Source organism: Podarcis tiliguerta (assembly GCF_965153285.1).
Source record: "Podarcis tiliguerta genome assembly, chromosome: 2".
NCBI lineage: Eukaryota > Metazoa > Chordata > Lepidosauria > Squamata > Lacertidae > Podarcis > Podarcis tiliguerta.
The window spans coordinates 97,795,250-97,867,338 of NC_139535.1; the positions used below are offsets into that span (position 1 = coordinate 97,795,250).

At 43.8% G+C, this 72,089-nt stretch overlaps 1 protein-coding gene across 3 annotated transcripts; it reads right to left on the reverse strand.

Annotated features, from left to right (window-relative positions):
- Positions 1 to 9,530: 9,530 nt before the first annotated feature.
- On the reverse strand, positions 9,531 to 53,771 carry KCNJ16 (potassium inwardly rectifying channel subfamily J member 16). Of its 3 annotated transcripts, none has more exons than XM_083427794.1 (2): positions 53,691 to 53,771; positions 9,531 to 11,389 (listed from the first exon to the last, which is right to left on the reverse strand). In XM_083427794.1, the coding sequence occupies exon 2, from the start codon at positions 11,293 to 11,295 to the stop codon at positions 9,985 to 9,987; it is 1,311 nt and encodes a 436-aa protein (XP_083283920.1). In that variant the 5' UTR covers positions 11,296 to 11,389; positions 53,691 to 53,771; the 3' UTR covers positions 9,531 to 9,984. The 3 variants fall into 3 exon arrangements, with proteins under 3 accessions (XP_083283920.1, XP_083283921.1, XP_083283919.1); XM_083427795.1 differs by lacking the exon at positions 53,691 to 53,771 and adding an exon at positions 37,280 to 37,344; XM_083427793.1 differs by lacking the exon at positions 53,691 to 53,771 and adding an exon at positions 25,767 to 25,926.
- Between the last annotated feature and the right edge of the window lie 18,318 nt (positions 53,772 to 72,089).

A 72,089-nucleotide genomic window follows, 5' to 3' on the forward strand; every position in this document is an offset into this window, starting at 1 on the left:
TACAGTGGTACCTCGGGTTAAGTACTTAATTCATTCCGGAGGTCTGTTCTTAACCTGAAACTGTTCTTAACCTGAAGCACCACTTTAGCTAATGGGGCCTCCTGCTGCCGCCTCGCCGCCGGAGCACAATTTCTGTTCTCATCCTGAAGCAAAGTTCTTAACCCGAAGTGATATTTCTGAGTTAGCGGAGTCTGTAACCTGAAGTGTATGTAACCTGAAGCGTATGTAACCCAAGGTACCACTGTATTAAACTACTGTGGGAATCAGTGGGTTTGTATAGATCAGATGCCAAAATTATCTCCTAGTCCATTTCCTTGACTGCAGCTCCTCATATACCAAGGAACCAAACGGGCTCCAAAGTGCTTGAGAGGGCAATGGTGTCAATGGTCCGATGAGTCTTGCCATTCCATAGTGAAACGAGGGCCTCAACAGCATCGTCTGTTTTATCCACTGGAAAATCCATCTCCTTCCAAGGGGATGAAGCCTGGCAAATTCCAGAAAGAAAAGTGCAGCAGTTCTATTGCAAGGGCAGATTTCACACTTGGGGGGGATGGAAACCACATTTTCTTCCCCCAGTTTCCCCACCCACAGAGTCAATTTCAAAACTGGGGGCATGACGGACGTGTCCCTACTTAAGAAACCTGCTGGAGTGCAAACAAATAGGTCCAGAGGCTGTCGTGCTAGGTTCTTTTTTTCCTTTGCTCAAAAAAAGTCATTCCCCCCATTGTCCCCCCCCCCAAGGATCCTCCATGAAGGGGAGAGGGGAAGGGAGAGGGAAAGAAGTGGACCACCACAATAGTCAAACTTTGCGATTTATCTTCTGTTCTCACAGCCAGACTCAGAGGTCCCTATAAATTTTATTGTCTTAACCTGTATATTAAGGTACTTTTATAGCTCTGTTTAGAGTAGGTAATGTCTTGAGAATATAAATGTTTTAAGTTTTTTTGTATTAATCCAGCATATTTTCTTTTAATTGTTGAATGATCCTGTATACATTGTGGCAGCCTTTGACTATGTGCAATTAAACTGACTGACTGACTACTCAGAGGACCCACATGATGAATAACTTTACTTCACCATCCCTCCCCCCCCCCCAATCACTGTGATTGGAGTGTCCTCGGAAAAAAATGTACAGTAATTGTGATTAAAAACTAGGCCCATACATCAAAGCAAAAGACCCTCCATTCTCCACCACACCTCCCTGCTCTCCACTGGCTCCTCTCATGAGCTCTGGGAGTTTCCTCAGGTAACTTGGAGAAGTTTCTCAGAAAAGAAAATGTCCGGTCTTTTGGGCGGAGGTTGGAAGAACTGATGCTGCAGTTACTTGGAAAGTAGGAGAGTCCCCAATCTGCCTCGACACGCCTTGTTTGTAGCGAGACCTGAGTCTGCCTTGAATCACCCTGAGTCACCTCGTAGTTCAGAGTGAAGAAGAAGAAGAAGAGTTTGGATTTGATATCCCGCCTTTCACTCCCTTTAAGGAGTCTCAAAGCAGCTAACATTCTCCTTTCCCTTCCTCCCCCACAACAAACACTCTGTGAGGTGAGTGGGGCTGAGAGACTTCAAAGAAGTGTGTCTAGCCCAAGGTCACCCAGCAGCTGCATGTGGAGGAGCGGAGACGCGAACCCGGTTCCCCAGATTACGAGACTACCGCTCTTAACCACTACACCACACTGGCTCTCAAGTGGTGTGCACACTATATGCCCCTTTGAGGTCAGTCCATAAAGGTTAAGTCTGCTTAAGCCTCTTGGTTTCTGTGAGCTTCTGCATGCTTCAGTCCTGCATTGGACAATGCAGTGACATATTTGAAGAAGTCCCTGGAGGAGAAGGAGGCTTTGAACGTGCATTTGGGTGGCAGGCCAGTCTGCACCTTTGTTCTATCTTCAGTATGTACAGTACTCGGATAATGAGGCCATTGGGACCCTAAGGAGCAAAAACTTTCCCTGGGGTGTGAAGCAAGAATCAGAGTGAGCCATTTTTTCCACTAGTAAGTGCTTCCCAGCAATGATTCTCTGAATGCCTCATCCCGAAGCATAAATCAAACACACTGAACTATTCTGTGCATGTTGAATCCCGTGTTTTTTTTAATGTCCACAAGGTGGCGGACTGATGACCCACAATATCCCACCATTAAGTGGCTGCGAGAGAGCCCAGGTTAGGAGAACGGGTCTTTTGCATGTTTGTTTCTGTCCCTGCTCTTTTGACATGGTGGGGCACTCCAGTATGAAAAAGAAGAATTGGGATTCATGTAAAAGTATCTACCTTTAAGAAAAATCAAACAGAGCAACAAAACAAACCAACCACAACCTCCATGGGACTATGTAAAACTCAGAGATTCCCTCCTTCTTTGCCTAGAAAAGTGAAACTAACGCTAGGAAAAAATTAAGTATGACAAGACAGATTGGTTTGGGGATTTGGAGCTTTCAAGAAGCCCACAATTCCATTGCACAAAAGTTTTGAGCAAACTTGAATGTCAGCAATGGTTAGATGTGAAGCAAGGAACAGGTTGATGATTCTGACTCCTCAAGGGGCATAGGTTTCAAAGCGTATCTCTAAACATTATTGTGTTGAATGTTAGGGATGTATGCCCACTGCTTCCTCCTCAAAAGTATTTGTGCTCCTCAAGCATTCTGTTCAAAGCCCCCAAAACCCTTGAGGACAAACCTGGCTTGCTGTGAGGAGCAGAGTCACAACATTATCTTCCCAGCAGCAGCGGCCTGCAGCTTACTGGGACAGAGAAAGGAAGATTGGGGCTGTGCGGGATAGGGTTGCCATACGTCCGGGGAAACCCGGACATATCCTCTGGGGGGGGGAGGGCAACATGTCCATCTGGGCAGATGTTTACATTTTAAAGGAAATGTCCGGGGTATTTGGGCTTGGGCAATTCAGGCTCAGGCTTGGGCTGCTCTGCATGCCTCAGCCACTGCCAGCCCGAGCTGGGAAAAGATGCACGCAGGCACAGTGGTGGCATCCCCGCTCACCTGTGCATCTCTTTTGCCAGCTCTGTCTGGCAGTGGCTTGGGGTGTCCTCTTTTTTGCTCTTCAAGATATGGCAACCCAGGAGCACTGGCACAGCCAATCCAGTGTTCCTGCCAGTCCACCCACTCAGCTTTAGAGAATGGCCACACACTGATGTCCACCGCACCTTCCATTGTGTCCTAGACAGAAGCTAGACACAATGAGGCATCTTCTGGGAGATGAAGAGGTACTTCCTCAATGCCATGGAGCTCTAGGGTGGGACTGACAAACTCTCTCCATGTCTCAAGAATATGAGGCAGGCAGAATTCCCTTAGAACAGTTAATGTGCTGGTGAGAAAGGTCCTTGTTACTTTCCACATCACTTAGATTCGATTATTGCCCATTCACATTTAAAAACATCCCTCAAAAGAGACAGATAGGGAGGCCAGTCTCTTTCTCCCTATCGTTGCCACTAGTTACTTGTAGAAATCTCTTGAACAGACTCTGGCACAACATCCTTTAAAACAACTTTTTTTGCCTATTTGTTATGTATTGTAAAGATACGATGTTAATTTGAAGTCATTCATAAACATACCACCTTACCCTTGTATTTCTGTATATCTTGTTTTTTGCAAGATGCTTTTAGTTTCTTTGTAGGGGTGGGTGGGATATGCATTTTAAAAACAAATAAAAACGGAGAGCTATCATCTCAGGCTTCTACTTTTGAGAAGACAGTTTTCTGTTTTGCCTTTTACCCATAATACGGTAACTAGTGAATGTAGTAAGCAGTTAACTATCCATCTTTTCTCTGAAAGTTTACATATTAACGTACCCCATAAGTTTCAATGGAACAGAAGGATATTGTATCATAGCCTGCAAAGCACAAATGAGTTTACCCACACACTTTCATACCCCAGCCAGCACAATGGAACCCTTCAGTTAAATTAAAAACAATCCCACACTTCTGCAAAGTGCACCACTACTCATTTTCACCCTTCTTCCCACAATTCAACAGAGACTTCTTTTAGGTGGGAGAATGATCAGCATGATCACAGATTTGCAAGTATTTTATTCAATAAACCTCTAGCAAGCAGACCCATGTGTCCCTAGGATTATAGTCATACCTCAGGTTACAGACGCTTTGGGTTGTGCGATTTCGGGTTGCTCACCATGCTGACCCTGGAAGTACCGGAATGGGTTACTTCCCGGTTTCAGTGCTTGCACATGCGCAGAAGCGCCAAATCGCAACCCGTGCATGCGTAGACACGGTGCTGTGGGTTGCGAAAGCTGCAGGTTGCGAACATGCTTCCCACATGGATCACATTTGCAACCCCAGCGTCCACTGTATAGTTTATGGCAGCTATAGTTCCATTCCATTCTATTTTTTTAATCCCAACTCTGTGTATATTTGAACTAGCAACTTTCCAAATGTGTTTGTGCCTGCTTTGCAGACTGTGCCACAGAGTTCCTTTCTTGCTGCTACTACCTAGTTGTATTGTGGAAGTAAATTGTTTTGCAGCTGTGGGACTTATAACCCAGGATTGCAAGGTATAGTTGCAAAACTGTAGGGAACCAAAAGTGTAACAGTGCTTCAAATATGCCTGAGAAATAACAGATCATAAGAACTGGAATTCAGAATGAATATCCTCAGGCATTGTTTTCTCCCTGCAGTGTGCACTCTCTGAACCTATGTGGGATCCATGCTATGGTGAAGAGCCCTGAAGTGAAAACATAGTTTGGAAATGTACAGAAACTGTACATGGTATGTTCATGCAGTCTGGCAAGATTCTTCAGGAAACTGCAGGACTTTCTCTCAACTCTGTATAAGAGTCAATGCTTAAGAGTCAATGCTATTTGACTTCTTGTGAATTGTGGAATTGTAGATTTGGAAGTGGCTCAAAGGGTCATCATCAAAGGGTCATCTAGTCCAACCCCACAATTTTTTAAAGGGGTGCTTCATAATTGAGGAAGAATTGGTCTTAACAGCAGAAATCCAGACCAGTGTTTCAGGACTTATCGAGTATGGGCAATACTTTGAATTCATTGTTCTGATTTCAGTGTAGTGCATGATATTGGAATCCATCGAGATATGAAGCAAATTTCTTCAAGGATGGGAAAAAGGGGTGTAACATGGAGGACATGTAATGGTTTGATGATTTCTGGCCTGGTCTTGGGTGGATGCCGTGTGGACCCAGCAATTTTTCAGTTTTTGTTTTAGGTCTAGGATTTCATATCTCAGTTCCTGAAACTCCAATCCTGCAAAAGTTAGTTCAGGTACTGTCTGCCCTATATATTCTTCTGTGAAAACAGATGCAAAGAATTAATTCAACTTCTCTGCAATCTCCTTGTGCTCCTTTAGCACACAATTCACTCCCTTGCCATCCAAGGGTTCAGCTGCTTCTTTAGAGGATCTTCTGCACCAATGTCTTTAAAGAACTTCCTGTCACTGGTCTTAATGTTTTTAGCAATGTGCTTCTCAAATTAGTTTCCTAGCATCCCTTACTGTCTGCATTTACTTTATTTTTGTTTTGGGGTATTATTATGTTTTGTACCCACGATGTAGATTCGGCAAGAAAGTAGAGTCTGGTGGGACCAGAAGGCACTAAGGTTAGTTAATATTCCCAAGTTAGTCGCACCATTAAGCCACTGCTCTAGATCTGTCCCCATGACTCCTGTCTGCCATAATAATATTTTATTGTCATACTGTACTTACCTTGCACAAGGCTTGCATGAAAAGAAGTCTCGGGTTTAATTCTGGTATGTCCTGTTAAAAGGAACTCGTAGTGTTGATGGGAAAGATCTCTGTCCGAAGTCCTGGAGAGTTTTCTTCAGTCAGAGCAAACAATGACCCAACAGCCTGTTTCAGTGCAAGGCATCTCTACATATATTCCTCTATATGTGGTTCCTGATATAAAGCACGTATGTGTCAAGGTTCAGGGAATCCTATCCCTCCTCTGGTGGCAGACAAAAAAGCAGATAAACACAAAGAGTCCTTACCACGTACAATCATACCTCGGGTTACAGACGCTTCAGGTTGCGTTTTTTTCAGGTTACAGACTGCTGAAACCCAGAAGTACCGGAACGGGTTATTTCCGGGTTTTGGCAGTCATGCATGCGCAGAAGCACTGAATCACATGCGCAGATCCCACATGGATCACGTTCGCAACCCGAGCATCCACTGTAATTTATTCACACAGAGAGAGAAAGGAATGTGGTCCCTATTCAATAATGGTGTTGCTGAGTAAAGCCCAACCCCCTCTCAGGGGCAGAGGAAGGTGCGGTAGATGCGGGTCACCCTGGGTGTCACCATTGAGGGAGGTGACAAAATGCTGAGCGGCACTCACCGCCAGGCCTGCAGCGCGCCTGAGCCACGCATCTCTCCTGGGAGAGACGTGGTGGCTTGTGCGCACACAGGCTCCACACAGCCCAAATGGTCCGCCCACTGCCCCCCCCAAGCTGTAGGGTGGCTGAGTGGGAGGAGGCAGGCAGACTCCAGAGGCCCTGCAGTGCACCCCACCCCTATGGGTGGCTCAGCCTGCCCCTGGGCGTGTCACCCCCTATGCCCGAGCAGCTCCGCCTCTGTCTCTCTTATCCTACATCATCTCTGCGCCGGCTGATCTGGGCTTTCTGCCTCTGAGCTTTCTGTTCTACTACTCTCAATGCATGCCCAGTCCTGGGAGAAGGGGGCTCAGGAATATTCTCCAAAGAAACTGAGTCTGTCAGCTGTCCCTCCCCCGGTGTTTCTTCTTCCTCCTGTTCTTCTCCCAGCTTTTCCCCTCTGCAGTCTCTGAACTATGTCCTTCTGAAAACCACTGCTCCATATTGATACTGTCCTCCTGTTCTCGGGGAGGTTCAGGAGAAGAGGGGCGGCCCCCACCTTTCCTCCTCAGTCCAGCCCCTGACAGTATAACATGGTCCATGGGCTGCCAGTTGCAGAATGGAAGGCTACAACCTAAGGAAGGATACAACAGACCATGGAACCAAGGGAGACTCGGAAATCTGTTTAGGCAGCAAAGTCCAATTACAACAACAGGGGTTATCTGAACCTAGAATGAGGATGCACTGAGGGAAAACTGAGATCCCTCAACTTAAAAGTTCAAGGATGCAATTTTCAAACAAAAAGAAAAGAATATTGGTCTGATCTATCTGTGTACTTAGGAATGAAGAACAAAGTGAGAGAGAATCCAAAAAAGCTGGATGAAATATATTTATATATTATTTTCTTTTTTTAAAAAAAAGGTACACCAGGTAGCACATCGTTATCTCTAAGTTACAAATCATCTTTCCAGATATGCAGAACAATTTAAAAACATATCTTCAACGTGAAATGATTAGGTAGTTGAAAAGAAATGAAAGTAACTAAATGAAAACAAGCCATAAATTTGAGTGTGATAGGCCTTACATCTTTGTAATGTCTAGTAGCAAATAAATCACTGATCAACAGAAAGTGGAAGCAAATAAGGTGCCTTGCATAATGGCTTTGGCAAAGCTAGCTACTTTTTTCAAACTCTGTGTAAGAATTATTCTCTACATATTTTAGGGAGAATTCAAAATACCGTATTTTTCGCACCATAGGGCGCACCTGACCATAGGGCGCACCTAGTTTTTAGAGGAGGAAAATACGGAAAAAAATATTCTGAATCAAATGTTGCACTAAACTATTTAAAGCAGCAAAGCGGGTGGCTCCTGTCCACTTTGCTGCTTTAAATTGAGCCTCAGAGGAGGGTAGGAAGGGGAACCATGGCTTATCTAAGTCCAGTTAATAATGCTGAGCCTGACTTATGGCCATCGAGATTAGCCTGGCCATCTCAGTGGAAATCTGGGGAGGCTGAGGTGGACTTTCAGTGGTCAAAGTGTGGTTGTGTCTTCCTGCCCGGCCTCTATTTCCTGCCCTCTTTCCCCCCTGCACCCCCGCACCCTGCTTTGAGGGAAGGAAGCGGAGCCATGGATCCTCTGCTGGCAACTGCACTGGATTCCCTCCACTTTGAAGCAGGAAAGTGGGAGAGGAGCTGCTTACACAAGTGTAAGCTGCTCCCCTCCCACTTTTCTGCTTCAAAGGGAGCCCGGGAGAAGGGAATCTGCTGCATTCGCCAGCAGAGGATGCATGGTCCCCTTCCTTCCCTCCTCCGTAGTTGCTTTGAAGGAGGAAAGTGGGAGAGGAGCTGCTTACACGAGTGTAAGCTGCTCCCCTCCCACTTTCCTGATTCAAAGCAATCACGGAGGAATCCCTGTGAGCAGCGGAGGATCCATGGTTCCCTTCCTTCCCTCCTCCGTAGTTGCTTTGAAGGAGGAAAGTGGGAGATGAGCTGCTTACACGAGTGTAAGCTGCTCCCCTCCCACTTTCCTGATTCAAAGCAATCACGGAGGAATCCCTGTGAGCAGCGGAGGATCCATGGTTCCCTTTGTTCCCTCCTCCGTAGTTGCTTTGAAGGAGGAAAGTGGGAGAGGAGCTGCTTACACGAGTGTAAGCTGCTCCCCTCCCACTTTCCTGATTCAAAGCAATCATGGAGGAGGAATCCGCTGCAGCCGTGAGCAGCGGAGGATCCACGGTCCCCTTCCTTCTCTCCTCCGTAGTTGCTTTGAAGCAGGAAAGTGGGAGAGGAGCTGCTTACACGAGTGTAAGCTGCTCCCCTCCCACATTGCCGCTTCAAAGCAATCACAGAGGAGGGAATCTGCTGCAGCCTCAAGCAGCGGAGGATCCATGGTCCCCTTCCTTCTCTCCTCCTTAGTTGCTTTGAAGGAGGAAAGTGGGAGAGGAGCTGCTTACACGAGTGTAAACTGCTCCCCTCCCACTTTCCTGATTCAAAGCAATCACGGAGGAATCCCTGTGAGCAGCGGAGGATCCATGGTCCCCTTCCTTCCCTCCTCCTTAGTTGCTTTGAAGGAGGAAAGTGGGAGAGGAGCTGCTTACACAAGTGTAAGCTGCTCCCCTCCCACATTGCCGCTTCAAAAGGAGCGCGGGAGGAGGGAATCTGCTGCAGCTTCCCCCACCTCCCGCAAAAGCCGTGCGCTCTTTAAAGGGGCTGCCCGGCTTCTCCTGGCTTTTCTGGGAGGTGGGGGGATTCCCCCACCTCGTAGAAAAGCCCGCAGGAGCCGCGCAGCCTTTAAAGAGGGCGCCGCTCTTTGGGGCTTTTCCCCGAGGAGGGAGAACGGACCGATGCGGCCAGTCAGTCCCTTCTCCCTCCTGGAGAAAAGCCCGCAAGAGCGCACGAAGCTTGTGTGCGGCTCTTGGGGGCTTCTCCCGCCTGCCTCCCCCTTGCATTCGCTCCATAGGACGCACACACATTTTCCCTTGCTTTTTAGGAGGGAAAAAGTGCGTCCAATGGTGCGAAAAATACGGTACTTTATTAGAAATTGCAAAAGAAAATTCTGAGAAAGCCTAAATCCCCCATAGAAAAATCGTGTGTGTATATATATATATATATATATATATATAGTTTTTACAAATAAACAAAAATGTGAAGTAGTTTAATTAACTTCTCTTTGTACAATCAAAAGAGCTACTTGAATGAGATGTGGGCCTAGGGTACACTTGGCAAATAGACTACCAAGCTATGCTGCAGCACACAAATTAATTATTTTGCAATTCTTTAATTTACTGAAATGTACATTAATCCAAAAGACAGTCACACTGAACAATCCAAAATTAATGTGCCTAAACCATAGGACTATAAGGTCCTGAAGCAGTTTTAACTCAAATAATCTGACTTCATGGCTTCAGTGATAAAGCAACTTTGAAATTCTTATCAACAGGTATCCTCCACTTTCAGTATTGATGCTGAATATTGTTAAGCATTCTATTTAAAAAATACAAGGGCACAAAATTCTATTGTTTGCAAAAAAGGAATTTTTTTAAGGAGATGAATAATATCAGCATTATCTACTAAAACAAGAAAACCAGCTAGACCGAAGTCTCGATGAAGTGTCAACGAGTCTGTTCTTCCGTTTCATGATTTGAGGATACCAGGTCCATAACTTGTGCGCCTTGAAAACTGCTGCAAAGTCAAGAGCAGCCATTGCAACAGATTGTTAGATCTGGGATTCCATTGAGATTCTACTTAAAGTCACCAGTGCTCTCTCATACGGCACCTCCATAACATTGACTTGGTTAGAAGTTTTGGCTGACTCTTCAGAAATTTCAGAGTGGATGATTAATGCTTCAGCACTAAAGGACCGGGCTCTTAGTCCTAATCTTGGTGCTGGTGCTGGTGCTGGTGCTGATGAAGAGGAAGAAGAAGATGAGGATGTTCCAGGTTCTCCACCCACTGCTTTTTCCAAGGTGGTGTATTCTTGCTCCTTCCTGTCTAGGTGCTTGGCACTACAATAAGGAGCATAAACCTCGGTGGTTTCTTCAAATTGGAGGCAGTTGACTTTGTAGTACTTCTTCTTCATTTGCAGGACGTCATTGAACCGGTGCCCCCAAAGGATTTCTCGAGGCACATATGAACTCCTTGACTGATGGGATGTCCCCGTTGAATCTCCAGTGTAAACAAATGTAACCAGGATCTCAAAGTTGTCTTTAGCAAGAGCCTTCCTGTCCATATCATACAATGGGCTGTCCTGGTTAATTTCGTGGATAATGGTCACTGGGGTTGCAACAATGATCTGGTCATTTAACAGTTTTAAGTCCTTGTATTCCATTGTCATCCTTCCCACTCTGTCTTCCACATACCGCAAGAGCTGGGCTCTCACTGTGCCTTCTACCATATGATTAGGGCGGAAATCACCTATCCGCCACATCAAACAGAGTTTGCCATCTCTTAAGCCTACCGTGGCATGATAGCTGAAGCGGATGGTCTGAGCTCGCTTCCGGGCAGTGGCCATTTTGGCCAAGGCAGCACCGATGATGAATGTGTCAATGATGCAGCCTAACACTGACTGTATGATAACTATCAGGATTGCGACAGAGCACTCTTCGGTGACACAACGGGATCCATAGCCTATGGTCGTTTGGGTTTCAAGAGAGAATAAGAATGCCCCCGTGAAACTATGGACACTGACAACACAAGGGGTCGTTCCTTCATCAAGTGATAAATCACCGTGATGGAGTGCAATCAACCAAAAGACCAAGCCAAAGAACAACCAGGAAAGGATGTAGGACAATGAGAAGATCACAAACATATGGCGCCATTGAATGTCCACTAATGTGGTGAAAATGTCGGCCACATAGCTCTCCCACTCCCCAAAGATGTGCTTGAAGTAGACATTGCAGCTTCCATCTTTCTGGAGAAATCGCTTTTGCATTCTTTTAATCCCAATCGAAGTTGTGTCTTGGTAGCTGTGTGCATGTCTGAGTTTATTCGTTTCCACACTTAAAAGCTTCTCACCAGGCTCAGCCATGCTTCTTTAATCTGTGCTGTGTGATTAATTCAGAAGATGCAATTAAAGATGCCAATCACCAGCTGGTCTCGCTCTTGCTCTCTTCATTTATAACCTGCAGATGAAACCAAAGAGAAAAAAATTCATATTTTTGCCTCTAAGTGAATACAAAAGCATATATTTCAGTGTCTGTGTGCGTGGTTAGCATGGATGAGGAGGGCGCACTGCTGCAGATTGGGAAATTTGACACTTACTGCTGAATGAGAAGGCAAAATGTACAGCGTGACCACAGGTTACAGGCAAGACGTTGAATTTCTTAGTGCTCCCCTGTGTTTTTTCTACCTATGAATTGAAAAGCAACACAGCAGACAAAGGCTTGGGCTAGAACCTTTCTCCATTGTGTGCTAGATTTCCATTTGCAGAAATGCAGATGTTCAGAAGTGACACCCCTTACATGTAATTTGAAGCGGTACACTCCATGGACCACCTCATTCATTCAGCTCCATTCAGCATATCCAGCCCATATGGTGAACATTTCGGGGGCCCAGGGTGGAGAAAACAGCCACAAGAGGCTTTGTATTCTGGTCTGGCAGCTCTGTCTGCTCCTTGTAGCTCCCATCAGCCTTGGGAGCATGGCCCAAAAACCATTGATGATGGGAGTTCACGAGAGATTGATTTATTAAATACTGTACATATACCACCCTTCATCCAAGAACCACAGGACAGTTTACGAGATAAAAACACAAAAATACCTGATAGTAACAAACGAAAACAATAACTCCACAGACAGTTTAAAAGGCCATAGGTTGATTAATAATAATAATAATAATAATAATAAAATTTATTTATACCTGCCCTCCCCGGCCAGAGCTGGGCTCAGGGCGGCTAACACCAGTAAAATTACAATAAAAACATAATGGGGGGCGGGGGAGAAAAGGGGGGGGACCAATTTAAAATGCAGCCTCATTTTAATAGTAGATCAAAACCATAAGGGGAGGGAAACATAAGGGTCCAAAACCAAAGACTGAGTCCAAACCAAAGGCCAGGTGGAACAGCTCTGTCTTGCAGGTCCTGCAGAAAGATGTCAAGTCCCACAGGGCCCTAGTCTCTTGTGACAGAGTGTTCCACCAGGTCAGGGCCAGTACTGAAAAGGGCCTGGCCCTAGTTGCGACCAATCTAACCACCTTGTGACTTGGGACCTCCAAAGTGTTGTCATTTGTGGACCTTAAGGTCCTCCACGGGGCATACCAGGAGAGGCGTACATGGGTCCTAGGCCGCATAGGGCTTTAAAGGTCAAAACCAGCACCTTAAACCTGACCCTGTACTCCACTGGGAGCCAGTGCAGTTGGTAAAGCACTGGATGAATGTGATCCTGCGGCAAGGACCCCGTAAGGAGCCTCGCCACGGCATTCTGCACCCACTGGAGTTTCTGGGTCAGCTTCAAGGGCAGCCCTGCGTAGAGCGAATTACAGTAGTCAAGCCTGGAGGTGACCATCGCATGGATCACTGTGGCCCCAAGGCCTGTTCTACTACATCAACCACAGATTAGCTGCCCTAAGGGTCACCCAGGAAAATCACAAGTGAGCTATCATTTTTTCTACCCAAGCAGCAAGTTGGATAGGCTCTGTCCTATGAGGCATATAGTACATCTCATTTAGGATGTGCTAAAAAACAAAGACTCCCTCAGCCACGCAAGTAATGACAGCCGTGCAAAGACAGTTTTCCAAAACACTTTAAAGCCTAGCATACTTTCCTTTTACTTTTTTGGTCGAAGAATGATTGTGACATATGGTGTCGTATCCTCAGAATATGGCCTTCATTAAAAAACACAACATTCATGCTTCCAAAAATACTTCTTGGAACACAGTTATTGGAAATATTCATATGACTTGCTGTAACTGCAGCTTTAAAACACCCCTCGCCATTTTTCCCCCCTCATTTTTTTTTTCATCCATTGCGCTCTCGTGAACCGACATTTTAATACGCTGTCTTTGAAAAACAAACAGCAATTGGAAAGCGTCGTGGTGATTTAAGGAGCTGCACATTAAGAGGTGTGAAAAGGAAGTGCATTGCAATGAAAGGCCAGTAATCTCCCATTTAAAAACATGCTTGGGGTTATAATTTGTTTTTCTCCCCCCTCCCCCCCCCATATTGACTAGGTCAGACAACAGCTTATGTGAGAACAAATGTAATGCTGGCCTGAGCCACAGCTAAAAGGAGTAATTGTCTTGGAAGGGAATCCAGGACAAGGCAGGCAATAATATGGAAAGAAAATCTCAAAATAAGTATTTATGATGGGCTTTTCAAGAATGAAAGAGACCGAGGGCCTCTCCAGACTGCTGCCTTTGTGTGGCTGTTCTGCAACATGTTCTTGGCACAGTAGTATTGCATTAGTAGTGGATTTATTCTGCCTTAGTCTGCTATGCTATGTTGCTTCAATGCTACCACATTATTGTTCTCCAGAGGAGCTAAAGAAGGACCAAAATAAACCAAAACATTTTTTTAAATTTTTGTTTAAAAAGGTATGTGATTTCAGCAGCATATCAACCGGTTGAAAATGAAACAGTGTGGCCACCCTATAATTTTGCAGGGGCGAACAGTATTGAAAGCAGGATCATGGGTGACAACCCCAATGGTAACAAGAGCACAGAGCATCATGAATGCGCAACAAAAAGAATACCTGGAGGAGTGTCAACTCAGACCCTCCAAATGTCCCTATTTTCCAGGGACAGTCCTGGATTTACAGAAGCCGTCGCAGTTTCTGATTTGATCCCAATATGTCCCGCTTTCCCCTATTTTCATTGGAGAAATGTTGGAGGGTATGTTTGGTGTTATGAGAACCCTGAGCCAAGGAGATAAGTAACTTTACAACCTTTAGAAGATACCTGGATAGGGGAGGGTTTTTTAAAATGTTGAATGTTTTATTATGTTTTTATATAAGGTGGAAGCCGCCCAAAGTGCCTGGAGCAACCCAATCAAATGGGTGAGGTATGAATAATAAAATTGTTGTTGTTTTTGTTGTTGAGAGCCAGTGTGGTGTAGTGGTTACGAGTGGTGGACTCGTAATCTGGTGAACCAGGTTCACGTGTCCGCTCCTCCACATGCAGCTGCTGGGTGACCTTGGGCTAGTCACACTTCTCTGAAGTCTCTCAGCCCCACTCATCTCACAGGGTGTCTGTTGTGGGGGAGGAAGGGAAAGGAGATTGTGAGCTGCTTTGAGACTCCTTAGGGTAGTGATAAAGCGGGATATCAAATCCAAACTCTTCTTCTTCTTATAGAATAGAGTGTCTATTTTCATCGGAGAAATCTTGCAGGGTATGCCAACTGCAATGGTTGTTTGGGTCCAAGGAGTACCTGCCAAATCATGCAACATTGGAAATAAATAATATTACCAGTTCATATTTACAGTATTTTTAAAAATCTGACAGCATTTATGACTGGACAGTGTTGTGTTGGGGTTCACTTCCAACATGGTGCACAGTCAACAAACTGATCAGATCCATGCTTGCAGATTTAGCCTAAGTATATGATGGGGAAATCTTGCATCAATGTCATGAAATGGGCTAGAGATGCAATATTGAGGTTACTCAGCAACCAAAGGGGGACATCAAAGCTTCTCCTCGCCTGACATCCCATTCTGCATAAGGCTTGCTCTTGGACTGTGAAGCTGCACTAGTAGCAATGAAAAATTGGCTCCGCTGATGCACCCAGATAGCCCTGACCCTGCAGTGTCCAGATAAAGACAGTGGTACCTCTGGCTGTGAACAGGATCCGTTCCAGAGCCCCGTTCGCAACCTGAGCAGAACGCAAGCCGCGTCTGCACGTGTGCGGGTCGCAATTCGCCGCTTCTGCACATGTGTGTGACGTCATTTTGAGCGCCTGCGCATGCGCAAGCGGCGAAACATGGAAGTAACCCATCACGTTTCTTCCAGGTTGCCGTGGAATGCAACCTGAAAATGCTCAACCTGAAGCGTCTTTAACCAGAGGTATGACTGTAACTGCAATGCCAGTGTTGAAATGGCAGCTCTGTGATGCCTCACCAGCACACCAGCAGCCTCTGCACTGTCTGCTCACAATAACTCTGGTATTATGGGATATATAGGGTAGGCATCTATGCATCATGAAAATAAAGGAAATGTATCACCAAAAAAAAGGAGAAAAGAGGGCACATATCTCCCTTGGGAAGTTGTAGACTCTCCTTCCTTGGAGGTTTCTAAGCAGAGGTTGGATGCTCATCTGTCATAGATTCCTGCATTGCAGGGGGTTAGACTAGATGACCCTTGGGCTCCCTTCCAACTCTAAGATTCTATGATGGATTCTATGGCATTCACAAAGCATATGCATATGCTGATTGATATGTATAGATCAGGGCCAGATTTAGGTTTGATAACGCCCTAAACTACTTAAGGTAATGGGGCCCTTTATATGTCCAGCTGTCCTTTGTCTACAAAAAAAAATTGTCACTGTTTTTTGTGTTGAATAGATGCTATATGGTAATTTATGGACCTAATATGTATGTAAAGCCATTTGCCATTGTTGCTGTACGTAGGTTTCATTTTATTTGTTTATTATCTAATACAGTGGTACCTCAGGTTACATACACAGGTTAAGAACGGACCTCCAGAACGAATTAAGTACTTAACCCGAGGTACCACTGTATTTTGGAAATGTACATCCAGGGGTTTTTTCCCTTTAATTTTTTGGGGGGCCCCCAAGAGAGTGGGGCCCTAAGCTATAGCTTGCTTAGCTTACACGTAAATCCGGCACTGGTATAGATGCAAGTTTAGAAACAATCGTAAGGATTTAAATATTTTTGGTGGTGGTGTTGTTTTCATATTGCCCTTCACCCAAAGATCACAGGGCAGTTCGCAACATAAAATTGCAAAATAAAACACGAAAGAGAAAAGAGAAATGCAGTACATCCCACTGTAGGGAGGACTGTGAACACGCAACCTGTGTACCTGCATATGACAGGTGCATCAGATCCCTGCCCTCCCTTCTTACGGTTCTTTAAACTGGATTTGGACCAGACAGCCCCTTCAAACAAGAGAACTGTCTACTGAAATTGAGTCCTCTGTTCTGAAAGGAGAAAGACTACATGAAGGGGAGGCTCGTGATGATTTGTTGTTTGTGGCATAGACATGAAATGACTGCTCTGGGTGCACTGAGAGTTGAAGGACATTGGCTTCTCCATCCATGATCTAACTGAACAGGAAATTTTGTTTGCCATTCTCTTCCACTCTGATCTTGACCTGGGTGCTGCTGTACGGTCTGCAGCAGCACTAAGATGTTGCCCTCAGACCACCAGTTTAGAATTGGGAGAGTCTGTGTAAAACCAAGCTGCTGTGCTGTCTTGAAAACAGAAACATGTCTTGGTCGTGGAAGCATTGTCATTGGAAAAAGCCTTGACACAGACCTGCAGTTCCTGTAAACAGCCATTGTGATGCCATTGTCTAGTCACCGCAGAAAGTGGGAAATTTGAATTTTTCAAGAATCTGGTCATAGGGGAAAAGTGAAGAAAGCAGCACGAAACCTATGTTCCAAAGTATTTCTGTTCTGAGAATCGGATTAAATAAATAAAAATAAAAAGAAAATAGCCTGGGACTTTGCTTGAAATGGGGGGCATTCCCTCTGTAATCTCCAAAGCATGCAATGAATTCGACTCAAGCTTTGGTTTAGTAGTCGCATCACACTTTCACACTACTCATCCGTGAGGGTAGGAATGAGCTTTAGTGCTTTTTGTTTTTTGTTTCATCCTTTCCCAGTGAAGTTGTGTAACCTTGCGAGACTTTCTGTTCTGAGACTAAGAAATGTGAAGAACTGGGACATTTTGACCTGTTTTGAAATCGGACCATCCACTGGTTACTCATTTTCAAGAAAAATAAATTTGTTTCAGCAGGCAGCATCTCAAATGAAGCCCTTTCTCTGATTGGCTATATGTGAATGTGAATTTAGTTTTCACTTCCCCAGGTCTCTATGGAACCAGAGGCTGTGCTCCAAAGACTTCAGGTATGTATACACAGATACACACTCTATGTGTGAGGAGATAAACTTTTGCTTTCATGGGTCCTGCTGACATCCCATTGAGATCAGTGGACCTAAGAGCTTAGTGCCCTTAGGGTCCATTGACTTAAATGGGCTCCTTCCTCTTCTGAGGGTGCGCAATGAGCTTAGAAGTCTCAAGCTTTGCACCCAGTTGGTCAATGTTTACTTCCAGTGGGATTCATATTAGCTGTAGAAGGTAAAGAAAAGTCTACACTAGAATGACTATGTTCAAATTGTGGAATTTCTCCTGGCCTTTGGGAAATGCATCTCTTTGAAATGGCATTTGGTAGCATTGATTTTTATGAGGGATGGTGATTCAACAAGACTGGATCTATCGCTTTGTCCCTTTTGGTCATTGCATTTGGTTTTAGTAAATGACACCTTGAACTTATGGAGAGGGGAAATATGCAGACTTGAATTCAGAGATGTTTTGCACTGAAGTCCTCTATCCCCATCACAGAGACTCAATCAACCCTCTGAGATGGATTTTTGGGAGGTCCCCTGTTGCTTGAGCAAAGTTCTGCTCATCTATCTCTGAATTCATCCAACAGTTTACATGCCTAAGATGAACGGGTATAAAATCACAGAGCTAGAAAAGCCGCTAAATTTGAACTTCTGCACTGAGATAGACATCTCTACTCAACACAGAACACAATTTCATAGCCTATGTGTTACATAGATTGATTATCTAAGATAGGTTTAGGGAAACTTTTCCAGTCAAAGGACCACTTTCCCTTGTGGGAAACCTTATAGCGACCACATGCCAATGGGGGGGTGAGGCCAGAGGCAATGAATATAAATTTTACTTTTGTACTGTAGGCTAGTTTCGACACACATGGCGACTCCCCTGTCTATCCTCCAACAATCAAGCAAGACGCATTATCAAAATTCAATGACACATTCGAGCCAGGCAACCACTCAAGAAAGTGTGAGGCAAAGGCTGTGGCCTTGAAAGAGAGAGTGTGGTCTGGGAGGGGGCAGAGCCTGGAGAAAGTCCCAAGGGCCAGAGAGACCTAGAGATTCCCCACCCCAATGTAAAGCATCCTTGACAGATGTGTCTCTCCTGTGTTTCCATCTTCACTTGCTGCTCTGCCTAGACACTCCTCTTGGCAAAGCCTTTTATCTCCGTGCATAATCTTAATTTTCATTTTTAAATGCATATTGTTTGCCACTGCTGTCCCAGATGACCACCTTGCTATGCGAGATTCACTGGATGCATTCCGGTTATTGGAAATCTAATAACTATGGAACCAACGGTTCATATCTAACAAAAATATAGATGCTCATGAATGGAAATATAGATGATGAAAGATACCGATACCATAGATGCTCATGAATGAAATACATACCACCCACCGTTTACCCAGTACAGATTCTGGTTGAAAACAATCTGACAGCTGTGGCCTTGTCACCATGTAACGATATGGTGGCTTTACATGGAGAGCTACAGTAACATTGGAAATGAATTGTTGCAACACATGTTTTTTCCTCCCTGCCTTCCTTTGCAGTAGGACTTTGTATACACTGTGGCATATGTATGGTGTGTACACAGTTTTAAATAAACCTTAGTACTTTTTTTCCATTGGAAACTAGGAGTGTAATTGTGCTATTCTTGCATTGGGAATATAGATAATTTTTTAAAAAATTAAGATTAGGAAAGAATCCCACACAAGAATGCTAGATTTTGTAGAAAGCAAGACAAGTGAGAATAAGAATAAGAATAAGAATAAGAATAAGAATAAGAATAAGAATATTTATACCCCACCCATCTGGCTGGTTTCCCCAGCCACTCTGGGCAGCTCCCAACAGAATATTAGACAATAACATACTTGAAAGTTAGTGGAATGTAAAAATGGTTTGCACCCTATATCCTTCTATAGTGAGTTTTTGTTGCTCTCTTCTCCATACATGTATGGACCAGTTGAGTAATTCCTTCCATTTAAGGAGGTCCTTATATTGCTTGTATAAACAACAACTTCAAGAACCAGTGGGGAGATTTGGGGAAAGGAAACAGAGAACTCAGTTGCCCCTTCATTTTGAAATTTTGCCTTATTCTTCTGTGCTTTAAAAATAGATCAAAGTAAAGTACAATAGTTTGAACATGGGAATATAAATATGCTTGAAATGAGCTGGAATCTATGTTTAGTAGGAGCAAAATACTACTTGGATTGGTCTCAATAGAGACGCCTTAATATGTCAATATAAAAGTGTTTATTAAACATTTGAAAGAAAGACATAAATAGCACAGAGCAGGAGGCTGTTATGCAGACTTGAATGTCATGCAACGGTGCTGTCATCCACACTAGAACAGCCTACAGAAACATTTAATTCATCTAACTGAAACCAGATCCTGTTAAAAAAAAAATGGAGGAGGTGGTACTTGGCCAATGATGATTGACAGAAGGATGGGGGAGTCCACAGAAGTTGACTGCAGCTGGTTCCTTTGGCAGTCAGATCCATGGCCTCCAAAGGCAGAAGGGATCATTGCTCTCAACTGATTGGACCTCCTAAGTTAGATGGGACATGAAGATGTAGCTACCAATTTCTGCATTAAGGTCAGAAGTGGAGACTGGCAGCATATGATCCTAAGCATCTTTACTTGCAAAATCCTACTGAATTAAATGGCGCTTGCTCCCTTGCAGATAGGTTTAGGATTCCAGCCCAAATTTGATTTGATTAAGATCACTTGCGCTATCTCAGATCTGCACCCCTAAAAAAGTTTATGATGTCTCCCAGTATTAAAAGATACACTAAATCCAGAAATGTGTGTTTATGTGTGCATTTGTTTAAAAAAAAAAAATCAGCATTATGTGTGTCCTCCATTCTCTAAGGACTTCAATATATTTTATTGTTGATGCTAAATTCAGTATTTTAATGTTGTTTTCAGCACTCTATTATTTATTCCTGGAGCCGATATGTGGCTACTTTTAAAACCTTTTAAGGGACATGGGGCTAATCCCCTGGAACAAAGCAACAGAGCAGGATATAAATCACCTTGTGAGGTAAGCTACCTTGAGAGAAAGTGATTGGCCCATGATCCCCTAAGGAGCTTCATAGCTAAAGTTCCTCTCCACCACATCTAGATATCTATTAGGTAGATATTCTGATCATCATTATATTTTCAGGATTTTGTCAATACCAAGAGTCAGAAACACTGTTTCCTAAAAATTTATCCTGCCATATCTGTGTGAGTGACTCTTATGCCACACCAACTGTAGGCCTCATCAACCCTTAACCAAATCATAAGTTCATACAACCAAATACTATACAGTGGTACCTCGGGTTAAGTACTTAATTCCTTCCGGAGGTCCATTCTTAACCTGAAACTGTTCTTAATGGGGCCTTTAGCTAATGGGGCCTCCTGCTGCTGCTGCACCACCGGAGCACAATTTCTGTTCTCATCCTGACGCAAAGTTCTTAACCCAAGGTACTATTTCTGGGTTAGCGGAGTCTGTAACATGAAGCATATGTAACCTGAAGCTTATGTAACCCGAGGTACTAGGTAAAGGTAAAGGTACCCCTGCCCGTACGGGCCAGTCATGTCCGACTCTGGGGTTGCACGCCCATCTCACTTAAGAGGCCAAGGGCCAGCGCTGTCCGGAGACACTTCCGGGTCACGTGGCCAGCGTGACGAAGCTGCTCTGGCGAGCCTGCACCAGCGCAGCACACGGAAACGCCGTTTACCTTCCCGCTAGAAAGCGGTACCTATTTATCTACTTGCACTTAAGAGTGCTTTCAAACTGCTAGGTGGGCAGGAGCTGGGACCGAATGACGGGAGCTCACCCCACTGCGGGGATTCGAACCGCCGACCATACAATCGGCAAGTCCTAGGCGCTAAGGTTTTACCCACAGCGCCACCCGCGTCCCTACACCCGAGGTACTACTGTATGTCTAATCAATATATGTACATTTTCACCCCTTTGCCAGAAGTAGAGAACTTGACTGTTTCTCTCCAGATTTCTTTTCCCAAGGAACCTCATGGGTTACATGCAGCTTTTGGAACACAGAAAATGCCAGTCCTCACTTCCAGCTCTTGCTGGCAGAGAAGAGTAAATGAATTTCTTGCGGTTCTAAGCAAGACATGATGTAATATAACAGCACATTGACTAACAGGTAAAAGGCATCTCACCAACAATCAGAGGATCAGATTTCATCACTTTCTGTTAATGTGGCCTGAACTCTCAAGTAGTTTTAAAAATTATAATTAATAGACTGTTTCGTTGACATTTCAACCAGCAGTGCTTAGCTGATTCAACAGTGAATGGGCATAGCAGCCGAAAGGCATTGGTCTCGTAGTGTGTTTGTATAACCGAAACTGCTAATTGGTCATTTCAAGACTTGCATTTCTACAAGTTAGAAAATGCATGCATTGGGTATTAGCTATTCAGAACATGTATATAATAGGCACTCCATTATTTGGGACAGAGGGTATTTCCTGCTGCAGGAAAATGACTTCTAAGAGGATGGTTCCTTTTCAGGGTCCTGGCCAATCTTGAACAGCATACCCTCCAACATTTCTCCAGTGAAAATAGGGACGTCCTATTCCATCATCGGGACGCGGGTGGCGCTGTGGGTAAAAGCCTCAGCACCTAGGGCTTGCCGATCGAAAGGTCGGCGGTTCGAATCCCCACGGTGGGGTGCGCTCCAGTTGCTCGGTCCCAGCTCCTGCCAACCTAGCAGTTCGAAAGCACCCTCGGGTGCAAGTAGATAAATAGGGACCGCTTACTGGCGGGAAGGTAAATGGCATTTCCGTGTGCTGCGTTGGCTCGCCAGATGCAGCTTTGTCACGCTGGCCACGTGACCCAGAAGTGTCTCCGGACAGCGCTGGCCCCCGGCCTCTTGAGTGAGATGGGCGCACAACCCTAGAGTCTGTCAAGACTGGCCCGTACGGGCAGTCCTTTACCTTTACCTTTATCCCATCATCATTATCATCACAACAGCAAAAAAACAAGATTTTGGCTTTTTTTGAAAAAAAACTAATACAACATGTAAGATTTTTTTAGAACATATTCTAAATTGTTTAAAATTTCATTCAGTTTTTAAAAGTCTGCCCATTTTGTGAAACATTTACTTCCAGCACTAGCAGAGGCATGGGTGTCATTTCAGGATGTTATTTTTGGAAAGAAATATAACTTAGAGGAGACTATAATTTCTATTATGTAATGAAAGATTCATGAGATTACGGAATGAGACCAACAAGGATGTGTCTAATGGACATCAGCTTTTTGTCTTCTTGTTGTTAACTTTTTAAATATAAAACCCAACAAACCTTCATATCCAATTTGTGGGGTTGCCTGCTGAATTAAGACCACACACACACTGTCACTGAACAAGCAATTGCCACTCTCTGTACTGACAATGAAACTTGAGAGGTCATTCTGCCCATCAACCCACAAGCTAGTGATGTTAAAACTGGCAGACCCAATCAGGTGGGGCAATTCTTTCACAAAGCACCAAGCAGATCGGGAATTTTTTGTTCTGTAGAAATGATTCATTCTGGCATATTTATTAATTTCAGAAACTGTATACGGCTTTTCTGGATATATATGTTCCCAAGGAAGCTCGCATTAAAAACAACGAGATGCATTCTATAAAGTATGCAACATCTGCCAAACTGAGAATCATCACAGAACAATGGTGTAGAAGCCTGTAGATAATCTAAGATAACCTTTACCCCAAAGTGGGATCTTAATGAGCCAGCATTGTCATAGCGGCCATGCAAAATGACCCCTCTCCTACAGATGAACTCCTATCATCCCAATGAAAGTGTGTTTCATAGGCATGAGTAAAAGCAACGAAGGTACCATATAGGAGCTGCTGGAAAGTTATCATTTAATAGAACAACTCAGAGCAAATAAGGAGGCTGCAGGAGGAGGCAAAACAAAGCTTCATAATTGCTAGTACAAAAGGAAAGTTCTTTGCTGGTGAACAGATAAATATATAAAAATATAAAATCAATGGTAGTGTTTCGGAAAGGTCAACATTCCCATTACATTAGTATGGCAGAAAGTTATTTTACATAAAAGATATATGCAGTGCTTTTTCTGGGGGAGATGCATACCCCTAAACATTTTGTGAATCTTTTGTCCATTTACGGTATTTATTTTCCCCGATTTGAACTATAAAGTGGTTTTTTTCTTGAGTCAAAATGAGAGTACTCTTAAACATGGTTTTTTTAATAGAAAAAAAAGCACTGGATATATTCTACGCAGATTATTCCATTGATGCTAGAAAACTTCCCCTTCAAAATGCCACAAGCCACTGAAGTTTCTTCTCTCCTCCCCCTCCGCTTTTTTTATATAAAAAAAGCATATGAGCATGTTGCAGTGATGTTTGGATCAGGTTAGAGATGAGGGAAATGTAATAGATGTTCTCTAAGATGCTCAAGAGTGTGAGCTGGAATTAATGTGGATCCTATTTTCATGTTCTTATTACTAAAATGTCAGTAGGCACCAGTTACATGTTTGGGAAATTCCACTGTAATTAGTTCTTCCTAGAACTTACATCTGAACTCTTTTCTCCCCCTTCCAATTGTCTGCCCTACAGTCTCAAGATTATGCACACAGTGCCCTGATTCAGAGATATAAGAGCAGGCTGTAAGCATGTGAAAGTTTGTAAGTCCTCACAGTGGAAGGAACAAAACAAAACAAGTTTATTCAGACAATAACAGGAAATGCTAAGGGGCATCACTGTAGATGTAAAAGCTGTTTTGTGACATAGGAAGACTAACCTAGTACAAAAGCACTAACAGCATGCTATAAATAATGGTGCAAGCAGTATACTGGAAAGACCAGGCATCCAAAAATTAGCCAATAGAGGCACACTGTGAGCCTGTGACTTAACATGTTCATCGGACCAAGAGATGCAATGTCATGTAATTGGGGATTGGGGCAGTGTGGGGAGGACAGTTGAGCTTTCTGGATAGAAGGGGTGAAACGAAATTCAGAGGTCAAATGGTAGGCTGAGGATAGAATCCAGTGAAGAGAGGAATGGGCAGGCCGTGGAAGCTGGTGAAAGGTTCAGGGAACCAAAGTGTGGAGAAAGAGATCAAGAAGACTAAGTCACAGGCTCTACTCTGACTTGTTGCATGATAAAGGCAATCAAGGGTGATATCAGGAAAGGGAGGAGCTCTGTCACAATAACTGGGTGAGGCAGAGCAAAGAGAAGAAGAACAAATAATAGCAAGTTGAGCCCAAGAGGATAACTAAGCCCAGCAGAAGAGCACTGGTACAAGGGACCACTCTCAGAAGGTCCAAGATTCTGATCTGAATCTCCTTGCTACCACAACACATCTATTGTCACCAGGTAAAGGTAAAGGTAAAGGTAAAGGGAACCCTGACCATTAGGTCCAGTCGTGGCTGACTCTGGGGTTGCGATGCTCATCTCGCTTTACTGGCCGAGGGAGCCGGCATACAGCTTCCAGGTCATGTGGCCAGCATGACTAAGCCGCTTCTGGCAAACCAGAGCAGCGCATGGAAACGCCATTTACCTTCCTGCCGGAGAGGTACCTATTTATCTACTTGCACTTTGACGTGCTTTCAAACTGCTAGGTTGGCAGGAGCAGGGACCGAACAATGGGAGCTCACCCCGTCGCAGGGGTTCGAACCGCCAACCTTCTGATCGGCAAGTCCTAGGCTCTGTGGTTTAACCGACAGTGCCACCCGCGTCATCAGGTACCTGTCCACAAATAGCTCAGTTGCTTAGAGTGTGGTGCTGATAATGCCATGGTTGCAAGTTCAATCCCCTTATGGGGCAGCTGCATATTCCTCTATTGCAGGGGTTGGACTAGATGATCCACAGGGTCTCTTCCAACTCTACAATTCCACAAGTCTGTGAAATGTCACGCTTCTTCTCCGTCCTTCCTCTGCACCACTGTGGCTCTTCTCCAAGATTTCCAGTCCCCATTTCCTCTTCCTTCTCCCAGTCTACCAGCCTGTGATCCCCAAGAAGCCCATGTTGTGCTTCTATGGACCAAGTTGTTCCCAATGCAGTTTTCTCCTCTTTGGAGCACCTGCAGTTGGAGACTAGTGAGAGCAGTCCTGACTTGACATTGAAAGCTTTCTCTCCACTCAGGAGCAATCCCTTGAATGGTTTAGGAGCAGCATGTGATTCCAAGCCCCACTTTATCTGTCCCCGCACTCTCTTATCATGTGCAAAACAAATATATCATTATCATCTGCACACATGGTAGCTAACGGAGCTCAGGTGCTGAAAGAGTTACAAACCTGAACAAAATGGCATCACATAAAACATACTCAATCCCAATTTTATTCTCTCTTGGCTTTTGGTTATTGCAGGAAGAATTAATCCATATGGGCAGTTTTTCCCAATCTCATCAGTGCAAAATTCACAAAGGTGTCTAAAACCTTAATTCCGCCCAGCTACGAAGCCTGCCGTTTCGATGAAGCCTCTTGTATCTCAGTTCTGAGGGTCCCCAATACACTCACCAGTTTGCTGGCCAAGAGGGCTGCTGCATCCACCAAGTACCAGCTAGAGCTCGCTAGCTAAGGAGCCACGGCAATTACTGAAGTGGAACAAAACTGCGCTCTCCTTAATTTTCTTATTTATGTCCACACCACACCCCAGAAAGCTACAGCTCAAGCTAGCCTTTTTATCTTTGAGGTCTTGATTCTATGGGGTGCTAAGCAACCTTGGCTCCCACAGCTCATTGAGCATTTAGGACAAACAGGCTCTTCACAATAACCCTGGCAGCCATTCAGACTTATGCTTCCGCATTAAAGTGTTAGATACTTCCAAGAAAGCAAAACAAAACTGAGAGAGACAGAGAGACAGACAGACAGAGAAAGTTGCATGTAAAAAGGTCAGTTCAACTCTGAATCATTGTTGTGGCTTTGCTAAATCCTCCTGTTTTCCTGAAAATGGGATCTTCTCCCTAAATTTGGTTCTGATGTTCTGGTTGATTTCGTATGTTTTAACTTTTGCTGTTTTTGTGTGTGTGTGTTTTTTTTTTGTTTTGTTTTTTGCTTCAGGTTTTGTTTTGGTTTGTTGTTGTTGTTTATTTTTAAAAAATGTGTATGCTTTATGCTCCCCCCCCCTTCAAAACAAAACGAAACATGGATTGAGTTTTAATTGATTTTGTAGTTATGTATTTTGGGCAACACTTCAAGCATCAGCACGACAGAGGATGAGACAGACAAGTGTTTGAAATAAATAAATAAATTTGGCTCTCTAAAAATATACAACATGCCAGCCTTTTAGGAGGCAGACAATTAAAATAATCTGTGTTTGTTTTGTGTCAGGCTCTGCTTGAACATGTGACTCTCCCAAAGGAAAGTTTCAATGTTTCTACTGCTTCTGATTAAAACTGCCCTAGAACTAGTCTCCAAGACTCTTCTTACACCACAAAAGATGAAATAGGACTGGACCAGGGCCGAGCTGAATCCAGCATGCATCTCTCTCTCCTCTCTCTCTCTCTCTCTCTCTGGAATTTCCCCAGTGCAAAAACTCACACAAATATATGTGTCAAATTTCAGTGATCATTTGAAAGGGGGTAGAGGGATTGAAACTGATAAAAAGAAATGTATTCCCATTCAGAGCGAAGGCAGGAAGCAGTGCTTTCCCTCTGATTTGCCCCTGTGACGCCTTAGTCAAACCTGAGCAGCCATGTGCAGCTGTGACATCATGATTCTGATGCCTTGACCCCTGATTGGTTGGATCACATAGCAAGAAGATTTCAGGGGCGAGGTGAGCCAAAGTGGCATTGAACAGCAACGGACAGGAGAATGCCAAGTTTGTTGATTGAAAAAGGAGGCTTTCAGAGAACATACGAGGAGGCAGTCTCCCCTTCTGCCACCAAAAACAGCCATGAAAATTTGGCACAACCCCAGATTCTACAACCGTCTGGTCTCAATGCAAACCCAGTTGTATTTTTTTGCTACACCGACACTTGCCCCTCTTCCCTTGCAAGGCACAGCTGTCCTACCAAATGAGACTTATTACAAATAGATCATGGGTCTGGTCCAATGACATCCCCATAGCCCAGTGGTTTTCAACCAGTGTGGTGTGGCACCCTGGGGTGCCTTGAATGATGGTCAGGGGTGCCACAGGCAACACTGGCCTCTGCCCCTCTTCCATCCCCTTCCTTCCTTTGATGCTCTCTCAGGTCTCTGCCTCCCAAAGGCTTGCACAGCTGTTTGTTGCAGCAGCCCTGGCTACAAGCTCCCCAGGTCACTGATGCATCTGGGGCTGGCTAGGGGGTGCTTCCCAGGCCCCTGCGGGGCAGTGAGGAGACAGGGGGCAGCTCAGAGACCAGGGACAGCAGCTGCAGCTGCCCAGAGGACCCCCCAAGGAGAGGGGATTGAAGAGGAGGCCAAGGGAACACTCAACAAGGGAGAGTGTTTGAAAAGGGGTGAGGGGCTGCTGGGTCTGCAGGCAAGAGGAGACATAACTGCGTTCCTGAGCCCCACAGGGGTCAGCAGAAAGAATGCAGTTGGTTAAGGGAACCATGGACCCAAATAGGTTGAAAACCTTTGCCATAACCTATTGAATTTCAACCAGCCTAAACATTCAGAGGGACACGGGTGGCGCTGTGGGTTAAACCACAGAGCCTAGGACTTGCCGATAAGAAGGCTGGCAGCTTGAATCCCCGCGACGGGGTGAGCTCCCGTTGCTCAGTCCCAGCTCCTGCCAACCTAGCAGTTCGAAAGCATGTCAAAGTGCAAGTAGATAAATAGGTACTGCTCCAGCGGGAAGGTAAACGGCATTTCTGTGCACTGCTCTGGTTCGCCAGAAGCGGCTTAGTCATGCTAGCCACATGACCCGGAAGCTGTACGCCGGCTCCCTCGGCCAATAAAGCGAGATGAGCACCGCAACCCCAGAGTTGGCCACGACTGGACCTAATGGTCAGGGGTCCCTTTCCCTTTACCTTTAAACATTCAGAACAGAGATGCACTGCACACATTCACTGGTGCCATTTTCAGCGCATGGCCTTACTCTCTGTTTTGCTCTCTGCCCTGCAAGCCAAGCAGAAGATGCAGGTTTCATTTTCACGGGGCAAGCTTGCAACCAGCTTTTGGAACAGCCACACCACTTCCAGACCCAGGGAAGAGAGGTGCAAGCAAATGTCAAAGCAGTGCCCAGGATACTACTACTTCTTATGCAGCCCATGGGCACCCCACTGCCAGAGAGAGTTTTTTAATGATGCACTAGTTTCTGCACTGATCTCCAATATCACAACTACCTGTCTGGAGAGAAATTATTTTAGCTTCCTTTCAAACTGCCGAGCATCCTCTCCCAAGGAAAATCGCAGAGGAGGCAGGGTTGCCTGGACCAAAAGCAGTTCCCAGGGTGCCACTTTCACCTGGTGGGTGCATGTCACCCTCCCAACTCATGAAAGAGGTCACCCTGGAAGAGAGAGAAGACACTGCAAGAGAGAAATGGCGCCTTACAGGTCCTTCCCATCAGGGATTGGGCGAAGGGGGCTGAAGAAAGGGAATGTGTCACATGGACTGCCCAGCCGACTCTTTCTGGGCTAGATAATCATGGCTTAGGAAGAGAGGAAGGCAGTGGATATCTCAGACACAGCAGTTTTGTTTGGGAGCTAATGGAAATTGAAAGTTTTAAGGCAAAGCATAAACTATAGAAACAGTATGCATAACACACTGCTAACAGTAAACTGCTTGCATAATATGCTTGCAGTATATTTATTTATTCAAAGCATTTGTTCAATCAAAAATTTCCTGGGCAGTTTTACAGTTGCTCAGAAAAACAAAAAGAAAACAAAACCCACAAGGATTATTTTACTATACTACTCATGGTGTTAGAACTACATTTTACTTATCCATATTTGAGTAATACAATGGCATGGGTGGCGGTGTATTTGTATATTCCTCTTGTACAGTTTCCAGTTGGGTCATCCCATTCAGACAAATTGCTGGAACATCTCAACATGAATGTTTCCATCCCACCCCATCTGTATTCTAATGACTTACGGCTTCCCATCCTATCCATTCTGTCCTTCTGACATCTCTTCCTGCTGCTCTCCTTTCCCAAAGCTGTCACAATGGATGCAGTGTTCCACTTCGCTCTTTTCAGGGCGGCACACGCAATGCACTTTCTTCCAAGCCATAGAACTCAGCTTTCCCAGGCAGGAAAGAAGTGCAAAATTTAAGGAGAAGCATTCACCATGAAGAAAATCTCAATTACTTGTCCTGAACTGATGCCGAAACCCCTTGTCCTTATCTGACTCTTCATCCATCTGTCATTTTAATATTTCTGAACACATTCTCAATGAGGTCTGATTAATATATTTCTGCCAAAAACGTTCCTGCATTTCTTGGCAACACAATGTTCAGAGAAAGACTAACAAACAATGTTCTCATAAGTTTTAGCTAGATTCTATTACAGTACAGTGGTACCTCGGGTTACATATGCTTCAGGTTACAGACTCCGCTAACCCAGAAATAGTACCTCGGGTTAAGAACTTTGCTCTGGCGGCGCGGTGGCAGCAGGAGGCCCCATTAGCTAAAGTGGTGCTTCAGGTTAAGAACAGTTTCAGGTTAAGAACGGATCTCCAGAACGAATTAGCTACTTAACCCAAGGTACCACTGTATGTTGGTTTCACCTGCAAAATATACACAGGTATGTCCACATATTCATTTGTCAGATGCTGGGATCCAGCTACTTAGCATTTTACTCAGCCTCAAAGGTAAGAGAAGGAAAGAACAGCAAATCTTTTTCTCAATGGTACTGCTAGGATTGGTCAAACGATACTGTGCCATGTCCACAGTTGCTGAACCGAGATCTTTTATATTACTTAAGCAATTGCTCTGCATGATATTAAACTAAGAATTTGCTTCGAAGTTTCATCTCTTAACCCCCAATGGCAAAATAAATCATTTTACATTAATTCGCATAGCGGAGCCTGGAGCCTTAAGTATACACATGCATTTCACAGTCTGAAAGGTCATAAAACTTTTCTTTCTTTTTTTACCATCAAACACTGTGCAGCTGAAGGTTTGTTCAAAATGCTAAACTGTTTTCATTCTTCGTTTGCAAATGTGCAAGCCAAATGCTCTCTAAGTTCCACGGTTACAGATCAGGTTCTGTTCACTTTGATTCTTGTTTAACGTGCTGAGTATTCGTAACATTTTCCATAGAGAGTGATGTCAGCCTTGTTATGTCTATGCTTAGCAGTTCTGTGTGGAACTACAGGTGATACACTGGAGTTTTGTAGGTAGCATTTCTTGAATACATGACAGTGTTCAGTACAGTGGTACCTTGGTTCTCAAATGCCTTGGTACTCAAACAACTTGGAACCCAAACACTGCAAACCCGGAAGCAAGTGTCCCGGTTTGCGAACCTTTTCCAGAAGTCAAATGTGCTCCGTTTTGAGGTTACACTTCCGATTTGAGTGCCACACTTCTGTTTGGAGTGTTACGCTGAGCTCTGTCTGTTTCTGCTATTTATTTTGCGTTTTAGTTTTTGCGGCTCTCTTTTTTTTTGTGACTCTGTGGAACCCAGTTCAGCTACTGATTGACTGATTGTGTGACTGCAGTACATTCTTTATTGCTCTCATTTTATGGATCAATGTAGTTAGATGGTAAAACCCATGTTCAATTGCTGTTTTACAGGTTGTTTTTAAAAATTTGGATTGGATTAATCCATTTTGCATTACTTTCTATGGGAAAGCACCCCTTGGTTTTGGAACGCTTTGGTTTTGGGACGGATTTCTGGAACGGATTAAGTTTGAGAACCAAGGTACTGCTGTAATAACTACCCTCACTTTCCATTCTAGAAACATTTCTCTGCTTTTTCTGCAGAGGCATGTGAGTGGCATAGTAGTTTCTAAAGCCTGCCAATATCACCTTTATAATATCATGCTCTATATGTTTACAAATACATAGAGAGGGTAGCATTGGATTGAGACCATGATTCATTTCATGGGGATGGTCACACTTTGACTGCAATCCTATACATGTTTACATATCTCTCGCTTGGACTACTGCAATGCGCTCTACGTTGGGATACCTTTGAAGGTGACCCGGAAACTACAACTAATCCAGAATGTGGCAGCTAGACTGGTGACTGGGAGCAGCCGCCGAGACCACATAACACCAGTCTTGAAAGACCTACATTGGCTCCCAGTACATTTCTGGGCACAAATCAAAGTGTTGGTGCTGACCTTTAAAGTCTAAATGGCCTCAGTCCAGAATACCTGAAGGAGCGTCTCTACCCCCATCGTTCTGCCCAGAAACTGAGGTCTAGCGCCGAGGGCCTTCTGGTGGTTCCCTCGCTGTGAGAAGCCAAGTTAAAGGGAACCAGGCAGAGGGCCTTCTTGGTAGTGGCACCCGCCCTGTGGAACGCCCTCCCATCAGATGTCGAAGAAATAAACAACTACCAGACTTTTAGAAGACATCTGAAGGCAGCCCTGTTTAGGGAAGCTTTTAATGTTTAACAGACTATGGCATTTTAATATTTTGTTGGAAGCCGCCCAGAGTGGCTGGGGAAACCCAGCCAGATGGGTGGGGTATAAATATATTGTTGTTGTTGTTGTTGTTGTTGTTGTTGTTGTTGTTGTTATATTGTAGTTTAATGGGACTTAATCCTAAACAAACAGGCACGCATAGGATTGTGCTCCATCAGTATTATGGAATTCTTGCCTGGCTCCACAGCCAGTGAGATGTGGCAGTTGGCTCTTGGCCAGGAAGACCTGGATTCAAATCCCTGCACTGAGTGACCTTGATCCTTTCGATATCTCTCTCAGCCTAACCTACCTCAAGCAAAGTTTATTGCGAGGGCATGTGGAAATGTAATAATTGTATATGTACACAGCCTTGAGCTGCCTGGAGAGAGAGAAAAGCAAGATACCCATGTAATAATTAATAATGCCAACTTATTTCTTTTAAAAAAACAATCTCTTTGCTGAGCCCTGCGGTATATAATTGTTGGCTTTGTAGTGAGCAAATAGGAGGTGATCAACTCAGCTGCTCCACCCCTAATTAATTTTGGATTGAAATAGGTTTGCTTTATAGTGTTGTTATGTCAGTCAGAGTCTCTCTTTATTCCCCCAAGGCAAACATGATGAAATGAGTGAGCAGATCTTATCACAAAGGACTTTAACTGGGATATCTAAATAAAGCATTAGAAATAACAGGCTCAAGAAAAATCAGTCTAAACCGGCCTTGAAGTGGTTTTATTGCCATTAAGCAACTCCTGAAGAATGTTTTGGGAAACAAAAAGTTTCTTGGCCTTCCTTATAGATACAGTTCATCTCTGAGAAGTTAATGTGTTACAGCCTAATGTTTAACAGTCTATACAATTTATTACAGATTAACAGTTTTAAAGTGTTTTGCTGGAACGCAGTCCCACCAAAGTGAGATGAATTTATGTCGGGAGTACACCTTTAAGAATATAATTTTTTTTAACTCTTATGTGCTGTATGTGAATGGAAGAATCTCTAGCCTGTCTTGAAATGGTCTTCCTTTTTGTTTCGTTTTTTAAAAGAAAGACTGGGCCTACAACAATCCAACACATCCAATGTCCACCCAAGATTATCATGTCATTCACCCGGTTTGAATGGACTAGAACCTTGTCTTCTCTGGGCTATGATGCTCCTGGTAGCAGAGATTAAGAATTTGCTGGGACCCCAAAACCAGCAAATGGCCTACTCCCCCAAGGACCCACCACTGATCTTACTTGGAATGGAGAACTCAAGAAGGTTCAGGAAGAACTTTCTGACAGGGAGAGCTGTTCGACAGTGGAACGACCTCCCCTGGGAGATTGTGGGCTCTCCTGCCTTGGAGGTTTCCAAGCAGAGGTTGGCTGGGCATCTGTCATGGATGCTTGAGTTGAGATTCCTGCATTGCAGGGGGCTGGATTAGATGACCCTTCCAACTCTACAATTCTATGATAGGTCATAATAGTGTGTTGAAAAACCTCTCTTATTTTAAGTTAACAGGGCACACTGGGATTGCTTTGCTTGAAGGGCTCCTATATCCTGGCACCAGAAGTCCTTGATGTTCCCAGCCTCATTTCTACTACAATTGATCACATGTAGGCAATAAACGGAAGCTGTCTGTGGCTCAGTTCATGAAGGTAATCAGAGCCACCCCAAATTATGAACTTAGTCTCTTTGCTGCTTCTGTCTCATGCTTAGATGTGCAGTCCTAGCTAGTGCTGATGCAAAGACTTCATCAGAAACTTTCGGGAGTCTTACCTACATATATACTTATATCATTAATTAAAATCTCACTAGGTAGGAGTAAGGGACATGGGTGGCGCTGTGGGTTAAACCACAGAGCCCAGGGATTGCCAACCAGAAGGTCGGTGGTTCAAATCCCCATGACGGGGTGAGCTCCCGTTGCTCGGTCCCTGCTCCTGCCAACCTAGCAGTTCAAAAGCACATCAAAGGGCAAGTAGATAAATAGGTACCACTCCGGCGGGAAGGTAAACAGTGTTTCCGTGTGCTGCTCTGGTTCGCCAGAAGTGGCTTAGTCATGCTGGCTACATGACCCGGAAGCTGTACACCGGCTCCATCAGCCAGTAAAGCGAGATGAGCGCCGCAACCCCAGAGTCGTTTGTGACTGGACCTAACGGTCAGCGGTCCCTTTACCTTTAGGTAGGAGAAACTGACTGCTGAATTTACATAATAACGGTGAGAAGATATAGCTCCCCTTTCTATGTCCTCAAAGTGAAGGATCACCTCTAGAATGACTGACTATTTTAATTAGTTTTATAGAAACCATATTGAAACATGGCTTGTGGGGTTTGTTTGGCAAGCTGGATCTGATACCACTGGCAGATTTTAAAAGGCTATGTGCTTCAGAAACAGAGTGTGTTGAGAGTATCAAGTGGTCTATCGCCATGGAAGGACTAAGTAGAGAACACAAGGAGCGCTTGTAGCACTTGAATCTCTCTGCTTCAGAAGACAACTGCCGTGTTTATTGGAGTTTGCACTCTGTGCAGGAAGCACAGATAAGAGAAAACAATTTGGAAAAGGGCCAGTAATGTTATAAGAAGTGAAAAACAAGCTGCAGGCGGTGACGTCACAAAGCATCCTGAGGAAAGCAGAAAAGGGGGGATCTTTGCTTCCAACAAATACTAAATGGATGAAGTTATCTTGCAACTCATTGTTAGCAAACATTCCTTAAGGGAACAGATATCTCTATGCTTCTTTGCAAGCCAACCTGCAAAGTGCATCAGCACAAGTGTCAACAAGTGAGCAACAGGTTGACGTTATTATGACCCATTATGTCCCAATGACAGCCGCTGAAACTTTGGGTGTTTTTCAAACCAGGAACTCGGATCTCTTTGTTCTTACCCATCAAAATCTATTATGAGGGCATTCTTCCAATCACACACCCTGAACTGTTTATGAATTCTTCACTAACTTCCAAGTACACTTCCCATTCAATAAAAAAGAAAAAAATGGCCATTGTCTAGCTCCCTGGTACTTTTTCTTAATGGCAGAATGAGTCAAAGGAAAGAGCAAAGATTCCTGGGCAAGGATGGAGCTGTATTGCACACAAAAGGGGTGGGCAGGGGATGCTTGCTCTAGAGACATGGAAAAACCAATAAGCCAGCTGTAAAAGAAGGCAAAAAGGCTTAATTGTCTCAATGAAACTTGTTACAAGTTGAAAGTATCTTTCTTTGATGATTAGACCAATTGTTTATTCAAAACCTAATAAGATGTTAGTTAATTTAACTTTGTTATTTGTCCTTTGCTTTGACCTGACCTGGATGTACTGCAAAACTAAGGATTGGTGTACAACCTGGGCCAGCATAAGTTGTAGTAGGGAGTTGTAGTTGAGCAAAATATGAAGGGCCACTGGTTCCTCCCCCTCCCATGTAAAGATTAATCATCTCTCAGTACAAAGAGTTCAGGCCATGGCACATTATGTGCTCTAGTGATATGCTATGGTCTGCTATTGATGCTTGAGGGGGTCTTGCATGCCAGACAGGTCTGACTATATCCCACCTGCAACTGGCTATAATGCAGAGGCTCAGTCCCCAAAGTCCCCATTTAGGGCAAGCTGTGGGGCTGATTTTTGCCACTCTGTAGTATTGGACCCTACAATTCAGCTTTCATAAACATTGGTTGGAGTCCATTGTCCTCATCCATAACTCCAGCTATTAGGTATTCTGGCTTGACTTAAAACCAAGTCCAAAAGCAGTCATTCATTATAAATTACTTTACCAAACACTTTACGTCCCAATAAGAATTGCCACCCTTACAGAAATAGCATTGTCCCATCAGGAGAGACTCTATAAATCACTGGCAGCTGCTCTGGCACTGCTATTTTTCATAGTAATTAAAATACTCAGAGCTGTTGCAACACCTGTACAACCGCATTCCACAAGTTGCTCAAAAGGTTCCAATTCCAGTTTGGATTATTGCTATGGAAACTGCGCCACCCTTCTGCTCCCACATAAATAAAATGAGAGAAAGTCCAAATATTGCATTGAAAAGAACATTTATTCATGAACTGTCTGGAGGGAAGGAATGAATAGAGAACAGCTGCCTCGTACCCTTTCCTCTAACACAAAAAAATAATAATATGGAGGACCCTCTCACATTAACCTGAAGTCTAAAACAAACAGGCAGAATACCGTTTTCGTACTTTGATCTATGAAACAACTTATCATGGAATAAATGGATGGCCAGTCAGAAAGCTTGGCTTTGAAAAGAACTAGTCGAGATTCATGAAACTGCAGAAAAATCAGTCTGGTTTTCATCGAGAGCGAAAAGCAGCAGAATGAAGCTGAAGTGTTGCCCAGGTGTGAAATGAACTGAATAGTTTCTCCATTATAGGCACCATGAAAGTCAAGATGATTTAATGCATGGTGCCTTGTAGCAACTAGAGAAACCATCAGATGTTTGAAATAAAAATATAATTAAGCAACCAGTACATGCCAGCCTAGTAGAGGTCCTAGTGTTGATGTCAAAATTCACAATGGGACAAAATAAGAGCACTGTAAAATTTAAGGCGTGTTTATTTCTATCACGTAAGCCTGATGTGATTGTTTAAACACCACAACCAATTTGCCACAGGACCATTTTTGTTTGTCTGTTGGCTAAAAGAGCTACCGTTCTAGAATTTACAACTAATAAATGCCTCTCTTTCTATTGACTTGTATAAACTTTATGAAAATTCACAAGAAATTACTGTGTTGGTCACCAGACAAACAAGGGGATTTAGAACACAACATGATAAAAGTCAAGAAAAGAGATGTGAATGAAAAGAGTTTAAACCCATGAACAACATTGTGCAAAAGAGGTGGAAATACTCTCCCCAATTTCCCACAACACCAGTAGATACAGCAGCAAGCAGGTTTTGGGTGTCCGATAGTTCACAACTATATCTAAAACTGGTAAGCATTCAACATATACTTTATGAGAGGTGTGTATATGTTGTACTTCTGCTCAACAGCTGAGAAAAGTTAAACAGCACTGGATACAAACTAAGCGCACAGTGCTATTTTTTACTAATCTAATTTAAACTGTTTGTTCACACAACAGCCAACTCACCCTACAACCTGAAAAGGAAAACTCAATTTCTCAACAATATAAGGTGCATATGTTTCTGTAGCATAGGTCTGATGCAGTAACTAAATGCCACAATAAATGTGCTCCTCTTTAAAGTGCCACATTAACTTTTTTTTAAAAAAAAGCAGACTAAAATGGCTGCCTCTTTTGCAATTGCCATTCATGAATGCCTCTCCTATTTATCTATTTGCAAATTACATGGATTCACTTTGCAAAAATCACAGCCTAGGCTATTTACATCTTTTAAGCTTCCTCTTTCTAATGGCACACTGGGCAAATGTCTTCAGGAAATATAGAGAAAGTACAGCCTTTCCAGATTCCCGAGAAACCTTTCATTTGTAAAGGCTAAGTATTTAACACTGTGACACAAATTCAAACAGCTTTAATGCCACATTCGCAGTATTTACAGAAACAATAAAATAATTACTTGTAAGAAGAGAAACTGAATGTTACCTGCTGCAGCACGCACATGGGAATTCATAGCCCTGGTCTCTGGCATGACAAACAAGCTGATTTTCCCCCCTTGTATTTTGCTAGTAGGTACAATCCCTCCCTCTTTCATATTGTTAAACAAACATCACATGCCTGGAAACACTCAGAAAGTATTCATGTAAAAATGATCTGTTCAAGGAGTAGACTTGAAGAGCACCAGTGTGGTCAGCAGGTGAACTCTACAGCTGGGTTCAGATACCTTATGAATAATAGCCTTGAAGCAGTTAGCCTAATTTTGCCTTCCGCACAATGGAAATAATACCAGCAACCTCTGGAGCAAGGAAAATGATAAAGAAACCTAAAGGTAAAGGTAAAGGGACCCCTGACCATTAGGTCTAGTCGTGGCCGACTCTGGGGTTGCGGTGCTCAACTCGCTTTATTGGCCCAGGGAGCCGGCGTACAGCTTCCGGGTCATGTGGCCAGCATGACTGAGCCGCTTCTGGCAAACCAGAGCAGCACACGGGAACGCCGTTTTCCTTCCTGCTGGAGCGGTACCTATTTATCTACTTGCACTTTTACGTGTTTTCGAACTGCTAGGTTGGCAGGAGCAGGGACCGAGCAACGGGAGCTCACCCCATCACGGGGATTCGAACCCCCAACCTTCTGATCGGCAAGCCCTAGGCTCTGTAGTTTAACCCACAGCGCCACCCGCATCCCTAGGCCACCTTAAAAACCTGCAACTTCATTGGAGTGCAGACTCAGTTTTATTCATTGCTGCAGTTCAGGTAGCTGAAAGGAAGAAGATACATCACCCACTTGTTTAAGTGAAATTCTGCCACATAAAAACCAGCTCAGAAGGAAAGCTGGTGACGTAAATTTCAGAACAAGGAAACTATATCATGAAAAAGGTCAGATTACTGTTTAGAGGCACTTTGCATAAGCCAGAGCCCAGAAGTCAGCCCCCCCCGCCCCCACCTTGCTCTGCTGCCAGTGTCTATAGCACATGGAATAATAACATAATAACCTCCTGACTTTTCTCTGATGAATAGAGGGACATTCTAAAGGTAAAGGTACCCCTGCCCGTACGGGCCAGTCTTGCCAGACTCTAGGGTTGTGCGCTCATCTCACTCTATAGGCCGGGAGCCAGCGCTGTCCGCAGACACTTCCGGGTCACGTGGCCAGCGTGACAAGCTGCATCTGGTGAGCCAGCGCAGCACATGGAACGCCGTTTACCTTCCCGCTGGTAAGGTGGTAAGGTGCAGCAGTTCGAAAGCACCCGGGGGTGCTTTCGAACTGCTAGGTTGGCAGGCGCTGGGATCGAATGATGGGAGCGCACCCCGCCGCAGGGATTCAAACCGCCGACCATGCGATCGGCAAGTCCTAGGCGCTGAAGTTTTACCCACAGCGCCACCTGCGTCCCTGAGGGACATTCTATTCAATAATAATAATAATAATACCCCCGCCCATCTGACTAGATTGCCCCAGCCACTATGGGTGGCTTCCAACATATCTAAAAACATAATTAAACATTAAAAAACTTCTCTAGACAGAGTTGCCTTCAGATGTCTTCTAAAGGTTGTACAGTCATACCTCATGTTACGTTTGCTTCAGGTTGCATGTTTTCAGGTTGTGTCCCACAGCAACCCAGAAGTACCAGAAAGGGTTACTTCCGGGTTTCGCTGCTCGCGCATGTGCAGAAACCCAAAATGACATCACGCGCAGGCGCAGAAGTGGCGAATTGTGACCCGCGCAGACATAGATTGTGTTCTGCTCATATTGCGAACAGGCCTCCGGAACGGATCCCATTCGCAACCAGAGGTACCACTGTATAGTTCTTTATTTCCTTATTTCGGGGGTCACATAACACCATACCCTCCAACATTTCTCTGATGAAAATGGGGACAGCCTACCATACCCTCCAACATTTCTCCGATGAAAATAGGGACATCCTACCATACCCTCCAACATTTCTCCGATGAAAATAGGGACGTCTTAAGGGAAAGCAGGACAGTCCAGGATCAAATCAGAAACCAAGATGGCTTCTGTAAATCCGGGACAGTCCCCAGAAAATGGGGGCACTTGGAGGGTCTCCCATCTGTAGTGGAAATGCATCACCTTCCCATAAAGCCTCTAGCCATGTCAAGCTGCAGCCATTTGGTATTGTTATAACCAAAGGTTAGGAGTGCAAAATGGAGGGAGGTCTGGCATGTGCTCCTCTGGGGTGAGCACCTGGTGGGGCCACAGGGCTCTAGTCAAGTTCACATACCAAAGGGTTGTGTGGCAAGGAGGAAGAATTCTTCCCAGTCCTTTGTTGCAGAGCCACAGGATGAGCCTGTAAATGTGCCCAGAAGTTGTGGTGGAGCTGATCCTTCTTTTCTTAGGAAACTTCACTGCCTGGGCTCTCGTTTTATTCGGTTAATTGGGCTGATCTATTGCTTGCAACTTTCCTATTCTATTCTATTTTGAATAAACAGAATCTATTCACTACAGGTGTGCTGGCAAGACAACCACGAATCTGAACTATTCGTCTGTCGCGGTTAAGATCCGCTCACAGCTTTTCATCCTTCCTTCTTCCTCAGCCCTCCTCGTGAAACCAGAGTAAACTGTTTGCACAGCATTTCATGGACGCCGTAAACCCACCAAAGGGAACATTTTGTCCCTATAATCTCAGGTAATGCAGGATTCTTAAGGCATGCAAGAGAGGTGCGTTGAGTGACAGCGACTGGACTAGATTCTGAAAATGTCGGAGCAAACTCAAGCTGCAGGGAGAAAGTTGGAGGGGATGCTTCTGCAGAGGGATAGAAGATGGGAAGGAAGAGGAGACGGGTCTCTGAAGTTTGTATTCCCCCTCAGTGGCCAGAAAACAGCTGCTTGCCATCTCTTCTTTTTTCATATGTTGCGTCCTGGCACAGTAGGACGAGCCTCCAGGCAGCTTCCTCCCTTTCTTCCCTTAGCCAGCTCCACTGCAGGCTCACATTAAAAAGCCGTGTCAGAGACACGTGTCTTGTAAACCCATATAATAAACTTTTCTACACATTTTGCTTACTCGCTTGGGAAAAAAGTCCTGCCCCCTTTGGCACTTCACCTTTGCGATGTTTGCGGCCTTCCATGACTTGGAGAGCAAAATTATGAAATGTATACAGTCATACCTCATGTTACGTTTGCTTTATGTTACGTTCTTTCAGGTTATGTCCCACGGTGACCTGGAAGTACCAGAAAGGGTTACTTCTGGGTTTTGCCACTAGCGCATGCGCAGATGCACAAAATGACATCATGCGGAGAAGCGGCGAGTCACAACCCGCACATGTGCAGACGTGCCATTGTGGGTTGCACTCTTTTCATGTTGCGAACGGGCCTCCAGAACAGATCCCGTTCGCAACCAGAGGTACCACTGTATATTGGAAATGTGAACAAATGTGTGTACACATTTTCCTGAGGACTTCTTTAAGAAAAAAAGAAATCCATCTCTTGTCACCTCTCTGCTTGAAGACCCACAATGAAACTAAAATACAGTGGTACCTCGGGTTACATACGCTTCAGGTTACATATGCTTCAGGTTACAGACTCTGCTAACCTAGAAATAGTGCTTCAGGTTAAGAACTTTGCTTCAGGATGAGAACAGGAATCATGCTCCGGCGGCGCGGCAACAGCAGGAGACCCCATTAGCTAAAGTGGTGCTTCAGGTTAACAGTTTCAGGTTAAAAACGGACCTCCGGAACGAATTAAGTACTTAACCCGAGGTACCACTGTATCTTCATTCACACACACACACACACACACACACACAGTGGTACCTAGGGTTATGAACTTAATTCGTTCTGGAGGTCCGTTCTTAACCTGAAACCATTCTTAACCTGAGGTACCCCTTTAGCTAGTGGGGCCTCCCACTGCCACCACACGATTTCTATTCTCATCCTGAGGTAAAGTTCCTAACCCGAGGTACTACTTCCGGGTTAGCGGAGTCTGTAACCCGAAGTGTTTGTAACCCGAGGTGTTTGTAACCAGAGGTACCACTGTATAGCATATGAAAACCTAACAAGCAGGAGCAATGCAAATATATCACACAACAGTACTTCAGACAATAAAAGTTAATTCAATTTTTAAAGTAAACAACCAAACCCCCAAAACATATTAAAAAATGTTTATGAAAAATGCATTGAACTGTGAGCAGCCTCGCTGAGTTAACTTAAGTAGTAAAATTCACAGTTAAAGGTCTGTAAAACAGCAGGCATAACAATGTAACAGTGAATAATATAACCGTCTTAACAGAAACAAATCCATGTCAAGTAACAGCTTCAGCACCACTGACTATACATTCTCAGGCATAATGTCTTCTCTCCTCCTACAACAAGAACAAGGATTCAAACCCGGTTCTCTACAGTTCCAACTGGTTGGTACTTATTAGTTTTTTGTAGGCTTCCACCCACAAGGAATGTGTAGGCAAGTCCACTTACTGTGATTGCACAATACTTGAAGGCTTGCCTGGTGCCCCCCTTGTTTTTAATTTATTTGCCTTGTGGGGGGAAAGACCAAGATTGTGGAACACCTTGTCCTCTGCTGTTCACATGACTCTTTCACCATTTTTTGTCAGCTGGTGGAGACTTTCCTACACCAGCAGACTTTTGCTGAACTGCTTTAGGTAAGGGTCTGCGTTGATGACTATTTCAATCTCTCCTGTCTGCCTGTACTTTATTGATACCTTCCATTGTGGTTTTAATTTTCGCAAGCTGCCTTGCACGGAGTGTACGCCTCCCAAAGTGTCGGCGCCAGAAGATGGGGCTAATGTTTGAAAGACCTTTGGCTTAGACAAGCAGAAGAACTGAAGACTATTAGCAGAAGTGATCTCTGCCAGCTTCAGCAGCAGGTGAATAAGGTTGTCAGAGATGGATTCCTCAATGTCTAGGCTTCAGGCATGATCAGGTGATAAAAACACTCCTAAGACAAGCAGGGAGTATCAGGTTCATGTTCACTCAGAACCTGTTGTTCAGATGTCAAAGGGGATAACATTTTCAGTTGATTATAGGTTTGGATCAGTGGCATTCGTTACAAAGCTGCTGCCACCACCAGTCATTTCAAATTTATTGTTTCAACGTTTAAATGAATGCATTCGTCATTGCTCTGAAAAATTTGGCTAAGCCTTAAAATGTCTTCCAAAATAAGCAATTTTGCATGCCCATGTGTCCACTCCATACCTATGGTGAGTCAGGCAGGCTTATTTAATACCTATTTTAAAAATCCTTACGATGGCTATTTTCATCCAAGGTTTCGCTTGAGAAGAGAGGACTGTGAAACTCTGGGGATGGCTGTAATTTATAAATAAAAATTTAACTTGGCTTTGCTTTATTTTTCTCTCTCAGTGTAACAGGTAACCAAAAACAAACAAACAAACAAACAAACCCACAGGCACAACATCAGAAAGGTCTCAAGACAGAGGGAAACAAACTGTTTCTTCCCTTGATCCAAATAACAATCTTCCTGTCATTTTCCTTCTGAAGGGAAGGAAAAGGCACTGATTTATTTGTCTCCTATATTTCATTCAAACTGTGTTGCTTTTTCTCAAGGAAGCAAGAAAACCTGGATTGGTAAAAGAGCTATGGGTATAATTGACCTCCTTTTGATACCAGAGGTTAATAATAATAATAATAATAATAATGACTACTATCTAGGTGACCTTTAAATGATGAACAAATTGTGGTTATTACTGACACCCTCTGCCTTTTCTGTGATTCCATATGCAGCTGAGCTCATTCTCCAACCTTCTCAACAGCTATTTGCAGACTCTAGAACTCTGTGCCCAAAGAAGGTCTATTTCTAATTATTTGCTGTCTAATACTTAAAAAAAAAAAACGCCAGGCCTGTTGCCCTTAAGCTTCTGTCAAAATTGATTTTAGTTAGTTGTTTTGATTGATGTTTTGCCAGTCTCCTTTTAACTATTTTTATTCTGTACTATATTGTCATTTTATGATATTTTGTGGGTTCCCTGTTGTTGTTTTCCACCTCGGCTATTCTTTTCAGGCAGGGTAGAATTCAAGTTCAGCAGATAACTATGAGTAAGTCCCATTTGTTGAATTGGTGCCTTTGTCTACCTCTCCTTAAGCTACAACATGCATGAAAAATCACTGCTACTTTAGCTCAGGAGTCAAGAGCGCCATTCAAGGATAACAGCATCATGTGGTCACACACATCCCACTGCGTTTGGTTTTTTCTCCATGTCCAAGGACTCACTGATCTCATTAAATAAAACTCCCAGCTCACATCTCCTATTCATCATTCTGTTGTAGCAGCCTTGTAAACAATGGGTTTGATTGCCTTTTCTATCTGCGCAATTTTATTATCAGTCAGTCGAAACTTGGTGTGTACACACTGTGGATTGTGAAGGGGTGAAATGTTATTGACATTTAACACCTAAAATCTAATGTCAATTTGCTTTCTATTTGTGCCAAGTGTAGGCGTTGGCATTCATTTTGCCCAAATCATTTATCAGCCTACAGCCTCTAGCAGAGATTAACACCTGGGAAAGGATAACTGTATTAATGCACAAATATTATCAATTCAGTTTTGTGGTCAAAGGCTTGATAGATGCAACCACAAAGTGATAAAGATGTAGCATGTTCTCAGGTGAACAGTGTCAACAGCTAAAAAACCAAGAAGCGGTGAAGGATGGAACATTTTACATGTTCAGTGAGATGGAACGGCTTTCCATTGAGTTGCATAATAGGCTATTTCTGTTCAACAGCTTTGGAAAAAGATTAGCACAAACAAACCAATATATGTAGACACTACTGAGGTCTTTTGTATAAATTAATTAGATCCTAACCTTTCATATTACTTGTGTTCCTATTTTTACACGCGTTATTTTTAAACTTTACAGACTTATTTGCATGACCACTTTGTCGTTTACATTCTGTTGGCGGTGAGCTTTTTTTAGCTTAATTTCCCAGTAAAATATTAAGGCCTAATCCAGCCACCAAAAAGTCAACAGATCTTAGTAGTGCTGTACTTTGGGAAGGAACAGTACTTCAGTTCAGAAGTGGGAGACTTGTTGGACTCCATCACCAATCAGCCCCAGCCCTCGTGGCCAATGGTCAGAGATACCACAACATCTGGAGGGCCACAGGGTCCCCACACTAACTATACAACGGCAGTGCTAATTTGAATGATGACACGCAGGTGACAGAATTAATTCTGATATTACTGAAACTGCATGTTTAAATGCTGCGTGTTAAAACAGTGAGCAAAAGCTTACCCATGAAAAGCTAGCAAAAAAGGAAGAGGGTATTTTTTATTTGCAGGAGCAAATCCTTCTTCCTCATTCTAAAGTGGTGCAGGCCCAAGAAGTTTGCATCACAGTGGTACCTCAGGTTACAGATGCTTCAGGCTACAGACACATCAGGTTACAGACTCCGCTAACCCAGAAATAGTACCTTGGGTTAAGAACTTTGCTTCAGGATGAGAACAGAAATCTTGCTCCGGCAGCAGGGCAGCAGTAGGAGGTCCCATTAGTTAAAGTGGTACCTCAGGTTAAGAAGAGTTTCAGGTTGGATAAAAGATTGGATAAAATTGTATATTTGTGTTGTAAATCAATAAAAAATATTTTTTTAAAAAAAGAAGAGTTTCAGGTTAAGAACGGACCTCCAGAACGAATTAAGTTCTTAACCAGAGGTACCACTGTGCATTATTATTTTTCTTAACTAATACATTGGCCTTTCGAATCAAAGCCCACGACAGGGAGAGCTCATAGCAGATTTTGTTTCTGAAACAACTGCACCTTTGTTTCATTGAATTTTAAAATAATGCATACATGCTTTACCAAGAAACTTCTGGGAACTTCTGCACTCAGATAGGTGAAGCAGCATTCTCTAACCAAATAATGCAACATATTAGGCAAGGCTATGTCCTCAGATGCCCTCCAAAAAACCACATTGGCATAAGAATGTATAAAGTAACATTCACTCCTCTGGAGCTATAATGCAGGCTCCATTTAGTTCTATCAACAAATAAGCAGGATATTTAGCTACTCCCGATCTATACCCTGACAGATTTTAGGAGTAGGCGCTATCCTTTCAGCACCATAATAGCAAGCAAGCCACGATAAACACAACATCGACACATACATTATTATGTGCAGAACTCTTTAGAGACTGGAAAAGAGAGGCCTTCACAGTTGGAGAATGAAAGCTTATCACATGCTGAGAAGCTGATGAGCAACAGTGAATCTAAAAGCATTGTTTCATCCTCAGCAATCCTTTTAGCCTAAATAGCTTAAAGGGAAAAAGGGGGGGGGGACTCAAGAAACCCCAAGCAAATTAAAATGTTTTCACCTGATACCCGAAAAGAAGAAATATGGACAGTGTCCTTACTGGGGAGGAATTCCAAAAATGATCGAACCTTGAAAGACTGAATAATAATAATAATAATAATAATAATAATAATAATAATAATTTATTGTTTATACCCCGCCCATCTGGGTGGCTTCCAACAGAATATTAAAAACACAGAATATTAAAAACACAATCAAACATCAGTCATTAAAAACTTCCCTAAACAGGGCTGCCTTCAGATGTCTTCTAAAAGTCAGATAGTTGTTTATTTCCTTGACATCTTATAGGAGGTCATTCCACAGGGCAGGTGCCACTACCAAGAAGGCCCTCTGCCTGGTTCCCTGTAACCTCAGTTCTCATAGTGAGGGAGCAGCCATAAGGCCCTTGGAGCTAGACCTCAGTGTCCGGGTTGAACGATGGGGGTGGAGACACTCCTTCAGGGAGAGGGCCATAGGTGATCATAATACAATAAAAGGCCCATATAGCATCCTTTTTATCAGAATGGCCAATCAGATGGCTGTGTGAAACCATAGCTCACGGGCAGAGAATCTGCCCTGCATACAGGAGATCCTAGGAGAGACTCCTTGTGTGGAATCCTGCTAGTCACTGTAGTCAATACTGAGATAGATAGACCAAAGGCCTAAATTCCTATGAACCACAACTGAAAAGGTCCCCTCTCTGCCTTACTCCAGATGGAGGGGCTGGTAGGGAGTAGGGACACCAAGCAGGGCCTCTGAGGTTGATCTCAGTAACTGAGCAGATTCACGTGGGAAGAAGCAGATGTTAAGGTATCCTGCTTCCAACCTGCTTAGGTTAAAAAAGTCCAGTGTTCTTAATTTTGTCCAGAAATGGACTGGCAGATGAGGTAGCTGTTCCAAAACTAGAGTGACATGCGCCAAACACTTGGGCCCAGTTAATTATTGTGCTGATATATTCTAACATTTCCAAACAGTCTTCAAAGACAGTCCTATATACAACACGCACTGAAATAATCTAAACCAGAAGCTCCCAGGGCACAGATAACAGTGGCCTGGCAATTTATGTCTTTGAAGGATTTCAATTGGCACACCAGTCGCAACTGGTGAAAAATACTTCAAGCTATCAAAGCCACTAGGTATCTTGAAGCTAAGATATCTTTCTTTTCAGTAGCAGCACCTCCATATTAATATGGTCATTCTAATCTTCAGATCTAGTCTTCAGATCTAATCCACATTGTATAAATGTTATTCATTAACATGAATGAGGAGCCACTTTTCCATCAGTATATACTCAGCTTCAGTATATACAGTATATACTCAGCTTCAGTATAGACCAGATGGGTGGATAGTGATTTCTTACTTATTGAAGTTAAACGCCAGAGATAAGAAGAAATGAGAATAGCTAGGAAGGAGTTTTCCAATGAAAAGCATGGCCTAACTAAAAATATTAATATGAGCATCACCCGGCTCAAAATATAAATTATGTTCATATGAATGAGCTTTATTAAACTGATGTGATTGTTATGGTAAGGTAAACATATGCAATCAAGGAGACTAAATTGCACAAAGCAGGTTGGTCTAATCTGTGTTTAATCTTCCCGTTTTCCATTGCCTTGTTTCAAGCTCTGACTGAAATGTGTTTGACAAGCTTCACTGACAGATGTTGCAGGGGATCTGTTTTAACAATCGGTTGCCCTATTTGCAGTATCTGGTATCAAGAGGAAATTTTCCACTAAGTTAACTAGCCATGTTCACTTATTTGCATTGCTCTGCAATTGTATGTGTGTGATGTATATCTGCTTTCTATTTGTGGAACCATAAGTTGATCTGCGGTGGGAAAGAGGCTGCTAAGAAGATGACCGTGCTTTTCAACAGAGGCTTTGCTGATTGGGTATTTTGTCCAAACTTTAGGGAACTTAATGAAATATCAACAAGCCTGTGGCTGAGGGCCAAAGCAGGTGTGGCATTCGTATTTTCACCACAGCCCTATGAGGTTGATTAAACCTAGAGATAATGACTGGCTGAAGATCACTCAATGAACTTCACGACAATGTAAGGATTTGAACCTCAGCCCCTACAGTCCTAGCCTGATACTATCCACAACACTACAGCGCAGGTGGCACTGTGGTCTAAACCACTGAGCCTAGGGCTTGCCGTTCAGAAGGTCGGCGGTTCGAATCCCCGCGACGGGGTGAGCTCCCGTTGCTCGGTCCCAGCTCCTGCCAACCTAGCAGTTCGCAAGCACATCAAAGTGCAAGTAAATAAATAGGTACTGCTTCAGTGGGAAGGTAAACTGCGTTTCCATGTGCTGCTCTGGTTCACCAGAAGCGGCTTAGTCATGCTGGCCACATGACCCGGAAGCTGTACGCCAGCTCCCTCGGCCAATAAAGCGAGATGAGCACCACAACCCCAGAGTCGTTCGTGACTGCAATTGGCTGTGGTTCTCCAGAAGTGGCCACTCAGTAGCCCATATTGACTTCACTGATAACAGATGGAGGTGGCCCCAGCTTTAGGGGGTGTAGTCATACCTGCCCAGTGTTGCTGTGGGTGGGGGTGTACACCAAAACCACAACCACTACTTCTTTATTGTGTTGGAGGGCATGGAGAAGGCATGGAAACCTCATCAAGAGGAGGATATCGAAACACATTTTCAATAACCACACCCACTCTTGTGGGCTGAAGATCTAGAATATATCTGGATTAAAAGCAGCTTATTGAGGATGACTGCAAAGAATTCTGCATTGTGTATGTCAAATAAACTACTGCTTTGTGCTCTAAGTGGGTAAGTGGGTACACTGTCAGCGTTTGTTTATTTTAACGAGCGCGAACGCTTTCAGCAGAAGCTTCTTTTGCTGCAAAATATTCCGATCAGCTCTGCCACAGCAACAGGAGCGAAACTGGCACAGCTATGATAATGGCATTTTTGCCCGAGGGAAAGAGCAGCAGCAAGGAATAGAGCCCTCCTCTATCAGACTAAATGAGAAAGACAAGACAGTATGTGATTTCTATGATAATGAGTAAATCCCTTTAAAATCCCTTTGACTGTCCACAGCACAGCCAGCTGTTGTATCTCAATCTCTCGACCCTTTAACAAGGCTGATTTGGATCATGCATTGTGGGTGCCTCTATAAATTATAAAGTATAAAAAAGCAATCATAAAATCCTGCCAACCTTAACAATATTTTTTCCACCAGTTAAAGCGATGACCCCAACAAATGTTGCAGCTGCGTAATCTCCATTTATTTTAAGGAACTTCAGTGCATGGATAGCTCAGTTGGTTGCAGTATGGTGTTAATAATGCCAAGGTCATCGGTTCGATGCCTGTATGGGACAGTTACATGGCAGGGGGTGGACTAGATGGTCCTCAGGGTCCCTTCCAACTTTACAATTCTATGATTTCATGTCAAGTCCTGCGGGAGCCCCATTTCCAGAACGTAAGCTGTGATTCAGGATTTCAAAGCCCTGAAGACCAAGTCTATTGACAAGAATTGCAACAATTTAGAACCATTTTTCAGTTGACTTTAATTTTAATTTGCATAGCGAATAAACACCATCAACGCATGACATCTACTGAACTATCATTATTGCACAATTACTTTGAAAGAAAGCAAGTAAGTACAATAGACTAATAGATAACACGCCAAATATTTCATTTCGTTTTTCTCCCTGCACCCCCTCTCTTTTTTCTTTTGCTGGAATGGTTGCATAAGAATTATCTTTTACTGGCAGCCAGTAATTTCACTAGAAGTTAGAATTCTCTGTTACTATCAAGTGTCAGATGATTCTGTTCATAAATTATTCTGTTCTTTTCCCCCTCCCTCAAAAAATGACATTTTTGATCAAGAATGATTATTTCCTCTAGGGGAAAGATTGCTTGTGACTACATCAAGATGACTATTTTAAGTTGAGCATCTTGTCAGGAAAGCTTCATTTGAAGAGGGCAAGAAAGAGTTTAAAACTTGAAAAATAATATCAAGTTGGTTTCGTTTTCTCATGTTCACCAGAACACATGGTGGGGAATTGTTCTTCACCAGAGAATGAAGACATGTGGCAGACTCCCACATCCAAGCCCAGAGAAGAGAATTCACCCCCTAAAAGAGGCTTCTATATACAAATGGCATCCCAGATCAGGTCTGGTCAACTGGTTATCTCTTACCCACATGCCAGATCCAGCCTACTTACCACAGCGTGATAAAAACATGGCAACAAGCTATTGAAAATAAAATGCCAGAGCGGGACTGCATTGTTTCCAAAGCTGAGAAAGCTTTGGCACCTCAGCCTTACAAGCACCATTTTCCAAACTCAGCATTCATGTCGGTGCTATTAAATGTGAGAAAGGACGTTTGGTGTTTGACCTTATACAGCCTTCCTAGAGATCATTTCGCAAGCCATCTGTTCCATGAGGCAGCAACTGTTCATCAAATCACGAGCATTCAAATTGCTAAATATACCCCCAGGCAGACAGGCAAGTGTGAAATCCCACTCTTTTGGCATGGGCTGTTCCGCCTACGGCTCATCTATTAAGAAGTGCTCCAGAGGCTACTTTTTATTGACAATCTCTGGTTTTTATAGACTTTGGGTTAACAGCTGGTCAAAGCACTTTCGCCTAGATACCTCTTGGAAGTGACATTGCTATGGATCTCAACAGCCCTAGAGACACTTCCTCAAAAGTAAGACCCACCAAATTCAATGGGTTCCACCTAACTGGGTTCAGAAATGTGGTCTATGGTGCATATTGATGAAAAGGATGGGGCAGTTGAAACTGCTTTTAAACATTTCGCATCCAAAGTGTGAACTTTCACCCAGCGGAGATCACAAATGTGACCCAATCTCTGCTCAGATCACTTGGGAGCTGAAACCAGTCTAGTCTATGCAGACTCCTGAGATGCGAGAATGGACTGGAGTACAGATGGAGAAAGTTGTTTTTATTGCTTTCCCACTATTAGGCTTGCTGCAAGATGGGAGAGGAAGAGGCCAACCAATCAGGGAGAAATCTCCTATCCCAGTTTGTTCTTTTGCTGCACTAGTTTCTTATTTTTTTTCCTTTAAAAAAATGAAGAATGTTAAAATGTGATTCCCGCCCCCCCCCCAACCACTACCTGAACTGATCCAGCCAATTTTATCACCTCAGCACTCTTATTTCGCCACTCAATTAGCACCTCATTCTGCCGAATGTGAATCCCAGATCACGGATAGGGAAAAGAGGAAAGGTCAACAGCAGAAAAAATGTTAAGTTGGCCCAAACCCATTTTCTGGAAGTAAGCACCACTGAAACCAGTGCAATCTGCTTCTGCAGAGATTTCTATAAGCTTGCCCTGTCTGCAGTGGAAAATGTGAATGAAGTGAGACTGTGGTGGCTCAGGAAAGAGATTGCCCGTGAAGAAACAAAAAGGACTTAGAAGGTCAAGCCTACCTAAAAGTCTGTAGCTTCAAAGCAGGGCTGCTCTAAGACATTTTGCAGCTTGAAGCACTGCAGAGAATGGTGTCCTCCCCACGGCCAGGACAGAGTCACACTGTATAGTAGCTCTAAGCATGCACAGAATTGGCTTTAAAGGAATATTTTCTTTCAGAAAAGTAGGTAGAAGAGAAATGATTTTCACTGCTGCCCTGTATCTTTTCATAGAAAGTGGAGTGCTAACAGGCATAAAAGAGTAGAATAGGAACCCATCTAAGGCACTAATGAATGATAGGAGTATGATACCATCTTTAACTTAAGTCACATTTAATTTATCCAACAACTCACCTAGGATACAGATTGATGGTTGAGCTATATTAATTGACTTTTAAGAGTTCTAAAGAGCTGGAGAAAAGCTCGCTGTTAACAGTTACTTTAATTTTGAAGGAAAAATTACTTTCAAAATTACCCCTGTGGGTTTTATTTGTGAATTCATAGCAGATTTATCCAAATCCATCCTTGGCATAAAGCTTCAGCCGTCATTGTCACAGCAGGCAAGTTCTTATCAGTAGAACTCATCTTCTGTGTTGCTCACGCTCACAACAGAAAGAATGCATGAGGAGAAAGGCGTTTTTTGCCCCACTTTGCCCAAAATCATGCTGATTACCATGTTAGCTTGGAGTTGTGCTTGACCTCCTTAGCTGCCAAGTGATGACCTACAAAGAACTTTTCTTATTTTCCCACACCAACAGTAATTACCCAGGAGGGAACAAATGGGAGTGAAGATCCTGAAACCTAATGGGCTTTTCAAACTTAACAACAACTGTTGAAGACATTGCTTTAAATGGGCAGATAGATTTTTGTTCAGTCCCCCCCCCCTTCTGACCTACAGAGCTATTCAAGTTTGAAATGCATGTTTAAGAAGAGAGGTGCTGAGGCTCAGGCCTGTCCAAAAACCCTTTCCTCTGTCACCCAGAAGCCCCAACCACCACACCACCACCAGCAGGGATGGTCCACCCATGAGGAAAGGTGAGGAGACCACCTCAGGCAGCAGGATCCACAGAGGCATCAGATTCCAGTGTAGAGCTTTACTCCCCTCCCCCTTGTTCCTGAGGTAGATCTTCACTCACCCCTTCTTCCCTGGTGGAGAGAGGATGCCATTTTGTGGTTTGCCTCAGGTGCCAAAATATATTAAGCTGGCCCTGTGCCTGAGGCAAGATGTCCCACTAATGGCTCCCAACACAGATCCAGGTTGGAAGGAGACCAGGAGCAATGCATCTGCTTTGTAGGAACTCCCCTTTTTCACTGAGAGCATATGTAAAAATTGGATGTTCCAGGAGGCGTTGTTACTGCTCTCCCTAGCTTTGGTTTTGGTTGTGTCTTTGGCTGACCCAAAGCCAAGTTGGAAGCCGCCGACGCTGAGGCCAGATTGTGATCTCCTGCTCCCTGTGGCCACCCAAGATGGGTCACCTCAGGTCACTTCATTGGTACACCAGAAATGCTAAGGCAGCAAGCTGGCCTAGGGGCTGCAGGGCAGGCCACATGGCACACCTTTCTAGTCATTGTCCATGCCTCAGAATTTGCCGCCTGAGGAAGCTGCATCACTTTGCCTCATGGTAGGACTGGCCTTGCTCAGGTGACAAAAGATCTCTGGCCAGCCATTCATAGAAGGCAGGAGAAGGCAGGCAAAACTAGAATTAGGCCTCATCTGCACTATAGATTTAAAGTAGTATCATGCCACTTTAAAGAGTCATTGCTCCTCCCTGTTAAGTATCCCTGGAACTATAGCTTGTTAATGGTGCTAAATGTCATGAGGAGGCCCTTATTCCTCTCACAGAGTTACAGTTCTCAGACTTCTCTGGGAAGAGGAATGGAGAAATAAGAATTGTAACTCTGAGGAATAGGGGTCTCCACTAACTCTCCACAAATATTTCTTGAGGAGAGTTTCTGCTCTGAGGATTGCCTGTGTGAGTTTGTTAACTGTCCTGTCCACCCCTCGAAAGAAAGAAAAGAAAGAAAGAAAGAAAGAAAGAAAGAAAGAAAGAAAGAAAGAAACATTAGGCGCCCATTGCAATGGAACATTTTTCCCCATGGAAAAATACCTACAGAGGAACACATATGGAAAATGTTATCATTGCCATTAGGATCTCACTCACATGAAGCCCTTGTTTTAACATCACATCACATTCTCTATGATTGCTTTCATTGCATTAGATTAGATTTCCTGCTTGCTCCTGATTATGAACCTTTCAAAAACCCATGTGGATTTCATATTCAAGCAGATCTCAACTGATTTACTCCAAGAGTATCTGTGCATAGAGGAAACACATTCCTTCAGAATCAATCCTACGTATTTAAGAGGCATGTTTCCTCAGTATGCGTCTGTTTCCCACCATAAAATGTCCACGATTACAACAACTTCCTTGTGAGAGCAAAGTCTATTTGCAGGTGAGAGAGCTCAACTTCAGAGCTTTCAACCAACTTGGTCCAAGAGACAAATCACCACAGATGCCAGGTAAATCAAATCAACAACACCCTCCAAAACCTTTTCATGTCAGTCAAGGTGCTCGCCCTTTTCTCTGCTCTAAAACATTGCCTTCTTTTCCCTGGGAGAATATTGGCACAGTTTTGATGTTCTGCTGTTTCTTTGTAGAGAATGCCACTCAGGAAAACACTGGTATCGGCGTCAAATTTATAGATGTAACAGGAACCGGGATATCAAATATGAAGCTACTTACCATTGTCCCTTTGCTAGCTCCACGCCTGCAATCACGAAACTGTAAAAGAAAACAAGGGTTGCGTTAAGGATCAGACATCTCCAAAGCCACAGCCTCCAAAGTCCCCAGTTAAACATTTACCCCAATTTGCAGCTGTAATCTAGCTCCAGGAATCTGCTTAGGTCGCTCCTGGCATCTTGAGAATCAGGTAACAGGCCGCCATGCCCACCCCATTAAAAAAAAGTGTGCTGAAATATTCACAAAAGTCACTGGAGCACATTCAGGCTAGGATTTCAACAACTGTGGAAAAGAGAAAGATTTCCTGGGTCAAGAAAAACAAAAATCCAACCACCATTCATAATACAAATACCTGGTTTGGTGTTACCTATTGAAAAGTCACTAAAAGGAAAAGTCATCGCAAAAGAGCTCTCTTTTTGATCCTCTTTCTTTCCTCTGTTTGCCCTAAGTTGGAGTGGAAATTTCCAGAGCAGGCAAAAGGAAGGGGTTAAGCTACTATTAAGGAGGCGGGTGGTGCATTAAATGGAACAGTTAATCAGTGCCAGGGCGGCTCCAGAAGGGGGAACACAATAACCTTCAGACACTCCATACATACTTCCAGTGCTTTTTTTCTGGGGGGGTTGCAGGGGTACGCATACCGCTAAACATTTTGTGAACCTTTGTACTTTTGTCCATTAATTGTATTTATTTCCCCCAATTTGAACTATAAAATGGTATTTCCTTGAGTCAAAATAAGAGTACCCCTAAACATTAAAAAAAAAAGCACTGCATACCTGCTAAAAAAATTTTTTTTCCAACATGCTAAGAGCATTTTAAGCACGTTTTGTGTTTATGGCTCATTAATGGTGAACCACAGCTATGGTGGGAAGTGATATATAAATCTTCAAAATACAGTCAAACCTTGGTTGTCGAACGTACTGTAAGCCCATTCAGCTTCCAAAGTGTTTGACAAATGAGGGACGGCTTCCAATTGGCTCCAGGAGCTTCCTGCAGGAGCTGCGTCGGATGTTCAACTTCCGAAAAATGTTTAAAAACCGGAACACTTACTTCCAGGTTTTCAGCGTTCAGGAGCCAAAATGGTCCAAAATGGAGGCATTTGGGAACCGAGGTTTGACTGTAAATAAAAAAATAACATAATTAGAAACTCATAAAAGTATTTACAATATTTATTTCCACCAAACAGGTTTTAAAGCATATGCTTATAGAGATTTTTTTTATCCAGACAGACATTCCCAGACAGCTGATCCCAGCCATGCCTATTGATGGATTTATGGAACAGCAGAATAATATTTTACATTGCTTTTGCAAATAAAGGTAAATGTAAAGGACCCCTGACAGTTAAATCCAGTTGCGAACTACTCTGGGGTTGTGGCGCTCATCTTGCTTTACTGGCTGAGGGAGCCGACGTTTGTCCGCAGACAGTTTTTCCGGGTCATGTGGCCAGCATGACTAAGCCGCTTCTGGCGAACCAGAGCAGCACACAGAAATGCTGTTTACCTTCCCGCCAGAGCAGTACCTATTTATCTACTTGCACTTTTGGTGTGCTTTTGAACTGCTAGGTTGGCAGAAGCTGGGACCGAGCAACGGGAGGTCACCCCATCGCGGGGATTCGAACCACTGACCTTCCGATCGGCAAGTCCTAGGCTCAGTGGTTTAGACCACAGTGCCACCCGCGTCCCCATTGCTTTTGTAGGTTCTTGTTACTACTGTATATGTTTCCTGACATGGCAAAACTCTTGGTGTGCATCACATTTTCCCCAACCCTCTCTTGACCTCCTAGTTACTTCTTTGCTCCAAATTGCACATAACGCACAAACCCCCATTCATGCTCTTTCTCATGTCTACCCTGGGACCTTACCAGTGGCGTAACGTGGGGGGTGCAGGGGGGCCGGCCACACTGGGCGCAACATCTGGGGGGGGCGCGCTCGCACTTGCAGCTCTCTGCCCCTACCTGGCTCACTCACTCTCTCTCACTGCAGTGCTGGCTGTGCGAATCCGATCCGAGCCGCCGGGTCGCCGCCCACTGTGGAGGGGAGGGTGCCAGGCGTGCGGTGCGGTGCGGAGAGAGAGCGAGGGACTATCTGGGGGTGGGACAGTGCAGCGGGGGGGGGGGCGCAAATTACTTGCCTTGCCCCGGGTGCTGACAACCCACGCTACGCCACTGGACCTTACACTGAAGGGAAGGATGGTGGTGGAATGGATTTCATCATTAGTTGATTAAAGCAAAGAGCTGACAAATCAGTGTAGCTTCAAGGCACTGCCCTCCCACCAAATTCCAAAACATAAATTATAAAACCTGCCTATGATTATGCCTATGATAGCCCTATTAGAATGTCATTAGATTTGTCATTAACTGATCTGTTTTAATGACCAGTAATTTTGTGATGACTTTAAAACATTATGATAATAATCAGATCGAGTTATATGTTGGATTGTTGTTGTGAGGATGAAATGGGGAGGAGGAGAACCACGTTGAGATCCTTGTAAGATACAGGTGGTATATAAACAAAACAAAACAAAACAAAATTAAATGGCTATGTTTTGAGATGATTTAGCATTTGAATGTTAGGGGGGGATGTATTAATTGCCATTGTTTGTTATTCTGTTTTGAGCCACTCTAATCATCATTTTTAATGAAAAAGAAGCATATAAATTTAAATAATCAAACAAACAAATGCTTCTGGTCAGCTTCATTTACCTTCAACACACCATGAAAGGACCCCGCCATTGCCTCTTTCCACCTGGCTTGGGGCGGGGCTTGGCAGGCTTCACAAGGACTGCGGCTGCTGCTTTTAAATTGTTTTTAATTTTTATCTGTGTTGTTTTAAATGAGACCATCTTGGCTGTGAGCCCTGGAAGACCTGCACCCTGCCTTACTGGCCCTTTCCCATCTGGCCTGGGAAAGTGGAGTGCTGACTGACTCCAGCTACAAAAGCTGAGGTTGTTGAACAGATTCTTGGGCTGGAGCATTGTTTAGTATTGTTGAGAGAGCTGTTGCCGTTTTTGATATTATTGTTGTATCTTTAGTTTTAGATCATATGATTTATGAGGAAATTGTTTCCATTAGGTTGTGTATTTTTTGATGTGCTTTATTTATTGTTTATGAATTCTGTTATGTTTGTACTTATGTCAATCTTGTCATGTTGTAAGCCGCCTTGAGCACAGTTTCAACTACGGAAAGGCGGCATACAAATAAATTGATGATGATGAAATCGCAGTCTCTGAGCCTCCTGTCATTTCAACTTTGTTGGGTTTGAGAGCACTGTGTGCCACACAGCCTTTCATGCACTCCCTGAGCTTGTGGGATCCTCTAAGCTCCACTCAGGTGCAATGGAGGATGCTTTGATATCCCCAGAGTTGAAGTTAAGATTCAACTAACAGGCCACTCACCTGGAATTGATTGAGGGAGATGTAGTGGTACCTTGGATAGTGGTGTGAAGTGGGGGGAGGAGAGAGAGGTGGGAAAATATTGTTAAAAGGGTGCAGTCATAGGTATATCAGTTTATTTAAATCTGAATTGTCAAATTGTGTTATTGTTACAGTGGTACTTCGGGTTAAGAACTTAATTCGTTCCGGAGGTCTGTTCTTAACCTGAAACTGTTCTTAACCTGAAGCACCACTTTAGCTAATGGGGCCTCCTGCTGCTGCCGCGCCGCTGGAGCACAATTTCTGTTCTCATCCTGAAGCAAAGTTCTTAACCCGAGGTAATATTTCTGGGTTAGCGGAATCTGTAACCTGAAGCGTAAGTAACATGAAGTGTATGTTACCCGAGGTACCATTGTATTATGGTTTTTGTTGTAGTGTCTTTTGCGGTTGTAGTTTGTATCGAAAAAATGATTAAATGTTTTTTTTAAAGAAAGAATTGCAAAATAATTGATTTGTGTGCTGCAGCATAGCTTGGTAGTCTATTTGCCAAGTGTACCCTAAGCCCATATCTCTTCTGGTTGTACAAAGAGAAGTTATAGTAAAACTACTTCACATTTTAGTTTATTTCTTTAAAAAAGCTAGATTTTTCTATGGGGGATTTAGGCTTTCTCAGAATTTTCTTTTGCAATTTCTAATAAAATATTTTGAATTCTCCCTAAAATATGTAAAGAATAATTCTTACTCAGAGTTTGAAAAAAGTAGCTGGCTTTGCCAAAACCATTATGCAAGGCTCCCTATTTGCTTTCACTTTCTGTTGATTAATGATGAATGATAAAAGATTTGAGGGGGCCAGGACCCCTCAAAGCTGATGGGCATTGCCACTCAAATGTTGTGCATGCACCGTGTCATGCGATTGATTACCTGGGCCCCCGCAATATTTCATTCAGTTCGCAGCCCCGGTTTGTGGTGCCCACCGTTGGCTGACTGGCATTACGTGAGAGAAAAATACAAAAGACGGGAACTGGAAAAGGTCTGTGTGTCTGCGTTCTCCTTCTTGAGAATGAGAAGCATACAGACGATATTTCTTTTGGCAGCTGAAATCTAATCCTTTCTACCTTGGTCAGCATAACAAAAAAAAGAGCAGGAAGCATAGGCAGGGAATTTTCCATTCCTGGAACTTTTGTATTATTATTATTATTTTTAAGTAGACACATATTCCTTCTCTATCAGGTAATTGTCAGATTGAGATGTTTCCATCCTGTCTACACATCTTGTTTTGTCTAGGGCACTTCTGTGTTATTTGACACCCCTTTCACTGACCAAAAAAACAACAACACCAAACCTTCCCCAACCTCAACAGAGCTTAGAACTTTGCCATTGTGCAGGTCGAAACTCGAGAACTTTTTGGATCCCTGTGGGGAATCAAGCTGGAAGTTGGAGGCTATGTTAGTGGAAAGCCAGCCTCTGCTTGTCCCTTAATAAAGACAAGGTGCGCTCATATTCCGTTCAAAACAGCCTGTGGGTTTTCTCCCCCTCTTCTAGTGTCGCCACCGCTTTTTGCCACTCTTAGTGCTTTGGTTCAACTTTCCAACATATGGGAGGCTATTCTCTCCGCACACCCATTACACAGCTTGATTTATAGATGCTTAGAAACAGACAAGGCTCAAAAACGAGCGAATGTCTGTTTAATATTTGGGGATCTTGAGGAATGTGTTGGCCGTCACTGCCGGCCCTCATGGAATGTGTGGCTGTGTCTCATGTGGGCAGCTTGAGTCAATACTTTCAACATTAAAACAAGTCATAATTAAAATATGCATGATCTACAAAGGCTTTAATTACCACGCAGTGCCGGGTGCCTTTCCCTGGCAACGTCGCGCCTGTAGGAAAGACGAGCCCGTACCACTACAAAGGCAGCGCTAACGACGACGCACGCAAGATATAAAAAGAAAAGAAAATCGTATTGGAAAAGGGGAAATTGGGGGGGGAGAGAGAGAGAATATTACAGATGAGCATTCTCATTTTGTAAGCTGGAGTTACACAGCATGTGCATAACACACTGACTGGAAATTAAAACAGCTACTTGCGCTATTGGCTATCTGTCTCATTTCTCTCCCCTCCCTGCTCTATCTTTCTCATTATGGTTCTGAACCAGCCCCTTTCCATATCTTTACACACCTGGTTTCCATTCCCCTCATGAAGCATATGGGAATATCTGCCTCATACAGAGAGCCACCTAACCAGTCAAGATGGAGGAGACTAACAAGGAGGCTCCTGAAGTATCTGTTTCACTAATTAGCAGCTTCATGGGTCTGCTTTACAAATCATAGAACTGTAGAGTTGGAAGGGGTTCTGAGGAACATCTAGTCCTGTGGTTCCCAACGTGGGGCACATGCCCCACAAGGGGGGGCAATTTGATTTTTAAGGGGAGCAATTTGAGAATGATTTATTAACAGTTCATGGCCTTTTAGGCTTCCCCCACGTGAATAGGAGTTCACTTTAAGAATTATAAGTTGGGAGGGGGGATAATTAGGATTTTAGAGATGCTTAGGCAGGGCATGGCCAAAAAACGATTGGGAACCACTGATCTAGTCTCAACACTCTGCAATGCAGGAATATGCAGCTGTCCAATACAGGGATTGAACCTGCAACCTTGGCATTATGAGCACCACGCTCTAACCAACTGAGCCATCCAGGCACATAATGGTTAGTCCATTCTTCATATGCCCCTTTCCCAAGATAAATTGCTTGGGGTGGGTAGATGTAGAGTTAAGAGGTCCCTTAGAACATCTAGTCCAACTTACATTCAGTTCAGATTTAAACAACATTTTTCAATGTGGAAGCAGGATGGAACAGACTTATGAAAGGACGCATGAAAACTGTAAATGGAGCAAACTCTTCATCCCTACTTCAGAATTAACGTCCTTGAAGAGGGGAAAATAATTATTCAACGAAGGCAACTAGAAGAGAAAGTGGAACTGCAAAGAGCTTTTCTTGACCCTTGGAATGTTCCATAGCCCCAGGCCCCACACTCTGACGTAGCTTCGAGGCCACCATTGATTTCACTGTCCTCAGAAATGGATTTAGCTCTTGAAGTTCCATCTAATGAACCCACATAGCATCTTAATTAATACCTAAGAGTGACTAGCTGGCGTTGGTTAACTGTGCTCAGCAGCACCATTAGGAAAGTTCTTCCTACATGTTTAAAGAAAAAATTGATTTTTTTTTCTTCCAAGAAAACCAAGCGGGCATCGGAACAACAGAAGAGCAGGCAGATTGAGTGGCATGACGTTGTTTAACCATACCACATAATCACAGATGAAACATAACCAAAGAGAAGCTGGTCAAGAGATAAGTTGTTTGGGAGCAGGGCTACCACAAATGGGCTGCTTCTGAAGTAGAGTAGTGTAGTAGAGAATGAGTTTTGAACATCTCCATTTATGGGGCAGAACTAGGTCATATAATTGTGGTAGCAGGGCTACCACAAATGGGCTGCTTCTGAAGTAGAGTAGTGTAGTAGAGAATGAGTTTTGATCATCTCCATTTGTGAGGCAGAACTAGTTCATATAATCCACTGAAACGGAGGGGGGATGTGGCTTGTGTGGCAGCAAGTAGACTTTGCCACTGGCAGGAGTTGTACAATGGCCTCATCATGAACCCAGCTCACACGACAACCCTCATTTACTGCACCGCCATATAGTCCATTTTCTGAAGCTTTATAGTAGCCTCATAACTTGGGGTTGAGCTCTGAGTTGAAGGACAGTTCAGAACAAGACAGGGAACAACAACAAAATGCCTAACAATGGTAAGGAAAGAGTGACTCCTCACTTGTTTCTTCCTCATGTCCAGCACAGTCACATCCCATAGGGAGAAAGGGGCACTGCCCCACCAACCACAATCTGCCCTCAACCAGCCCCCACCTGCCTGCCTTCTATCTTCCAACCAGTCCGTGGGTGATGGTTGCGTTACATGCAAGCTTCCTCCTCTTTAATCTCAGCATCGCCCTTGTAGAACTCAAAAGGGAGGGGAATGGGGACAAAACTAGAATTAGTTTCCTCCATCTCTCACTGGCTTCAGCTCCACCTATTCTTGGCCTTCCTGCTTTCTGTACCAATGGGAACCAGCCTCCACTTGCGTCTTAGCCATAACTTCCTTCCTTCCATCTGTCCTTTGAGACAGGTTAAGAAAATCAACTTCTGAGGTGGCTTCATTGCTGGATTCCTCCATAATTAGCCCCTGGCTAATCTACACAGAGCAAGGGACACAGGTGGCGCCTAGGGCTTGCCGATCAGAAGGTCGGCGGTGAGCTCCCATTGCTCGGTCCCTGCTCCTGCCAACCTAGCAGTTCAAAAGCACATCAAAGTGCAAGTAGATAAATAGGTACCACTCTGGCGGGAAGGTAAATGGCATTTCCATGTGCTGCTCTGGTTCGCCAGAAGCGGCTTAGTCATGCTAGCCACATGACCCGGAAGCTGCACGCCAGCTCCCTCGGCCAATAAAGCAAGATGAGCACCGCAACCCCAGAGTCAGCCATGACTGGACCTAATGGTCAGGGCTCCCTTTACCTTTACAGAACATCACCACTTGGTCAGCTTTGCAGAGGGCCCATTTATTATTATGGCCCTGTCCAGTTATGCATTGGACCTCACAAGATTACACACAGGGACACACAGGACTGCCAGTGTGGCACAGTGGTCCTAGTGTTGAACTATCATGTGGGAGATCAGATTCAATGGATGCTCAATGGATGACCTTTGGCCAGTCACTGTCTCTCAGCCTACCCGACCTCACGAGGCTCTTGTGAGGATAAAATGGGGAAGGGGACCACCATATGTACCACCTTGAGTTCATTGGACAAATGGTCCCAGCTGGGTTGCAAGCCCTCTATCTGTGAACATGCTGGTCATATGAACAAATATCTCCACATAGTAGTGGGAGTGGATATGTTCAGCCACTGCCAGGGCCTAAGCATCATTCTTCTGGTAGACCACACACACCCATGGCTTATCACAGGGAAACCATAGATGAGAATACATTTTATCTGACTTTTTCTGAATATAGAGGTAAAGACATTGAGGACCAGGTATCCTGTGCCAAGTTAGGAGTCCTAATAGTTCCTAATTCATTCTGCTTACACCATTACCAAGTGCATTTAACATACTCAATTGGTACCTGCTTCAGAATCACTTCAATAAGCTGTGTTTTGGAAGGGAATTAACTGTATAAAGAATTATAGCACATCATCAGGCTGTAGACAACAACCTTTTCACGGCTCCAATAAAAGTCTTATGTTGATGTTGTAAAGACTACATAGCTCTGGCTCATGAAATAGATGGCAGAAGTCCAGTATCTGCTGCATAAGTAACATTCTGAAGATGCGATGGAGTCCATTTATCTGAATATACTCTAGGCACTCTTTAATAAAGAACTTGCATTATAATACTTAGACTACATTGAAAGTTATTGACGGGTCACATGCCTGTGGGAATAAAAGGAGGCTTGAATTAGCAAGGAGTATATTTTCAGAAATATTTTTTTAAACAACAGGAACAAACCTGAGCCATCTGGTCACTGAGACAGTCTCGTTAAATCTGCCTCAATTACCTTTATCTTTGAGCAAGCTTTGGACCATCCTATACACAGTGCTTTTTTCTAAAAAAAAAATGTTTAGGGGTACTCTCATTTTCCTACTCATATTGAAATACTGCCCCTCAATGAGGTCAAACTTAGATTCACAAAATGTTTAGGGGTATGCATACCCCTGTGTCCCCCCAGAAAAAAAGCACTGCTTATACAAGCCTTTATAAAGTCTCCTTAGAAGCTTAGTGGGGCTTACGTCTAGGTAGGTGGGTTTAGGATTGCAGGCTAAGCTTGAATAACTGAGCTTTGATATTTAACTGCACTTTTGATTGAAGTTTAGGATTTTGCTCTGTGCTTCCTGGCTGAAAGGCTTCATATAGTTTGAAAACTTGAATGCTTCAAACAACTACAGCGGTACCTCAGGTTAAGTACTTAATTCATTCTGGAGGTCCGTTCTTAACCCGAAGCACCACTTTAGCTAATGGGGCCTCCTGCTGCCACCGCACCACCGGAGCACAATTTCTGTTCTCATCCTGAAGCAAAGTTCTTAACCCAAGGTACTATTTCTGGGTTAGCAGAGTCTGTAACCTGAAGCATATGTAACCTGAAGCGTATGTAACCTGAGGTACCACTGTAAAACCAATCTGGCTGGAGGTATCATTCACAATCCCTAGAAGTAACTAGGGAAGGCTAATATACACAATGCTGGAGCTTGCTTTGTTTGTTGTTTTGAAGCAGCTCTTACTCTGAGGAATGTAGGCCATTTTTATCTTTATTTTCAAACTAAAGAAACCCAGCCAGGCTGTTAATCCTCTAAGCACAGTGATGCAGTTGGCTGTGTGACTGCTAACCAGGGGAGGAAGAGTGAAGAAGGCATGCTATATGAGTGTCACAGCAGCTCGCCAATGTAGGAATGAAAGTTACTGCGCTATTTGAAGAAAGAAAGTTGGAACTGTTTCCCCATTTCCTGTATTTTCACATAGAAAACCTGTTTAGATTGTAGCCAGCGGGTGCTTGTGCTCTAGCCGCCTTCTCAGAATTGCCATTCTCTTTTCAGAGGTGATACTAATAATACCTATCAGTGTTTATTTACCAAAGCCAGACTAAATGTGTTTCCCTCAAAAGTTCTAATTTCAGACTGAGAGGCATCCCCTATCCGAAAAGGCTTTGTTTATGTTCCCAGAACGTTGATTGTGTGAAGCATATCCTACTGCATTGTGGGCAATATGAGCAAGCAAGGGATCAACTGGTCAAACCCCTTACTGGCAAATTTGTGGGGAAAATCTGAAGCCTCCTATATTAAATATCTTTTGGAACACAAGTCAAATGATATTACACTGGCCGTGGCAAAGTTTCTTTCGGAGGTTATAAGAAAAAAGATCATTATGCCCTACAAAATGATTGCCTTGGTCTATCTGTCTGGTCATTTTAACTGTATCTAGTTTTGGAATTGTTTTATGGTTTATGTTTTATGGGTCTTTAGACCGCAACAAAGTATTGTATAATACTAATAAATAACATTTTCCCTTTGTATCTCTCTTTCGTGATCATAACAGAAAAAAAGGGAGGGGAAGATTGAAAGGATAGCAGTAATTAAAGCCCCAACTGCTGCTGTGAACAGAAGGAGTGTAATTAAGAAACAATTAGCTATTCATCAGGGATATTGCCAGTATTGCTGCAATCAAATGAGCAGAATCTTTAGCGGACTTGCTTGTGAGTAAACCCTATAGGGGGATTTGGGACAGGGGAAAGGAGCTTGTGATGCTGATGGTTAGGCTCAAACTCCCATCAGCCCCTGTCAGCATAGCCAATGATCCAGTGGCGTAGTGTGGGTTGTCAGCACCCGGGGCAAGGCAAGTAATTTGCGCCCCCTAACCCGTGGATTTTAGCAGGGGGCAGAGAGTTGCGAGTGCGAGCGCCCCCCCCCCAGATGTTGCGCCCGGTGCGGCCGGCCCCCCCTGCACCCCCCATGCTATGCCACTGCAATGATCAGAGATGATGGGAGCTGTAGTCCTGGAACATTTGGTCGTCGTCGTTCCCCCCCACACACACCTCTTTCTCTGTATGCACAGGGAAGTTCTATTCAACAACGTTCATCTACAGATTCTGCGCATTAGTGGAGCCACTGGTTTAATTCTAGCTGATTGGAAATGTACATCTGCAGCACTAAAGGATCTTTGCGATGAAGCAGCCTCTGTCTTAGCTTCTCAGCTGCATACAGTAGGTATAGATTCTTCCACCATTTAAAATATATATTCCAAGTCATGAAGTATAAATTATGTCCCCCAAAGATTTTGAGCGGAGCTCCACATTTTAAAATAGATTTCCATGAATTTTATATAAGCACGAACATTTTTCACGTACATTGCTCATTCTTGTGCTATTGGTAAGTTATGAAAAGAATTTAAATGAATACAGTAATCCAAAATAGTGAAAAACGTTGTAGCTCTTCACTAGCAACGCTTTCAAACTTGTTAAGAAATATCATTGTGGTTCCTGAGAAGCTAGTGCATGGGTAGGCAAACTATGGCCTGGGGGGCCAGATCCGGCCCAATCGCCTTCTCAATCCAGCCCGCAGGCGGTCCTTTTATTTAAAATGCATCTCTGGGTTATTTGTGGGGCATGGGAATTCGTTCATTATTATTTTTTTCAAAATATAGTCCGGCCCCCCACAAGGTATGAGGGACAGTGGATCGGCCCCCTGCTAAAAAAGTTTGCTGACCCCTGAGCTAGTGGATCCCTGCTGCACAAAAATAAGCACTGCGCTGTGTTTTTATGTAACAAGTAAATATCCCTTTTAGTCCCCCCCCCCCAAAGAGCATATCAAAGCAAGCAACGGGTGGGTGGGGTGGACTTGCATTCACTATTTTAGAAGTGTGGCATCTAACAGGATGCAACTTTCATTAACTATTGGCTCAAACTCCACAAATTTAAGTAGTCTCCCATGTTCAATAAGTTATTTTTTCCAAGTCAATCTGATTGCTCAGCTTTGATTGAATCAACACTTCTGTGACAATACGACGAGCCTCTATGCATTGGGAGTTTTCACACAAAATGATGTATTATCCTTGGATAGGCATTTAGGAGCTCTGTACTAAACAGAGAAATATAAAAGCTGACATCTAATACGCAAACAAGAATGAAGACCAGTGGAAAATCTTTTAAGAATTCCGGGCAAGGTTCCTCATTGTTCACTCGGATATTTATGATGCCCTTTAACAATAAAATCAATGTTCCCAGCAAGTTAAGTTAGTTGTCCTTTCCACTCTAGAAACCTAGTTTTAGCAGAAATGATACCATGTGCTCACCAATAAGGGTTTACACTGGAGTCATTCTGAGAAGCTAGAATCATGACTCATCACATTCGGCATTGGATGCTATGTGCAAAATGGGGGATAATCAAGGATCTGGAGGCAGGTGAACCAGGAAATGACTCATCAGTGCTCATTTACTCTTCTGCTACCAAGGAGATGATTGCACCCATACATTGCACAATTACACGTGCAAGGAGATTCCAACTAAATATCAGGAAGAACCTTCTGACAGTCAGAGCTGTTCAACATTAGAACAGTTTCCTTCTGGAGGTTGGGGACTCTCCTTCATTGGAACTTTTTAAGCCCTCCCACCACATGTCAAGGAGATAAAGAGCTACACAACTTTTAGAAGACACATGAAGGCAGCCCTGTATTGGGAAGTTTTTAATGTTTGACATCTTATTATGTTTTTATATGTGCTGGAAGCTGCCTAAGGTAGCTGGGGAAACCCAGCCAGATGGGTGGGGTATAAACAATATTGTTGTTGTTGTTATTGTTGTTGTTGTTACAATGGTACCTTGGGTCACAGACGCTTCAGGTTACAGACTCCACTAACCCAGAAATAGTACCTTGGATTAAGAACTTTGCTTCAGGATGAGAATAGAAATCACGTGGCAGCGGCACGGCAGCAGTGGGAGGCCCCATTACCTAAAGTGGTACCTCAGGTTAAGAACAGTTTCTGGTTGAGAACGGACCTCCAGAACGAATTAAGTTCTTAACCTGAGGTACCACTGTATTATTATTAGATTAGAAGATGCATTTTGTTTCTATCAAGCGACTATTGGAGATAGTGCGATCTAATAGTGTGGGAGGAAATCAGATGAAATGACCGAGTAGATTACAGTTTCATTAGCTCTGGACCCTGCTGAAGCATTGTCTCTCATGGTCAATTATGTCAGACCTGGGATGATGATACATAGTAAATAATACGCACACTGGAACTGAATTACAGTCTCCATTCCATAACTACCATACGGGCACACCAGGCCTTGTATTCCAAAGGGGTTATAACCCTTTGCAGAATGCATAAATTGCTCTCGCTTTGGCCTCGGAATGCCAAAGCAGTGCTCTCAGTAATCCCCAGCACGGCAGTGCCTGTTGTGTTTTAGTTGCTTAAATAAAAAACACATTTTCCATTTAGACTAATCTCCATTAAAGATCATTGGAACCGTACAAACCCTTGTGCTAAGTCTAATAAAAAGAAACATGTTTAGAAGTATATTAGTCTTGTAGCTCTGGCACTTTAATATAATTCTGTGCAAACCACCACTGGGTAGCTGCGATTAGCTCCTTTCCGAGTGCTTTCTTTTTGATTAAAGTGAAGACAGACTCGTTTTACTCAAGGATAGGAAACAAAATGAGTGTGTTGAGTGTCTGCTAATACTTCTGCATATTATCCCTATGTTTGGGGTTGTATAAAATGGTAGATTATGGAGTTTGGGCTGCATTATAGACTCATTGGAAGGGAACGCCACCTCATTCCTTGGGTAGCAGGTTCCTGTACACAGTGCTTTTTCTGGAGGGGGAAAGGTCGGGGAACTCACCACAAAGTCTGTTTGTTTGTTTGTTTGTTTGTTTGTTTGTTTGTTTGTTTGTTTGTTGTGGGCCCAGTTGCAGTGCCATTCCCACCCGGGCAGTGGTTAAATGTAAGGTGAGATTAACAAACTCAAGTAGACAATGATCCGGATTAGAAATGAGTGTGTTCTGATCAAGTAAAAAGTAAAGTCTGCTAGAGACAATGATTGAGCACGAGATCTCTTGCCATTTCAGATGCCTTGCAGCTATTTCAGTTTTTCAGTGGTGTGTTGTGTATTGGTGGCATACGACAGAACTGTTTGTGCCTCCAGTTACACAAATGTATTTCTTTGTTGACCATATCTATGGAATAGTTCTAGTGAGCTTGGATTTCGTGGGTATCGTCTGTGGTCAAGTGGGTTACAACAGAAAGAAGCTAGAGCAGACTCTTAGCAGCACAAAAGAGCACGGGAATGCCTAATACCTGCACAAAGATTACAGGTCACAGAATTCATCCCCCCCCCCCCCATGGTATATAATTGGTTGCATTTCCTCAGGAACTTGAAGCCCAGATAGTGCTAACAATTTTGCTTTTTATACACATCATTAGCTGAAGGTGGGTTTGCTCCATCCCTATGAAGAAGGAAGTCATGTCTGGCTATCTTCTGAGGGGAGGGGACATCTGCTCCCAACTATGTGGCTTCTTTTCTTTTCTTTTTTTGCCAATAGGCTTGGGGGGCGGACACACATCCCTGTAATGATTTGGCCCTCCCCCAGGTCTTCCTTGGCATCTCTGGGATCACTGCAGCATGGCAAAATCAGTCAGCCATATTGGGTTAGCCTTCTAAGTAGTGGCACCTACCCTGTGGAATGCCTTCCCCATCAGATGTCACACAGATATATATCTGAAGGCATCTGAAGGCAGCCCTGTTTTAATGGTTGACGTTCCACTGTGTTTTTAATATTTTGTTGGGAGCCACCAAGAGTGGTTGGGACAACCCAGCCAGATGGGCGGCATATAAATAATATAATTATAATTATTGGCCGGTGCTTTCCCCTCTGTCTGTCGCTGGTTCATGGTGTGTTCTGAAGAGCCTGACAGCAAGGCATGGGATAGCAGTGGTTTTTGGCTTCGCCTTCCCAGCCTTGTCTGCCTTGTCTGCGGAGGGGCACTGAGCCTGGGGTTCCGCTTCTTTGTGTTGTGCTTCACATTGGGCTCATTAGGGGAGGCAGAAAACACAGTGCAGCAGCTTTGAAGCCCTTAATTTGGAAACATGGTGGTTTTGAGTGTTGCCTTCACTGCTTTGCTGCTTTGACCACACAGACATGTTTTGCCTGGAGTTCATAACGGACTCATTAGGGGAAGCGGAATACACGGGGCAGTGGCTCCGAGGTCCTTAATTTGATTTTAGTGGTCTCTGTGCTAGAGACCTTGGTGCCACCACTGGGGTTCTGCTGTATTGGTCAGGCCTTTCCCTGCTTTTTTTCATTTCGGTCGTGCTTTTTGCCCCTAATTAGCTGATTGGATTCAGGGTTCCTTAGTCTGGGCTTTGGGGGTAACTTTTTGTTTTATTGGAATATTTCCGTGGATGGGGGTTGCTGATGTCTAGTTCTCTTTAGACCCTGCTCAATCCTGTGATTCGGCAACAGCATTGTTGCAGAGAGCTAGCAGTGTACAATTAAGAAGAAGTATATTAATAGTGGGGATGCGGGTAGCGCTGTGGGTTAAACCACAGAGCCTAGGACTTGCCGATCAGAAGGTTGGCGGTTCGAATCCCCACGACGGGGTGAGCTCCCGTTGCTCTGTCCCTGCTCCTGCCAACCTAGCAGTTCGAAAGCACGTCAAAGTGCAAGTAGATAAATAGGTACCGCTCCGGCGGGAAGGTAAACGGTGTTTCCGTGCGCTGCTCTGGTTCGCCAGAAGTGGCTTAGTCATGCTGGCCACATGACCCGGAAGCTGTATGCCGGCTCCCTCGGCCAACAAAGCAAGATGAGCGCCGCAACCACAGTGTCGGCCACAACAGGACCTACTGGTCAGGGGTCCCTTTACCTTTATATTAATAGTGAAATACAATTAAGAAGAAGTATATTGGGGAGGGGACAAGAGGGTGGGACCCTAAGCTATAGCTTGTTTAGCTTATACGTAAATCCGGCACTGGAGCTAACAGTGCACTAGGAAGCCCTTTGTACAAATCTCACCATGCCTAGGAATTCAACAAATGACCTTGGGTACCAGTCTCACTTTTCCCTTCCCTCATCTGCAACATGGAAATAATAATGTGAAAGAACTTTTGAAATAATTTATTGCTACAAAAGTTGGGTGCCTCTGCTCCTCTTTGCTGAGCAGTAGTAATAGTTTATGAGGTTCCAGGCACCCACCCACCCAGGTTCTGTGTTCCTTTGGAGAACTGAGACACAGCAGAGACTGTTGTAGCTTTAAGAAATATGGTTTATTCACCTACTTACACCTTCAGTCTGCAAGGGGGGAGTCCAGATCTTACAGCATGGTCATTTCAAGAGGGGCTCATCCCCCACAGCAGTGCAGCCACAGAGTCCAAGGCATCTCTCCCAGCCAGCCTGCAGTCAGCCTGCCCAAGATGGATCCCTGTCTTCCTTCTTCCCCCTTCTTCCCAGAACACCTTGCTCAAAATTCTCATTTGCTGTCACTTTAAAACACAAACCCCATCACCTTGACAATGCCTGTCTCCCCAGGCCAAAGGATTCCTCTCAGAAGGCCTGTCAACCCCTTTTTGTCATGTTAACAAATTTGCTCTTCGCTAGGGCGGCCAGGCTAGTTTGTATAAGCCAGCCCAGGCATTCCTTGCCTGGAACAGTTTGTACTTTCATCCCTATCCCAATTAATCAAAATCCTGCCATGTAGTAATTTCTAAATGCCCCCCACCCACCCAATTCTATAACAATATGTAAAGCACCTTAAAACACATGTTAGGAGTCCAGCTCAGTGAATCCCACAGAGACTATTACTGTTGCTGCTGCTGCTAATATTCCCTCTTTCCTATGTTCAGTGAAGGTAAAAGCAAATTCTCTTTGTACTGCGGCACTGGGGGGGGGGGTCCCTTGTCTATATTGCAGTTCTGCAGCCTTTTCACTCAAACAGAACGGGGAATGGGGGTGGGGAGAAAAGCAGCAGTGCATTTAATCAAAACTCTTTCTAGCCCACTCTCTAGCTAAACTGCAATTATCGCAATCCAGGAATGGTTTTCTAGGAATTATTCTGCAATAAAACATTTGCTTCCATCTTAAGAATGAGGAAACCCCGACAAAGGAACAGTGGCAAGAGAAATGGATGAATTATGCAGAATTGGCTAAACGGATATACAAACTGCGAGATAAGGACAACTGTGACTTTAAAGAAGGATAGGAACTTTTTACAAATTATTTAAAAAGACAACAAAACGAACTGGACTCCTTGGCATGTTTTGAATAAACATGAACAAATTTATTGATTGCCAACATGGTAGATAGATAATATAAGGATTTATACAATTTATAATATGCAGACCTTGGGCTAGTCACACTTCTCTGAAGTCTCTCAGCCCCACTCACCTCACAGAGTGTTTGTTGTGAGGAGGAAGGGAAAGGAGAATGTTAGCCGCTTTGAGACTCCTTAAGGGGAGTGAAAGGCGGGATATCAAATCCAAATCCTTCAAGCGGCACCAGGTTCTTTACTGCTAATACTGTTCCTCTGCTTCTCAGTGCATAAACTGAGATCAGGCTCTGTGTTCATGCCCTGCAGCTACACTGAGAGCCAGCCACTTGGTGCCTAATGAGTCTTTACAAAGGGCCTTCTGCTGACAGCAAGCAACAGTTAACATTCAAACACCTGTTAAAAAGTCTGGCTCTGACAGGAATAAACTGCTCCGTTGCTGCTAATGGGCATTCCCCTCCTTACGAGGACAGCATGAGCAAAGGTAAAATGTTTCATGTTGTTTTTCTCCCAAGTGAAAACCTCATGAGAGAAGTACCGGAAGGAATCAGGGTGGCGGTGACGAGTGGAGGCTGTTGGATTGGTCAGAAAGAGGGGTGTGTCTGAATTTCAGTTTCATGACCGTGGTCTTTGCAATATCCATGGCAGTATGTTTACGAAGCTGCGTGTCTCAGATATGTCGGTTGGACTTTAGTTAAGGGTGGCCAGTTTTTAACTATTAAAAGTATCCTGCACTTTTAATGGTTGCACAAAAGGGGGGATTTCAGTCGGTGTAGCTTCCCTTTTCTGCACAAGTATTAAAGGTACGGGAACCCCTAACCTCTTTTTCACCCTATGTCTAATAAGCTTTATTAGGATTGCAGCCTTACGACCTGATCAAATGCATATTTCATTGATCCGAAAAGGGCATACTCCCAAGTGCATAATAAAACACAGTATTGATGTTCTTCATATGCACAGATGATGATAATTTAAATGGAAATTGAATGCAACTCATCATAGTGAGGAAGAGGGTGACCCTGGAAACAGCTGAATCTCCTGTCTATGTGTTCATTGTTAATGGGGAACTTATGCCCTCCATTCTTATGGATGGTTCTCTGTCTTTAAACTGGACTTAGATTGGACAACCCCTAAATAGAGGACTGTCCTTTGTAAAGTATGTCATATGGCTACCATGCCCTA

What these genes read in the sequence shown, in the direction of transcription:
- KCNJ16 (XM_083427794.1), bottom strand. Translation starts at nt 11,295, where the DNA reads ATGGCTGAGCCTGGTGAGAAGCTTTTAAGTGTGGAAACGAATAAACTC.